The sequence below is a fragment of the Symsagittifera roscoffensis genome, chromosome 9, assembly GCF_963678635.1.
Source record: "Symsagittifera roscoffensis chromosome 9, txSymRosc1.1, whole genome shotgun sequence".
Lineage (NCBI taxonomy): Eukaryota > Metazoa > Xenacoelomorpha > Acoela > Convolutidae > Symsagittifera > Symsagittifera roscoffensis.
This window is the reverse complement of record NC_087070.1, coordinates 28,278,926-28,351,014: the sequence shown is the minus strand read 5'-3', so window position 1 is coordinate 28,351,014 and position 72,089 is coordinate 28,278,926. Positions and strand designations below refer to the sequence as shown.

General features: G+C 35.5%; 1 protein-coding gene across 1 annotated transcript; it reads right to left on the bottom strand.

Moving 5' to 3' along the window:
- Nucleotides 1-13,243: 13,243 nt before the first annotated feature.
- On the bottom strand, nucleotides 13,244-68,647 carry LOC134854805 (trace amine-associated receptor 9-like). The gene is made up of 8 exons (XM_063871161.1): nucleotides 68,554-68,647; nucleotides 64,819-65,047; nucleotides 63,464-63,667; nucleotides 62,681-62,723; nucleotides 62,444-62,627; nucleotides 28,181-28,341; nucleotides 13,911-14,012; nucleotides 13,244-13,423 (listed from the first exon to the last, which is right to left on the bottom strand). Exons 2-8 carry the CDS (start codon nucleotides 64,989-64,991, stop codon nucleotides 13,271-13,273), a joined length of 1,020 nt encoding a protein of 339 aa, XP_063727231.1. The 5' UTR covers nucleotides 64,992-65,047; nucleotides 68,554-68,647; the 3' UTR covers nucleotides 13,244-13,270.
- Nucleotides 68,648-72,089: the final 3,442 nt, after the last annotated feature.

Sequence of the window (72,089 nt, the reverse complement as noted above, 5' to 3'; positions counted from 1 at the left end):
TACTATCGTTGTCATGGCAGGGGATCGGTTACAGAATCACAAACTATCATTGCCATGGCAGGAGATCAGTTACACGATCACATACTATCATTGCCATAGCAGGGTATCGATTACAGGATCACATACTATCATTGCCTTAGCAGGGTGTCGATTACAAGATCACAAATTATCATTGCCATGGCAGGGATTGGTTACAAGACCACATAATATCCTTGTCATGGCATACACTATCATTGCTATGGCAGGGGATTGATTACAGGATCACATACTATCATTTCATTAGCATGGGGTTGATTACAGGATCACAAATTATCATTGCCATGGCAGGGGACTGGTTAGAAGACCGCATAATATCATTGCCAAGGCAGGGGATCAATTACAGGATCACATAATATCATTGCCATGGCAGGGGTTCAATGACAGTATCACATACTATCTTTGCCATGGCTGGGGACGGATTACCGGATCAAACACTGTCATTGCCATAGCAAGGTATCGATTACTCGATCACATAATATCATTGCCATGGCAGGGGATCGATCACAGGAATATCAATGCAATGGCAGGGGATCTTTTACAGGATCACATACTGTCAAAGTCATAGCAGGGGAATGATAACAGGATCACATACTATCATTGCAATGGCAGGGGATCGATTACAGGATCACATATTATCATTGCGATTGCAGAGTATCGGTTACAGGATCACCTACTATCATTGCCATGGCAAGGGATCAATTACAGAATCACATACTGTCATTGTCATAGCAGTGATTGATTACAGGACGACCTACTATCATTGCTAGGGCGGGGGATCATTTACAGGTTCACATACTATCATTGCCTTGACAAAGGATCGATTACAGTATCACATACTATCATTGTAATGGCAGGGTATCGGTAACAGGATCACATAATTTTGTTGCCATGAAAAGGAATCGGTTACAGGATCACATACTATCATTGCCATGGCAGGGGATCGGTTACAGGATATTATAATATCATTTCCATGGCAGGGGATCCTTTACAGCATCGCATAATATCATTGCCATGACAGGGCATCATCTAAAAGATCACATACTATAATTGCCATGGCAGGGGATCTGTAACAGGATCAAATAATATTGTTGCCATCGCGAGGGATCAATTACGGGATCACATACTATCCTTGCCGTGGCAGGGGACAATTACAGGATCACATAATATCATTTCCATGGCAGGGGAACAATTACAGGATCACATAATATCATTGCCATGGCAGGGGATCAATTACAGAATCACATACTATCATTGCAATGGCAGGGGACCGATTACAGGATCAAACACTGTCATTGTCATTGCAAGGTATCAATAAATGATCACATATTATCATTGGCGTGGCAGGGGATTGATTACAGGATCACATAATATCATTGCCATGGCAGGGTATCGATTACACGATCTCATACTATGAATGCCTTGGCAGGGGATCGACAACAGGATCACAGTATATCATTTCCTTAGCATGGGGTTGATTACAGGATCAAACACTGTCATTGTCATTGCAAGGTATCAATAAATGATCACATATTATCATTGGCGTGGCAGAGAATTGATTACAGGATCACATACTACCATTGCCATGGCAGGGTATCGATTACACGATCTCATACTATGAATGCCTTGGCAGGGGATCGATTACAGGATCACAGACTATCATTTCCTTAGCATGGGGTTGATTACAGGATCACAAACTATCATTGCCATGGCAGGGGATTGGTTAAAAGACCGCATAATATCATTGCCAAGGCAGGGGATAAATTACAGGATCACATAATATCATTGCCATGGCAGGGGATCAATGACAGGATCACATACTATCTTTGCCATGGCTGGGGACGGATTACCGGATCAAACACTGTGATTGCCATAGCAAGGTATCGATTACTCGATCACATAATATCATTGCCATGGCAGGGGATCGATTACAGGAATATCATTGCAATGGCAAGGGATCTTTTACAGGATCACATACTATCGTTGTCATGGCAGGGGATCGGTTACAGAATCACAAACTATCATTGCGATTGCAGAGTATCGGTTACAGGATCACCTACTATCATTGCCATGGCAAGGGATCTTTTACAGAATCACATACTGTCAAAGTCATAGCAGGGGAATGATAACAGGATCACATACTATCATTGCAATGGCAGGGGATCGATTACAGGATCACATATTATCATTGCGATTGCAGAGTATCGGTTACAGGATCACCTACTATCATTGCCATGGCAAGGGATCGATTACAGAATCACATACTGTCATTGTCATAGCAGTGATTGATTACAGGACGACCTACTATCATTGCTATGGCGGGGGATCATTTACAGGTTCACATACTATCATTGCCTTGACAAAGGATCGATTACAGTATCACATACTATCATTGTAATGGCAGGGTATCGGTAACAGGATCACATAATTTTGTTGCCATGAAAAGGAATCGGTTACAGGATCACATACTATCATTGCCATGGCAGGGGATCGGTTACAGGATATTATAATATCATTTCCATGGCAGGGGATCCTTTACAGCATCGCATAATATCATTGCCATGACAGGGCATCATCTAAAAGATCACATACTATAATTGCCATGGCAGGGGATCTGTAACAGGATCAAATAATATTGTTGCCATCGCGAGGGATCAATTACGGGATCACATACTATCCTTGCCGTGGCAGGGGACAATTACAGGATCACATAATATCATTTCCATGGCAGGGGAACAATTACAGGATCACATAATATCATTGCCAGGGCAGGGGATCAATTACAGAATCACATACTATCATTGCAATGGCAGGGGACCGATTACAGGATCAAACACTGTCATTGTCATTGCAAGGTATCAATAAATGATCACATATTATCATTGGCGTGGCAGGGGATTGATTACAGGATCACATAATATCATTGCCATGGCAGGGTATCGATTACACGATCTCATACTATGAATGCCTTGGCAGGGGATCGATAACAGGATCACAGTATATCATTTCCTTAGCATGGGGTTGATTACAGGATCAAACACTGTCATTGTCATTGCAAGGTATCAATAAATGATCACATATTATCATTGGCGTGGCAGAGAATTGATTACAGGATCACATACTACCATTGCCATGGCAGGGTATCGATTACACGATCTCATACTATGAATGCCTTGGCAGGGGATCGATTACAGGATCACAGACTATCATTTCCTTAGCATGGGGTTGATTACAGGATCACAAACTATCATTGCCATGGCAGGGGATTGGTTAAAAGACCGCATAATATCATTGCCAAGGCAGGGGATAAATTACAGGATCACATAATATCATTGCCATGGCAGGGGATCAATGACAGGATCACATACTATCTTTGCCATGGCTGGGGACGGATTACCGGATCAAACACTGTGATTGCCATAGCAAGGTATCGATTACTCGATCACATAATATCATTGCCATGGCAGGGGATCGATTACAGGAATATCATTGCAATGGCAAGGGATCTTTTACAGGATCACATACTATCGTTGTCATGGCAGGGGATCGGTTACAGAATCACAAACTATCATTGCCATGGCAGGAGATCAGTTACACGATCACATACTATCATTGCCATAGCAGGGTATCGATTACAGGATCACATACTATCATTGCCTTAGCATGGTGTCGATTACAAGATCACAAATTATCATTGCCATGGCAGGGATTGGTTACAAGACCACATAATATCCTTGTCATGGCAAGGGATTGATTACAGGAGCTTACACTATCATTGCTATGGCAGGGGATTGATTACAGGATCACAAACTATCATTTCCTTAGCATGGGGTTGATTACAGGATCACAAACTATCATTGCCATGGCAGTGGACTGGTTAAAAGACCGCATAATATCCTTGCCAAGGCAGGGGATCAATTACAGGATCACATAATATCATTGCCATGGCAGGGGTTCAATGACAGTATCACATACTATCTTTGCCATGGCTGGGGACAAATTACCGGATCAAACACTGTCATTGCCATAGCAAGGTATCGATTACTCGATCACATAATATCATTGCCATGGCAGGGGATCGATCACAGGAATATCATTGCAATGGCAGGGGATCTTTTACAGGATCACATACTATCGTTGTCATGGCAGGGGATCGGTTACAGAATCACAAACTGTCATTGCCATGGCAGGAGATCAGTTACACGATCACATACTATCATTGCCATGGCAGAGTATCGATTACAGGATCACATACTATCATTGCCTTAGTATGGTGTCGATTACAAGATCACAAATTATCATTGCCATGACAGGGATCGGTTACAAGACCACATAATATCATTGCCAAGGCAGGGGATCAATTACAGGATCACATAATCTCCTTGTCATGGCAAGGGATTGATTACAGGAGCTTAGACTATCATTGCTATGGCAGGGGATCGATTACAGCATCACATACTATCATTTCCTTAGCATGGGGTTGATTACAGGATCACAAACTATCATTGCCATGGCAGGGGATTGGTTAAAAGACCGCATAATATCATTGCCAAGGCAGGGGATCAATTACAGGATCACATAAAATCGTTGCCATGGCAGGGGATCAATGACAGGATCACATACTATCTTTGCCATGGCTGGGGACGGATTACCGGATCAAACACTGTCATTTCCATGGCAGGGGATCGATTACAGGAATATCATTGCAATGGCAGGGGATCTTTTACAGGATCACATAATATCGTTGTCATGGCAGGGGATCGGTTACAGAATCACAAACTATCACTGCCATGGCAGGAGATCAGTTACACGATCACATACTATCATTGCCATGGCAGGGTATCGATTACACGATCTCATACTATCAATGCCATGGCAGAGGATTGATTACAGGATCACATACTATCATTGCCTTAGAATGGTGTCGATTACAAGATCACAAATTATCATTGCCATGGCAGGGATCGGTTACAAGACCACATAATATCATTGCCTAGGCAGGGGATCAATTACAGGATCACGTAATATCATTGCCATGGCAGGGGATTGATTACAGGATCACATACTATCATTACCATGGCTGGGGACGGATTACAGGATCAAATACTGTCATTGCTATAGCAAGGTATCGATTACTTGATCACATACTTTCATTGCCATTGCAGGGGATCGATTACATAATCACTTAATATCAATGCCATGGCAGGGAATCGATTACAGGATCACACACTGTCATTGCGTTAGCAAGGGATCGAATACTTGATCACATACTATCCTTGCCATGCAGAGGATCAAATACAGGATCAAATTTTACCCTTGTCATGGCAGGGGATCGATTAGTTGGAAGATCACATACTTTTTTTGCCATGGCGGGGGATCGATTACAGGATCACCTACTGTCAAATTCATAGCAGGGGATTGATAACAGGATCACACACTATCCTTGCAATGGCAGGGGATCGATTACAGGATCACATATTATCTTTGCGATGGCAGAGTGTCGGTTACAGGATCACCTACTATCATTGCCATGGCAAGGGATCGATTACAGAATCACATACTGTCATTGTCATAGAAGTGATTGATTACAGGACGACCTACTATCATTGCTATGGCGGGGGATCATTGACAGGATCACATACTATCATTGCCATGACAAAGGATCGATTACAGTAGCACATACTGTCATTGTAATGGCAGGGTATCGGTAACAGGATCACATAATTTTCTTGCTATGAAAGGGAATCGATTACAGGATCACATACTATCATTGCCATGGCAGGGGATCGGTTACAGGATATTATAATATCATTTCCATGGCAGGGGATCCTCTACAGGATCACATAATATCATTGCCATGACAGGGCATCATCTAAAAGATCACATACTATAATTTCCATGGCAGGGGATTGGTAACAGGATCAAATAATATTGTTCCCATCGCAAGGGATCAATTACGGGATCACATACTATCCTTGCTGTGGCAGGGGACGATTACAGGATCACATAATATCATTTTCATGGCAGGGGATCAATTACAGGATCACATAATATCATTGCCATGGCAGGGGATCAATTACAGAACCACATAATATCAATGCAATGGCAGGGGACCGATTACAGGATCAAATACTGTCATTGTCATTGCACGGTATTGATCAAATGATCACATATATTCAATGGCGTGGCAGGGGATCGATTACAGGATCACATAATATCATTGCCAGGGCAGGGAATTGATTACAGGATCACATAAAATCATTGCCATGGCAGGGGATCAATGACAGGATCGCATACTATCTTTGCCATGGCTGGGGACGGATTACCGGATCAAATACTGTCATTGCCTTAGCAAGGTATCGATTACTCGATCACATACTATCATTGCCATGGCAGGGGATCGATTACAGGAATATCATTGCATTGGCAGGGGATCTTTTACACAATCACATACTATCATTGCCATGGCAGAGTATCGATTACACAATTTTAAACTATCAATGCCATGGCAGGGGATCGATTACAGGATCACATACTATCATTGCCTTAGCATGGTGTCGATTACAGGATCACAAATTATCATTGCCACGGCAGGGATTGGTTATAAGACCACATAATATCCTTGTCATGGCAAGGGATTGATTAAAGGAGCTTATACTATCATTGCTATGGCAGGGGATTGATTACAGGATCACATACTATCATTTCATTAGCATGGGGTTGATTACAGGATCACAAATTATCATTGCCATGGCAGGGGACTGGTTAGAAGACCGCATAATATCATTGCCAAGGCAGGGGATCAATTACAGGATCACATAATATCATTGCCATGGCAGGGGATTGATTACAGGATCACATACTATCATTGCCATGGCTGGGGACGGAGTTCAGGATCAAAAACTGTCATTGCCCTTGCAAGGTATCGATTACTCGATCACATACTATCATTGCCATCGCAGGGGATCGATTACAGGAATATCATTGCCATAGCAGGGGATCATTTACAGGAAATCATACTATCGTTGCCATGGCAGGGGATCGATTACAGAATCACAAACTGTCATTGCCATGGCAGGAGATCAGTTACAGGATCACATACTATCATTGCCATGGCAATAGATTGATTACAGGATCACATAATATCGTTGACAAGGCAGGGGACCTATTACAGGATCACATACTATCATTGCCATGGCAGGGGTTCGATTACAGGACCACATACTATCAATGCCATGGCAAGGGATCGAATACAGGATATTATAATATCATTGCCAGGATTACCTACTACGTTTGCCATAGCTTGGGATTGATTACAGGATCAAATACCGTCATTGCCATAGCAAGGTATCGATTACTTGATCACATACTATCAATGCCATGGCAGGGGATCGATTACAGGATCACATACTATCATTGCCTTAGCATGGTGTCGATTACAGGATCACAAATAATCATTGCCATGGCAGGGATCGGTTACAAGACTACATAAAATCATTGCCAAGGCAGGGGATCGATTACAGGATCACTTAATATCATTGCCAGGGCAAGGGAGCGATAACAGGATCACATACTATTATTGCCATGGCAGGGGATCGGTTACAGGATCCCATACTATCAATGCCATGCCAGGAGATTGATTACAGGATCACATACTATCATTGTCTTAGCAGGGTGTCGATTACAGGTTCACATACTATCATTGCCATGGCAGGGGATCGGTTACAAGACCACATAATATCATTGCCAAGGCAGGGGATCAATTACAGGATCAAATAATATAGTTGCCATAGCAGAAGATCAAAAACAGGATCACATACTATCATTGCCATAGCAGGAGACCGAATACAGGATCAAATACTGTCGTTTCTATAGCAAGGTATCGATTACTTGATCACATACTATCATTGCCATGGCAGGGGATCATTTACTGGATCACATAATGTCATTGCCTTGGCAGGGGATCATTTACAGGATCACATACTATCGTTGCCGTGGCAGGGGGGAATCGGTTACAGGATCACAAACTATTTTTGCCATGGCAGAGCAATTACAGGATCACATACTACCATTGTCATCGCAATCATGGCAATAGATTGAATACAGGATCACATTATCTCGTTGACATGGCAGGGATCAATTACAGGATCACATACTATCATTACCATGACAGGGGATCGAATACAGGTTATTATAATATCATTGCCATGGCAGGGGATTGATTACAGTGTATTATAAAACCATTGCCAGGATTACCTACTAGCTTTGCCATGGCAAGGGATCGATTACAGGATCAAATACTGTCATTGCCATAGCAAGGTATTGATTACTTGATTACAAACTATCATCGCCATGGCAGGGGATCGGTTACAGGAATATCATTGCCATGGCAGGGGATCTTTTACAGGATCACATACTATCGCTGCCATGGCAGTGGATCGGTTACAGGATCACAAACTATCATTGCCATGGCAGTAGATCAGTTACAGAATCACATACTATCATTGCCATGGCAATAGATTGATTACAGGATCACATACTATCAGTGCCATGGCAATAGATTGATTACAGGATCACATACTATCAGTGCCATGGCAGGTGATTTATTACAGAGTATTATAATATCATTGCCAGGATTACCTACTATCTTTGCCATGGCAAGGGATCGATTACAGGATCAAATAGACTGTCATTGCCATAGCAAGGTATTGATTACTTGATTACATACTATCATTGCCATGGCAGGGCATCGATTACAGGAATATCATTGCCATGGCAGGGGATCGATTACAGGATCAAATAATATCGTTGCCATGGCAGGGGATCGATTACAGGATCAAATAATATCATTGCCATGGCAGGGGAGTATTTTTTTTGATAATCATTTAGATGCCAGGGAAAAATTTTTATTCGTTTGTCATGACGAATAAAAATTTGTTTCATAGGAGCGTGTTTTTGATAATAGAGCTACGTGTTTTTCAAATTGTGAATACATATGATTGAGGCAGGCTAGCTCGTTCAAATATGAGGAATTTTGTTTGTTCACATCTTTTTTTATTTCTTTGGCAGGGGATCATGGCAGGGCATCATTTACAGGATCACATACTATCGCTGCCATGGCAGTGGATCGGTTACAGGATCACAAACTATCATTGCCATGGCAGTAGATCAGTTACAGGATCACATACTATCATTGCCATGGCAATAGATTGATTACAGGATCACATACTATCAGTGCCATGGCAGGGGATCAAATGCAGGATATTATAATATCATTGCCATGGCAGGTGATCTATTACAGGGTATTATAATATCATTGCCAGGATTACCTACTATCTTTGCCATGGCAAGCGATCGATTACAGGATCAAACAGACTGTTATTGCCATAGCAAGGTATTGATTACTTGATTACATACTATCATTGCCATGGCAGGGCATTGATTACAGAAATATCATTGCCATGGCAGGGGATCATTTACAGGATCACATACTATCGTTGCCATTGCAGTAGACCGGTTACAGGATCAATTACTATCAGTGCCATGGCAGGGGATCGAATGCAGGATATTATAATATCATTGCCATGGCAGGGGAGCGATTACAGTGTATTATAAAATCATTGCCAGGATTACCTACTAGCTTTGCCATGGCAAGGGATCGATTACAGGATCAAATACTGTCATTGCCATAGCAAGGTGTTGATTACTTGATCACATACTATCATCGCCGCGGCAGGGGATCGGTTACAGGAATATCATTGCCATGGCAGGGGATCATTTACAGGATCACATACTATCGTTGCCATGGCAGTGGATCGGTTACAGGATCACAAACTATCATTGCCATGACAGTAGATCAGTTACAGGATCACATACTATCATTGCCATGGCAATAGATTGATTACAGGATCACATACTATCAGTGCCATGGCAATAGATTGATTACAGGATCACATACTATCAGTGCCATGGCAGGGGATCGAATGCAGGATATTATAATATCATTGCCATGGCAGGTGATCTATCACAGGGTATTATAATATCATTGCCAGGATTACCTACTATCTTTGCCATGGCAAGGGATCGATTACAGGATCAAATAGACTGTCATTGCCATAGCAAGGTATTGATTACTTGATTACATACTATCATTGCCATGGCAGGGCATCGATTACAGGAAAATCATTGCCATGGCAGGGGATCGATTACAGGATCAAATAATATCCTTGCCATGGCAGGGGATCGATTACAGGATCAAATAATATCATTGCCATGGCAGGGGAGTTTTTTTTTTGATAATCATTTAGATGCCAGGGAAAAATTTTTATTCGTTTGTCATGACGAATAAAAATTTGTTTCATAGGAGCGTGTTTTTGATAATAGAGCTACGTGTTTTTCAAATTGTGAATACATATGATTGAGGCAGGCTAGCTCGTTCAAATATGAGGAATTTTGTTTGTTCACATCTTTTTTATTTCTTTTGACACGAATGCCTTTTAATCAAAAACGATTTATATCCTAGATTTCTGTTTTCCGTTTAAATTTGGTCAAACAGTTGCAATATTGGGAAAATGGTCACTTTGTATTGGCCAATCAAAGACATAAGAAGACAGTAACTTTTCTCAGCTATATTGTAGTCGATCAATATATTGAGTGCTTATCACAGGATTGAGCGGCACACTTATTTATTCATAAACGAACGGAAGAATTTTTTCAAATTTTAATTTTAAGGTAGGAGACGCTAAATTCATCCCTTCCTTTATATAATTAAGGGAGACGAGGAAAAAATGTTTGTTTTTGTTTTTCTTTTTTTAATATTTTTCCAGTTTTCAACCAAAAAGGTTCGAATTTGCCTTAAACTGCAGTCGGAGCATTCAGGGTTTCACCCTGCTTTCACTTAGTGGTTTGCGATGAGGCTACAAGGCTGTTCGTACGTTCATATATAAATGTTCGGAGAAATGCGAAACTTTTTGTATGGAATAGTTTTTAATCAGTAGATTTTTGTTGATCGAAATAATAGATATTACCGAAAAAATCAATTGCACCATTGAAGTTTATGAATCTAGTTTCAATGAGTTTTGCACTATTTTTGTAAAATTCTGGGTGGGGGTGAAAATTGCCAGTTTGGCCATGCTTTGGGATGAATTATGCGGGCTGTGATGATTTTATCAATGATACTGAAAGCGTAACGCTTTTTACGTATGCATCACGATTTATTCAGCTTTTTGTAACTGTAGCAAATTGGAATGAAGCAAGCTATTCGTATTAATTTTGCTTGCTGCTTCAACCTCCCTTTTTCACTTTTGATGTTTGATATAGTTCAAAGTTTTCAATTTTTTAAATATTTTTGAATCGACAGCTATTCGATATCAGATTCTAGAATGTTTACTGCGTGTGAACGTTTATGGAGAATTTTTCCAGTTTAAAAAAACTGCTGAAAATTTCTTAAGAAAAATAAAATTTAGAAAAAAACATCCTCCGCACACCATGAAAAATTGCTATATTTTGCTTTTTTGCTTATTACTAACAAAAACACCGAATAGCCTGCCTCAAACAGTCTGCCTCATAACCTACATTGAATAGCCTGCCCTAGATTTTATTTGCGTAACAAAGAGACTATATAGCCTGCCTCAGTCAGTTCAATTTGGAACGCTTTCTACTATGCTCGATTATTTCACCACTGACGCGTTATAGAGCGATACATATCGCACGCTACTTGGTCCCAATTTGGTCAAATTAGCTAATTTTCAACCCACCAGACCCTAACAAACTATAATCACCAGTGAATTTTTCTTTGAATCTGAGTTGAGGGCATACATACCTTTCATATGGTGTTAACAACGCAAAAAGTGGCAAGTTAAAAAGTGGCAATTTGTTTATTTATTAAGGAACGATTTAATCCTTCGCTTTTGCGTGTTATATGAACTATTATAGTGCCAGCTATTATTCCAAATTGGCCAAATTAGCATTTTTCAAACAACCATAAAATTTTAACAAGACTGCTTGTATCAGGGCGAAGCTCTGAAAGTTCCAATTGCCTTTTAACGTTTATGGAGCATTAATAACATAAACAATAAAAAAATTGAATGAAATAAAATAAATGAAAATTTTTTTTTTCTAAAATTTGAAAATTTTTCGATAAAAATCATACCCCCACACGCCATATAAAGTACAAAACAATAAATTTCGCACCTTGTAACAACTCAATTATGGCGTATAAGCTTCATTCAACCGATTTGGAACAATTTCTAAGACGAATTAAATCTCCGCTTACGCGTTAATATCGCAAAATATATCGCGCGTTAATTGTCCCAAATTGGCCATAATGGCAGGACAACAATAGCTTTCGTATGAAAAAAAAAATTCCTTCAAAAATGGCTATTTAAAAAGTCGAAATTTGTCTGAAAAAAAGATAACCCACCAGAGCACAAATATTCCGTTACTTTCGTTACGAAAGTCGGAACAATAAATCCCACTCCGAGTTGCTCATTTTTTATTGAATCTTTCAGACAAAACTGGCCAATCTTCCAGGGCTTGTGTGCACACTTTCCAGATCCGCCTGACACCGTCTTTACTCTGTGAAATATCCATGATATGTCGTAATGGGTGGAAAATGACCTGTGAAAAAAGTGTTTATTTTCCGCTCAAGTATCCAGTGGAAAAAAGAAAGAGCGGAACTCCCATTCTCTTAATTTAATCCATGCATTCATTGTATTGTTTACTTTTTCCTATGTTTTAAAGCTTAGTTCGCAGATCAGTTCACTCCTGTACCAATGTTTGAGACCAAGTAAAAACAACACCACGAGCATATATATTTCGTTTTCTTTGAAAGTAGAAAAAAAATCACACCGAGCGCAAAAAATGAGTTACTTTCCTTGAAAGTCGGAATTTGTAAAAAAAAAATTCACTTCCGTGAGTCAAAATAAAAACAAAGTATCCTGATTTTTTGAAGACTGTATCTATTTGGTATTATTATACCTGTCATTATATATAATGCAGGATCAAATTGATGAAACTCAAAAATTTTAAGTTGTTTACGACATAGAACGACATACCGTGCGCTAATTGTTCCCAATTGGCCAAATTGGCTATTTTCAAACCCCCATAACTTAAAAATAGATGATGACAGATGAAATTTCTTTTTGGCTTTGAGATCAGGGCAATAATTTTCAGATGGGATAAAAGACTTTACTTAAATTGGCCGGTCAAAAAGTTCGAAAGTGGAACAATAAATTCATCGTGTTTTAGTTATTTGGAATACTTTGCAGCTGCATAAATAGTTGGCAATGCGCTTGAAGCACTTCTGAAACTGAGGATACTTGGCGGCATAGATGAGGGGATTGAGAGTTGTTGCAGTGTGCACTAACCACACGGTCACATAGTACACCTGAAACAAATAAAATCTGCACCAACCAATGATAGATGTAAAAAAAGACGATTGAATTTGGTTTGTTTTATATGAACAAATCTCAACGTTTTTAGCAGGGGCTGACTTCGGGTTTTCTCTAAGAGGGATTTTCAAAAAAAGCTGAAAATTTTATCAACTTTTTTTAGGTTGACAAAATTAACTTTCCGAGGTCTCCGAAAGCACTAAAAAGACCCTGTTTTGGTCCAATTTTTTGCGCCGCAGGCGAACGTTTGAAAAAACTCTCGCCTCAAAATTAGTATATAGTGTCGCCAAAGGCGCTTTTTGAAAAAATTTATGGCCAGCCAGCCAAAATTGAGGTCTTAAAAAGTACCAAAGGTCAGGGGGACAAACCCCTGAGAGAGGGTGTCAGCCCACTCCCAAATCCGGTACTGGATTTTAGCAATAAAAATCCAAATTTTGCTCGCGGCAGGCTATAAATAACGCAATTAGGCGGATTGCGCCTCACCCCGTGGTACACTCTGTCTTGGAAGTCGAAAGTGACAAGGAGGAACCAGGGAAAGTTAGCCACCAGGAATGCAGCGAACATCATCATCAGTACCTTCATCAGCTAAAGCACAATCATTAATCACTCACAACTTCATTTCAAAGTACAATTGAAAAAAAAGGCACATAAAAAGCGCGACCGAAAAAAAAGCGCGATAGTTTCTTCGGATTGAAAACAAAGTTTTCTTCAAAATGTTAAATTTTTTCTAGTTGTAACTTCTATAGCTGAACAAGACTACCCGTATCAGGAATGTTCCGACTGCCTTTTAATGTCTAGTGAGCAGTAATAACATGAAAAATTTAAATGTAGTAAAACAAGATTAAAAATTTTCTTGAAAAAATTTGAGATTTTTTGTGCTAACATCCACCCACACGCCTTATTAGGTACAAAGTAATAAATATTGCTCCTATTAACAAATCAATTAAGGCGTATAAGCTTTCTTGAATCAATTTGGAACGATTTCTAAGACGGATTAAATCTCCGCTTACGCGTTAATTGCGCGAATTATATCGCGCGTTAATTGTCCCAAATTGGTGAAAATGGCGAAAATTGCAATCTTTAAACCCTCATAACAGGTGAAATATATTTTCAATTTTTAGCTCAAGACAACAATAGCTTTCGAATGATATAAAAAAACTCCGTCAAAATGGCTATTTAAAAAGTCGAAATTTGTCTGAAGAAAAGATAACCCACCAGAGCACAAATATTCCGTTACTTTCGTTACGAAAGTCGGAACAATAAATTCCACTCCGAATTGCTCATTTTTTATTGAATCTTTCAGACAAAACTGGCCAATCTTCCAGGGATTGTGTGCGCACTTTCCAGATCCGCCTGACACTATATTTACTTTGTGAAATATCCATGATGTGTCGTAATGGGTGGAAAATGACCAGTGAAAAAAGTGATTTATTTTCCACTCAAGTATACAGTGGAAAAAAGAAAGAGCGGAACTCCCATTCTCTTAATTAAATCCATGCATTCATTGTATTGTTTACTTTTTCCTATGTTTTTAAGCTTATTTCGCAGATCAGTTCACTCCCATTCAACGTTTTGCTCTCAGCTATCTGTGGAAAGAGCAAAACTTTCCGGTTTTTGCGCCAACTTCACGGATAAGTTTATCCCACAAAACTGCCTGTGTTATAAAATATCTGCAACTTTCACTGTGGAATAGGCCGTGGCAAAGTTTACACTAGGGATCATTTTAAGGATTAATCGCATTCAAAGTTCCGTTGTAATGCATCCGAGGAAGAATGCACAAGTTTTTGTTTTTTTTTGACCATTTTCTATTTTCTGCTTATTCTCCACGGAAATGTTTTTGCAAAATTCTCTTTAAACGTTTTGCTGAGTTTTTTTAATCAAAGTTTGACATATTCAAATTTTCTAAAGATTCTAAATTTTTACCGTTATTTAATTGATGTGTTTTTCAAAGCTATTATCAAAATAAAAATCTTTTTGAAAGTTCTTGGTGGAGTTATAATTGCGGGTCCAATTTCCTAAATTTGAGATTAGTTTTATTTTTTCTCTTCCTTGAATTTGTACGCTACTAGATATCAAGAAAACCTTTGTTAGCAAAATTCAGAAAATGGTCCATTGGTAAAGTAAGTTCATTATGGAAAATGCATGGGTGAAGCGGAGTCGTCGGAAGTACATCAGTAGTCAAAATGGGGAGTGATATACTTTAGGTGGAATTGAGAGCTTATAATAGCATTATTTAAATTGCAAAGTTTAGGTTTTACTTGAGTAACGTTCAAAAACTGCAAAAAAACTTGAAAAAATTTTCGAAAATTTTTAATTGAATTTATTTTAGTTTTTCTAGTCTTTTTTCAATAAAAATTGTTTTTCATCTTGCATTTTTATAATGACTATTAAATATACCCAATCTCCAGCTTTTGGTTTAGCTCCTTATATCACACCGAGCTGAAAAAAAACGAAAATAGTTTGAAAAACTTTGTTGTATTTTTTAAGATTGTGGTCGGGACATTTTGTGCTACTTGCATAGTAACCAGCTATCCTTGTTCCAATTAAGAGGTTTTTTATATAGAAGTATAACCAAAAAACTATAATTCGACAACTTGCATCAAAAGACAACTGGCAATAAAAAACTCGCAATAAAAGACAACTTGCAATAAAAGACAACTCGCAATATACTCACCACCGCAGTCGCATGAATCTGATGCGAGCTCGCTCAGCGGTAGGGTTCTATACAAAATTTGAGCCTATCGGAGCCACATAGAGTCTTAAGCCGGAATTCTCCCATTAAAAATTGAGTTGATGCTTTCCTTAAATTTTGCGAGTTGCCTTTGTTACGAGCTGTATTTAGTTGCGAGTTGCCTTTTGTTACGATTTGTCTTTAGTTGCGAGTTGCCGCGTTCTTCCTAAACGTACCCAACTTTCTTAACTCTGCTCCTTAATCATTTTCTGCTCTCTCTCTCTCTCGCTCTCTCTGTCTCTCCCTTTCTTTCTTTTCTTTCTTTCTTTCTTTCTTTCTTTTTTTCTTTCTTTCTCTCTTTCTCGCTTTCACTCTATATCTCTCATTCTCTCACTTTTGCCTTATTCTCTCTCTCTATCTCTCTCTTTCCCCGTCTCTCTCTCTCTCTCTCTCTCTCTATCTCTCTCTCTCTATCTCTCTCTCTCTCTCTCTCTCTCTCTCTTTATCTCTGCTGCTTTATAAACATTTCTGCTCGACCAGCCAATTCTACTAATTTTACCTAATTCGGGTGCTAGCAAAATTGTACTGGACCTGGTTTGATATCACCGTTGAGCCGTAAAAACAATAATTGACTCCACCTCCTTATCAAAACATCAATCGATAACAATCATTACCAGGCCAAACTGTATATTTTTTTACTTGCAAGCGGATTCCGCAACAGAGCAACAACAGTGCTACTTTTTCTTCGATCTTCTTTGCTGTTTTGGATTCCACGAAAAAAAGTTAAATCACTGCTTTTCTCAAAATTGCTCCAAAACAGGCAAGAATCCGCAAAAAAATTAGCGGAACCGAACCATTCTGTGTAATCCCCAAGCAAAAATATGTTCGTTACATTACAAACTACAATTTTACGGAATCTGCTTTTATTTGCGGAATTTGCTTGTTAGGCTTGTAATCCACTTACAGCCTTACAATTTTTATTAGTTTTGCAGAATCAGATTACAATGACGGAATCCGGAACTACTAGAGGGAATTTACTTGCTTTTTAAAACATGTTTAAGGACTAGTCTATTGATCATAGTAATCCAGAGACAGCAAATTGTGCACTTAACCAGTGTACAGTTTTGCCTCGTAATGACGGTTCCTTTTTGTGATTACATTTTATGCGCTTTAGTGTTAAAGCAATGAATAAGATAAGAGATAAATTGTGTTTGGATTGCTCATTACCCAGACAAATTTCACATTTTTAATAAATTTAATTTCGGCAGAATTTTTCTTTCAAAGATATTGTCCTGAGCTGAAAATTAGAAAAAAATTCACCTAAGATGTATGCGTTCGAAAATTGGAGAAGATGGTTTAAAAGAACTAAATATAAATTGAATTGAGACTAACTGATTCAAATATAGCGTTAACGAATGCACAATTTACTAACATAAAAATTTTGTATTTTACATAAAAGTTGGAGGATGATTTTGCTGAAAGAGCCCACCGTGAGCTTGTTCAGTTTGCCTGAATATTGATTTATAGTAAATTTAAGCGTCAGCAAGCAGTTGATGCAATTTTTGCGTCTGCTGAATTTCTCTGTTACTGGATTCACATATATCAACTTTGTTTCTCTGATTTTTCCTGTAACACAGCAAAAAATTGATCTTTTTGAAGTTTTCGACATCGAACTATAGTGCTTGAGTTTAATTGATTGAAAATAAATTTTGCAGAGGAAAGCGGGGAATGTTTATGCTTGGTCTGGTTTTGTTATTCAGTCAATTTTAGGCGATCGAAATAATCTCTTCAACAAAAATTTTTTATGCTCAGTTGAAGATATCAACTCCCTAAAATCAAATTTTAAAAAATATTCTACCCATGATCATTTTTTTTTGAAAATTGCCAATTTGAAAATTGACAATTTCACCATGCTCTTGACTAATTTATGCGCGTTTTGATTTTTTATCCATAATCGCGAAAGCGTAACGCAAAATAATTATGCGTGACGAATTATTCCGCGTCACAAAATCGGTCCAAATTGAATTGAGGCTAGCTAAGCGATACTATTATGTTTGTACGACTCGAATTTTTAAAGTTCATTTTTGATATTGTACGAAATTTTTTTTCAATCTATTATTTTCCCAAAAAATTATCGATAGAGTACGGGGCAATCGAAGCATTCAGGGCTTTGCCTTGATATAGGAGCAGCCTTGGGTTTTTATTCAGTCAATTTTCGACTTGTCAACTAAGCGTTTCTGACGGAATTTTTCATACCATCTGAGAGATATTGTTATCCTACGCTCAAAATTGAAAACTTTTTTAAAAAAAGTTATGGGCGTTTGAAAATTGCTAGTTTGGCCAATTTGGGATAATTAAAGTGCGATACATTGCTTACTAATAATACGCGTATGAAGCAAAAAAATGCGTTCCAATATGAATTGAGGCCAGCAATTTATTTCTAGTATCACAATATTAGACACTAAACACACCCTTAGTGTTTTACAATGCGTGCAATGGGATTAATTAAACAGAAAAGGAAAAATTTTTTCTTTTTTCAATTTTTCTGTCAGTTATTCATCAAAAAAAATTTCAATTGGCCTTAAATGCAGCCTGAATATGCAAGGCTTTGCCTTGATAAATGAGCACTCTTACTTAACTTAAGTTTTTTCAAACCGCATAGCAGAAAAAATCCAATATTTTTTTTGCAATACAAAAAGTTTTCTTGCAACTTTTTAGACTTCATATTTTTGAAAAGTTGACTAGGTTTGATTGAAACTTTTGCTTTACTTGCTCCTTTCCACCAGGATTTTTTTTTGCATTCACTTTTAAAAAACACTTTGTTTATGGGACAAAGTCTTACATGTAACGACTGCCACTTAAGCTCTCTGCAATAGATTTTAATAAAAATTCTCCAAAAAATTTCCATAAAAGAATTCGTTCAAAACTAAGTTAAAAATTCAAATTCTCTCATAAGGAAAAAACACACAAATATCTCACTTTTTCTTCAAAAGGCCAAAAAAGACAACTTGTATCAAGGCGAGGTCCTGATCGCTCTTTCTCTCTTTTAAGGTGTATAAAAGGATTCTGAAGACAAATCGAGTTGTTAGAAAGTGAAAGTCGAAAATGTTTTTATTGTTCCGAGTTTTTTCTTTTTTAAATTAGAGCGTTTAAACGCGAGTTATTGTAGCATATTTTTGCGCACTACTTTGTTATTTAAAAAAAGATTCGGAACAAATTCTGAGCTGGATTAATGCGCAGTGTAATTAATCCAATTTGGCACTTTGGAAACATCCATTACTTCTTGAAAAGAACTCACAGATTATGACCTGGGTACCCGCATCCATTTTCAAGCGTTAAGAATCGATTATAACATGATTTTAGTAACAGTCGTACAATAATTGAGAAAAAATTGATTTTTATCAATTAAAAATTGAATATAAGCTCTCTTTTTGAAATCAAATAAAATCAATTACATTAGATAATAATCGATTATAATCAATTATTTTCATCCGAATTTCTAATTTATTTGTTCTGCAGAAATATCCATTATAATTTATTATAATCTTTTTTGTTTGCCCATTTTGTTTTCGACCGTTACATGAATTGCTTATATTTTATGCTTTTCATAGAAGTTGGCTTATGTGAAAATGGGAAAATTGTTTTAACAGTTTTCGGATCATTTCAAATTTTCAACGTTTTTATTTTTTAATTTCTTCTTGATTATAATTGTTTCATGATTTACATTTTAAGTTTTTTTGACCCCTAAAAAATCAGTACACTGCTTTAGTTTCATGACTTATATAGCAGAGTTATATTTCACCTACCGCGCGATTCTTTCAACTAATATGAAGGGATCTCTATGAAACTTTTGTTTGGTGGTGTAACTCTTTGTGTTCAGATGAACCAAAGAGTGACAATACATCTTTATTTCAGAGATTATAATGAATAATAAGATAATTTAAGAGATATCGGAGATTTTCGGAAAAATTACAATCAAATGTCACGAAAAGTTTTATCATTATAATGAATTATAAATCGTTTAAACATCTAAATTTGGCGCCTATAATTAATTATAATTTTGTTAAAATTGCAATAATAATTTTAATATAATCTATTATTTTCTATTTTACTGAGCGCGGGTAGTGATGTATATACAAGTGATGTCCCTTGAAATTTCCATTGAAAACGGTTTATTGAAAAGTCAATTCAGTCTGATTAAAAAACTTTGTGAAAAATATGCTTATTAAAAAACATAGCGCAAAAAGTATCATTTTTCTGGATAAAAAATTGAAAAGCTATGTAAAGAAGGTCTTACGAAAAGTCGATTGATGGCCACTTATTGTTATTGATAGGCTGTCTTGTTTGTCATTTACTTGTTACATCAGTTTAGTAACCGCGAGGTATTCAATATATTGCAAAGTATGGAAGCTTTCATCAGCGCCATTAATTAGCCTTCTTTGTCAATAGTCAATAATCATCAAAAAAATGCAAGTGGTTCGTTTCTTTTGTTTTTTTTTGGTCAAATTCAGTTGACAAAAAATAAATAACTTTAATATTAATTACGATCAGTTAAATACAATTAATTGGCGGAAATGACTTGATATTATTTCTATAAATGGATTATTGGCAAATAAGGCTAATTAATTTCCTTTGATTGGAGTTTCAATACTTTCAAAGTTCAAACTTCTTGCTTACCTCGCGGTTTAAAAAAAGCTAACAGATGATCAGGGGCGGGTCCAGGGTTTTCTCGGGGGAGAATTTTTCAAAAAATTTCGGAAAAATTTGTCGACCTTATTGATTTTCCGAGCTCTCCCAAAGTAATAAAAAACTCTTTTTTGGCCAAACTTAGTACGCCGCAGTAAAATTTTGAAAAAACAAGCCAAAAAAGGGGTTTTTAGGCAGTTTTTGGAAAATTGTGACAAAAAAATTGCGTTTTCTTTTGGTGCGCGCTCCCTTCTCAAAGTTACATCATAAAAAAATTAGAAAATTTTTAGGGCGCCTTTAGAAATTTATAGGGTCCGTCATCAAAAATGGATGAATCAAAATAGTACAAAGGATGGACCCTATGGATCGGCAGGGGTCGAATCTTTGAGGGCGAAAGGGGGTTGAATCCCTACCCGCATCGGAAGCCAATGGATCATAATCAATTATTTTGTCATAATAAGGTCAGTATCTATAAAATTACAAAATTATTGATTATAATTCATTAAAAATGACTTATAATCCTAAAATGTTTTTTTTTTATGTCAATTTAATCCATTATAACTGATTATAATCCATTAAAAATGGTTTATTATCCAAGTATTCTTTCTGCCAATATAATCCATTATAATTGATTATTAGCATTTATAATGGATTTTTTCGAGAGGTTTCTCATGAAATTTCCAACTCATACCCTATTTATATTTAGTGCTATTGCTTCATGTTACGTTTCATAAAGTGTTACATATCACACCCTTCTCACCCTTATCACAACTACCATTCGCCCCCCCCCCCCACCCCATTTTATGGTTTAATCTGGGAGGATTATATATTGGTAGACTTGTGGGGAAGGGGGTTTATGATTGACACCCCCAGTTTACCCCCATCTTTAGTTGGGGAAGGTAAAAAAACTTGAAGGGGTGACGTTGAGACATGGCATTTAGTGAAAGACATAGCATAAAATTTCTGCGAAAAAAAATTTTAGATCTAAAAATAAAAGGTATTATTATCGATTATAATGGATTTTTATTTCAGAAATAATCGACTATGATGGATTATCTAGGCAAAAATAATCGATTTCAGTGCCAAAAATAATGGATTATAATGAGTTATTATTTTTCAAAAGAAAATGATTATAATGGCAATATAATAGCGATTTCCTGGTCTGAATTTTGTATCCAAATGAATTATAGTAGATTTTTTTGTCTAGGTCTAATCGATTCAAAACCTATTATAATCGATTCAAAACCTTAGGAGCTCGGTGCGAGTGAGGATCGAATCCCTGCAGGTGATTGAAGTCGATATGCCGAACGACTTTTATAAAGTTTTACAAAGTACTTTGCCGATGCTTTTGGACGTGTAGCTTTTACTAATTTTCAATTTTATTCGTAGACTATCGCTACTGTGAAGACAATTCCAGTATATATTTTGTGCTCACAAAAAATGAGTGTCAAAAATCAATTGTTATTGTTCTAAAATTGCAAAAGTAAACAATTTTCCAGATTCAGGCACCCCGGGTTGACCTCTATAAAATGCTTATCATACAATTCCATTACAAAAATCATTATTATACAATTCCATACATCAAGTGTATGGAGAAAATGCCTACTACACAATTTTTATACAGCTTCTAAAATCAAAAGAAATTAAAAATTAAACAATTTCTGCGGCTTTTTGAAAACAGTTCAACAGACTGGTAACGGTAAAAACTGACTTTAAAATTTTGGTTGCTACTTCTTAAAAAAACTTTTTTCTCTGGTCGCAGATTGCACGGCTTATTAGATGGGCTTTAAAGTAGTTTGTGCCGCATTTGAAAAAAAATTTTCCAAAAACTCTTTGTCATACAATTTTCATAAATGACAATATTTCAGTCATACAATTTCCATTACGGCAAAAATAATAGTTATTCAATTTTTTTTTATGAAAAATGTTTATTATAAGAGATTTCATACAATTTTCTGTACGTATGGAAGTGTATGGAATTGTAATGCAAGAAATTTTCCATTTATGAGAATTGTATGATAAGCATTTTGGTCAACCCGGGTACATTTACATTTTTTGATAAGATTCCTTGGTTGCACTCCATAGACGAAAAATGCATATCATACAATTCCGTACACAAATTGTATGAAAAGCGCTTATTATAAGGTTTCCATGTATGTGAAAATTGTATAACTAGCAGTTTTTAATAATTGTTGCAAAAAATCCAAAGTAAAAAATCCAATCTTCCGGGAAATATACCTTCTGTTTTAGTTGCAATATCATTTTATGCTCAATACTAGTTTCAAAACCACTCAAAATTGCTAAAAGTTCCTTTTGGCTAAATGCGTTTCTCACAAAATCGAAGTCAATATTAACAGAAAAGATTTTAAATCAGTGGAAAATAATCAAAAATTTTACAAATTGCGGGTTACAACCGCAATACTAGTCAGATAAACATCAAGATTTATGAGTTCAAGTTGGTAAAAATTTTTAAGTCCTGAAAACTCATCTGCTTATTATCTAATCGATCAATATTAACACTAATGGCCTGGATTTATTTTTTTACTTCGAGATTTTCACGCTTTACTTTGATCGTGAATACTCAATTCTGATTGGCCGAAAGTAAGCTAAAAAAATTTCAAGCATTCGGTCCTTCAAGCATGAGGGATGCCACCGGGCAGAAACATTCAGCAGACGCGAAATTTGCATCAACCTTTTGCTCACGGTCGGGTAGGCGGATGCTTCTGCTGCTCGATAAGTTTAAGCAAATTCAAATTCCTTTAAGCAAATTCAATTACAACTGAGCAAGACTCAACTCAAACTGCATCCAACGCGACGAAGACTTTTCGTGAGAAGCTGGAACTAAATGGACGGAAAATTACAGCATCAGAGGGTAAACTTTTTGTCGTCAGAGGGTAAACGATTTTAGACACAGGGTAAATATTTTGTCGTCAGAGGATAAACAATTGTAGTCACAGGGTAAATATTTTGTCGTCAGAGGATAAACAATTGTAGTCACAGGGTAAATATTTTGTCGTCAGAGGGTAAACGATTGTAGTCACAGGGTAAATATTTTGTTGTCACAGGGTAAACGTTTTGTTGTCAGAGGGTATACATTTTGTTGTCAGAGGGTAAACGTTTTGTTGTCGGTGGGTATACATTTTGTTGCCAGAGGGCAAACATTTTGTTGTCAGAGGGTACCCACACTGGAGTTTAATCGATTATATTGTCATTATATAGTCAGTACCCATAAATTTACAAAAGTATTTAATTTGAATCCATTAAAATTGGATTATTTTCTTAGTTTTTCCTATATATTAAAAATGGATTATCATCATAATATTTTTTGATATAAATATAATCCAACATTAACCGATTTTAATCAATTAAAAAGGATTTTTGAGAGGTTATCGATAAACTTAGCGAACTTTTCAAGTTATCTCATTTCCTGTTCAGTGCAGTTGCTACGGGCCGATTACTTTTCATAACTTAAGTTTTTCACATAAGATTTTAAAATTTAAAATTCTCTGCTCTTTCAACTTGGCAGGTTACCATTTTTATAAACTGTTCTTTTTTACCGTCGCCATAGTAAAAATTACCATTCGCCCACTACCATCCCCCACGCCTACTGCCCTCCCTCCGGCCACTACCCCTCTACCCTTACTTGAACGAGGGGGGTATTTAAGGCGGGGGGACTGAACTGCAGGTAACTGGACTCTTTATACACTCAAGTAGGGGATATATGTGTGGGGCTTAGGGTTTGGGAGCAGCTGGGGGGGGGGGGAGGGGGGAAGGTTCGGTAGTGACGTGCGTATAAGTTTCATAAGTGGCGGCGTGCCGTTTTTGAGTTGGTTTTTTTAGGGATGAACATGTTTGCTCGGGTTATAAATTTGCAAAGCGTTGATTTTTTAACAATTTGTAGACATTTTGATGTAATTGTGCAAAATTCTCATCCAATTGATTCAAGAATTCAATTAGTTGCAAACAATTTTCTGCAGAAAAAAAATCGATTTTCATGGATTTTTTTGGCCTAAAAAAATTGATTATTTTGTCAAAACAATCGATCAAAATAGATTTTTAAATATTGAAAATAATTGATTTTAATCCCCTAAAAATACATTTTCATGGTTGGATGGGTCATGAAAATTGATTATGTGGGTTAAGTTTTTTTTCGATAAAATCCATTATAATCGATTATTTCCCCTGAAACTCCAGTGCGGGTAAACATTTTGCTATCAGAGGCTAAACGATTGTCGTCATAGGGTAAACGTTTTGTTGTCAGAAGGTAAACAGTTTTATGTTAGAGGGTAAACATTTTTATGTCAGAGGGTAAACATTTTTATGTCAGAGGGTAAACATTTTTATGTCAGAGGGTAAACATTTTGTTGTCAGAGGGTAAATATTTTGTTGTCAGACAAAAAACGTTCTGTTGCAGAAATGAGCGGAGCCTTCGAGAGATCCGGCAGTAAACGGAGACTTTTGGACCGGGTTTTAACATGGCGCGGAAGGACGTTGGAGTGTCAATGTAGTTACAACTACTTCAGAGGGAACCATGCATCAGGCTACTTTTCCGTAGGCTACTTCACAGATGAGGAAAGATGTCGGTTGATCGTTTTACAATTCCAAAAACTGTAACACATACTAAATGTATTTTTGCGATCAGTTAAAATCTATTTCAAACTACCAGTCTGAATCTATCATGTGCTAAATTTTAATGCTAGTTACAAATTTTAGGGTTTAGGGGTACTTTTTTGAAAATTTTTGAAAATTTTCTTGAAGTCTGATCACAACACAAATGTAAGTTTTTCAGAAAAATTATACCAAAAAGTTGGAGCCTAGTGAAAATTAATATACATTTTTGTGAGGTTTCAAATTAATTTATACATCCGCTGCGTCCATTTTTTCCGCAAAAAAACATTAATGGTAATTATTGCTGTTGCAAGCTAGTTGTTTCAAGTGCTAAAAGGCTATCCAACTCGGTCGCGAGGAATTTTATCTTGGTCACACCGTCTTTGCCTCGGTCTGGAAAGTCGCGCCGTCTCTGTCTTGGTCTGGAAAACCGCGCCCTCTCCACTTTGGTCTGAAAAGTCGCGCCGTCTCCACCTTGGTCTGGAAAGTAGCGCCGTATCCACCTCGGTCGCGAAAGTCTTGAAGTTGCAATTTTTGGTCACGCTGGCCAGGCAGGTCGCGCCGTTGCTTTTTGAGTCGTGCCGTTTCCTGAGTCGCGTTGTATCCACCTTGGTCGCGAAAGTCGCGCTGTCACCACCTTGGGCTGGAAAGTCGCGCCGTCTCCGCCTTGTTCTGAAAAGTCGCGCAGTGTCCGCCTTGGTCTTGGGCATCTCTGCTCTGATTGCTAAAGTCGCGCCGCATCCACCACGTTCACTAAGAATTGTTCTTTGGTCGCGCCGTCTCCGCATCGGCCTGAAAAGTCGCGCTGTGTCCGCCTTGGTCTGAAAAATTGCGCCATCTCCACCTTGGTCTGAAAAGTCGCGCCGTCTTCGCCTTGGTTTGGAAAATTGCACCGTCTCCACTCTGAACGCGAAAGTCGCGCCACTTCTACCATGGTCGCGAAGAATTGATTCTTGGTCGCTCCGTCTCTGCCTCGATCTGGAAAGTAGCGCCGTTTCCACATCGGTCGCGAAAGTCTTGAAATTGCTATTTTTGGTCGCGTTACCAGGCCAGTTGCGCCGTTGCTTTTTGAGTCGCACCGTTTCCTGAGTCGCGCTGTATCCACCAGGGACGCGAAAGTCGCGCTGTCTTCACATCCGTCGTCGAAGCCCTGAAAAACTTTTTCTTAATCGCGCCGTCTCCATGTTGGTCTGGAAAGTTGCGCCATCTGCATCTCGGTCTGGAAAGTCTGAAAATGACTGAGCTTAGCCGCGCCGTTTCCTGAGCCACAGGGTCACGCCGTATCCGCCTTGGTTGCGAAAGTCGCCCCTGTGTTTTTGGGTCGCGAAATTCTGGAAATGGCAAATCTTGGTCGCGAGAGTCTGGACATAACAAATACGAGTCGCGATGTTTTGGTCGCGCCACCTCCGTTTGGGTCGCGAAAGTCGCGGCGGATCATCATGGTCGCGAAAGTCTGGAAATGCCAGGTTTGGTCGCGAAAGTCTGGACATGCATAATTTTGGTCTGGAAAGTCTGGACATGCCAAAATTTTATCCCGAAAGTCTGGACATGAATCTTTGACCCGAGCAGCGTTCTTCCATAACCAACTAATTGACTCCTACATAGCCATACCTGGACTAACTTTCACCGCTAACTACCTGGACTAAATTCACCGCAAAATTTTTCAGAAATTTTATGCCAAGAATTTGGACCCTGTTGAAAAATGTGGTACTTTTTGCGAGATATGAGCTATCTTGCGCTGTCACCGCACTGGACTGGAGAGTAGTTTTGAAAAGATTGAAAACGCATGGCCAACGATAAGAGATTGTTAACATTCTTCATCCTAATTAGGCCCAACACTTTACGTTAAGGTTCACCGCTTTTCCATCTTTTGATTTGAATAAACCATAGCACTAAAGAACTCAATTGAAATTAGACCAATTTAACACCAAGTTCCTCTGGCGAGGATGTTTTAGGGTCAAGGATATTACGTTGGCTCTAGGGATTTTCGGCCAATCAAATGAAGTATTTCTCAGAATTTTTTGACTCTGGTTTGCCGAAAACTTCCACTGAAACCAAAATAACATTCTTGCCCCTAAAAGGCTTAAGAAGGATGTTTTTTAGTCGTGTTCATTTTCAGTTTGTCTATCATATGCATTAAGTGGTCACCTTTAAATATAGTGATCTTTTGGACATCGATGAATGCTTTAAAAAACTGAAGCTTATTCATGCAATACAACCTACTACACAAATCTACTCTGTGAAAACAATCTAATGGGACACAAGTGCGAATGCGCATCATACGGACTTAAGTCATCTGGTCTTTATCCGTACAGGAATAAAAAATATATATATTGCGAGATCAAGTTAACATCCCTCCTCCTCAAGTGAGATTTTTCATCCAATCAGAAACGAAATATCTCTCGCTGCACTGAGCAGATTTAATTTAAGTTAAATTTTGATTGGAGAAACAGTTCAATGGATTATTTGGGGGGGGGGGGGGTAACTTGAATCATAACTTTTGGAATAAACTATGTCTGGACATAGTCCCAAACAATCGCGAAATGTGAACATAGTCCCGATCAAAGTCTGAAATATCTAAATTTTTTAAAGATTTTTTCCAGATTTTTTCGACCAGATTTTGCAACCCAATTCACAAATTAATGTGTAGATATTCGCGAAATAAAATCTGGTCGCAATGATGCAATTTGGGTCTAAATTTAAGTCGAGGACCTCGCCCCATTTTCAAAGGTGTTTAATGAAGAAAATTATATCTGTGGGGTTTGTGCAGGGGGTGTCTGTATCTTGCCTGTATGTCTCGTTGCGTGAATGTTTGGGTGGGGTCACTGCCGGAGAAGTTCTTGCCACTCTGATGCACTTTATCAAATATCTTGTAGCTCGTGAATGCCATCACAGCCAAAGTGGGAGGCAGAAGCGAGATTGTCTCGTACCACTGGATAGAGGTGTACTCTAAATAATACATCAAAAAACCATTAAGCACACGCGGAGAGAAACGTAGAAAAAATCGATTAATTGGTGCTAGTTCCGAAAAAGACAAAACTGTTCGTATCTGCGCAAAGCCCTGAATGTTTTGACTGATTTCAAGATCTATGAAGTAGTAGGGTTCGCTTTAAAAGAGCTGATGATAGAATCAGCCCCTCACACGCTTGTTAAGTACAAATTGATGTTTCGCGTATAGCAAAATATTAATTAGACCAAATATCATGCCTCAACTCAGTTTGGAACGACTTATCAGACGGATTAAATATCCGCTTACACGTTGATAGCTTGAAATATATCGCGCATTAATTGTCCCATTTTGGTCAAATAAGCATTCTTTAACACCCCATAAGTGTACAAAAATTAACCACAAGTGATGAGCTTTTTGTTCCGACTTTCGATACGAAAGTAACGAAATATTGGTGGGTTTTTTTTTCTTCAGACAAACTTCGACTTTTTAACTAGCTATTTTTGACGGAATTTTTTTTATATCATTCGAAAGCTATTGTTGTCTTTAGCTAAAATTTGAAAAGAGATTTCACCTGTGATCATTTTTCGTAAAATTTTGAGGGTTCAAAGATTGCAATATTGGCCATTTTCACAAATTTGGGACAATTGACGCGCGATATAATTCGCGCTATTAACGCGTAAGCGGAGATTTAATCCGTCTTAGAAATCGTTCCAAATTGGTTGAAAGAAGCTTATTTGCCATAATTGATTTGTTACAAGGAGCGAAATTTGTTGTTTTGTACGTTATATGGCGTGTGGGGGGATGATTTTCATAGAAAAATTTTCAAACTTTAGAAAAACTTTTCATTTTGTTTCATTTCATTTAATTTTTCCATGTTATTACTGCTCCATAAACGTTAAAAGGCAGTCGGAACTTTCAGGGCTTAGCCCTGATACGAGCAGTTTTGTTCAATTTGAGCTCAAACATCTGTACTTTTTGAATGAAAATGAAAACCGTCAAAAGTTGCTAGTTAAGAATTCAAACCAAGCAAAAATTATTCCGGAATAAAAACTGGTTTAAGCTGGCGCTGAAAAACTGGTTAACGCCAACAAAGTTAGACAGCCTTTCCAATTGGCTTATATTAACATGTGATCTAAAACAAATAAAATGGCGCTGAGGCAACCGACAAATCAATTTCAAGTATAAACAGTTCAGCCAAAGAAACTCAGATACTTCAGCCGAAGACAATTCCGAATTAGAAAGAAGAGATAAGATCAAAAATAAAAGAATCAAGTTTTTCTAATTGGATTAGAGCCAGTAGATTTTCAAAAGTTAAAAAAAAAATTGTGAAACATCAAATAACATACTTCAATTTATATCAAAACATTCATATCAAATTGTTCCTTTTTTGAACAACATGGTGTCATTTCGAAAAACCTGATTGTCAAACTGTACATTAACTACAAGTGTGTAAGCAAAATGTGAGGAATTTGACCTCAGATTCATTTAAATGAAACAGTAAGGAAAAGTTGAAATTTTTGTAAAAAGTAAAAAAAAGAATATGATAAAGAAGATTTTTCATTAAAAAAATATCTTCGATTTTTTTTAGTTTATCATTAGTATCATTTTGAACAAACTTGATTGTCATAATCTTTGTCTACCAAAGGTGAGCAAGCAAAGAGTAAAGATTCGACCCATGAGTTAGTTAGAAGATACAGAAAAAGAAACGTTGAAGTTTTTTTTATACAAAGGATGCTAGGAATAATAATCTGTCAAGTATCGTTAGAACAAATCAAGGTAAAAATTCTTAATGTTGGAAACAAATCAAATCTTTGCGTTACAAACAAGCAGTTTTAAAAATACTTCTAATAACAACTTGGAAACTTCAAATGTGAACTGTTCAGGTCGCAGGCGTTGAACTCTTCTGTCTGTAGGAAATAAATCCTTAAGGTTGGAACTTCTCTTCACTCCGCTGTTTGTTTTTTTTTCACACTTTTCTGTTTATCTCATCTATCGTCAGTTCCTATTTTTCTAACGTAAATTGTGGCAGACTTCTGTTTTAATTTTTAAGCCAGTGCAGTTGGCTAAAAGTTTACGAACCCCAAATTTTGCTGTAAAAAGCTAAAAATTCTAAAAACAAGGAGATGTCCAAAAACAACCTTTTTTGGCTAAAAAAAGCACTTAAGATGATGATGAGATTGCATTAGCGGAACAAATTAGCATGAAAGAAACTATTACCTTTAATTTGCAAATAGTTTTGCGATTTTCACTTTTTATGTCATTTTAAGACCACAAGGTAAATGTTTTTTTTTACAATCAATCTGCATGTGAGGATTTGCCCCATTATATATTCAAAAGAAACAAAAAATAAGAAATGATACAAAGAATTGAAATGTCGACATAACGTTTGATACATTGAAAATTAGCGAAAAAAAAAATAGCAAAAATTGTTCTACCACATCAAGATCAAACAAGATAGAGAAAACTGGTATTCCATTGAAACCTTTGATTTCAAAAAGAAGGAAACAATTGAATAATTGAGATAGTAATACGTACTGTATGAACATTTGCTAAAAAAATCTGAAAATTTGAATTAAATTTGTTCAGGTGGCACTGAGCTCGTCTACTTCATCAAATTGTTCCAAAAAAATGTTGGAACTACTTTTCTCTTCACATTGCCAGTGGATTTTCTATACGTCCTTGTTAAACTCTTTTTTCGTGAAATTGATGGTTTTCAATCCAATTTATCGACAAAACTACTATTTGGCATTCAATTGTCCCGCACAGTTGGTTATGTGCTGCCAAACTTTAGTTTGTAGTGAACTTTGAAACCAAGAAAACGACCCAAATGATTACACAAAAAAAACGTTAGAACCATCAAGGTCAACAATTTTAATGTAAGAAACAAATCAAATCCTAGGGTTAAAAATAAGCAATTTTGAAAAACTTCTAATAACAATTTGGAAACTTCAAATGTGAATTGTTTAGGTCGCAGGCGTTCTCTTCTGTTTGCAGGAAATATCTTCTTAAATTTGGAACTTGTTTCACACGTTTTTTCACAGGTTTGTGTTTATGTAATCTATCATCAGATCTCTTTTTTAACAAAAACTTAGTCCAGACACCTATTTGTTTTTTGAAAGCCTGTGCATTTCTCTAAAAGCAATACGATGTCCAGAAAACAACAGTTTTTTGCTATCGAAAGCACTAAAGATGATGTTGAGGTAGCATAACGGTAGCAAATTAGTATGAACGAAACTATTACCGTTAATTTGCAAATAGTTTTGCAACTTTGACCAAATTTGCCATTACTAGTCCAAGGTCCAAATTTTACAATTAATCCACATGCCCAACCTTATCAGCAAAAAGTGAAAGCGGAAGTTGTTATAAATAGGCCAACAAATTGAGTTAAAAGGATCAATTAGCAGATTAAGTGAAACAGTAAATAAAACGCAAGCAGTAAAAAACAGATATTGTTCGTCAAAATCTTCCAATCAACAAATAAACTTCATGCTCCACATCTAATAAAACTCAGTTTCCGTTTATTTGATTGACAGCGTGTCAATTCGAGAAAGTCTGACTTTCAAATTTTATATTCACTAAAAGCAAGTTTGCTAAATTTGAGGATTTGCTCCAAGATATTTTAACAAAAACAGTAAATAAAAATTGATACAAAGAAAAGAAACGTCGAAAGAAAGTTTGATACAAAGAAAATTAATTAAAAAAAATTTCACAAAAATTGTCCGACCAAGATCAAACAAGAAAAAAAACTGGTATTTGTTTGAAACCAAATTTGTTTTAAAAATAAGAAAAGATTTAAATCAGTAAGATAGTAATACGTATTTTTCAAACTCCTATTGAAAGATATTCGAAAACGTCAATTCGATTTGTTCAGGTGGCACTGAGCTGTTCTGCTTCAGCAATTCGTCCCGTAAAAGGTTGGAACTACGTTTCTCTTCACATTGCCAGTGATTTTTCTACACGTCCTTGTTCATCTCATCTGTCATCAAATTGTCGGTTTTTCATCTAATTTTTCGACAAAATTACTATTTGGCATTCAATTGTCCCGCACAGTTGGTCATGTGCTGCCAAATTTTAGCTTGTAAGGATTTTTGAAGCCAAGAAAACGACCCAAATGATTAAACAAAAAAACTTCATGCCCAGAAACAAACGAATAGCGTCAGCTAACACAAGCACTAAGGGAACCAAAGTGTTTGTAAGCGTCAAAATCTAAGAAAAAAATAGATCATTGAACTAGATAAAACAATAAAACTGAAGAATAAGTGAAACTGAAGCAGTAAGATTTTGTCCAATAATTTCCAATCAATCAATAAAAAAATTCTGCTCTATATGCAGTAACAGTTAATGCTCAATAAAACTTTAACCATTTTTTTTAAAATCTGCTTTTTACGCGAAATGATTTGCTTGTTAGGCAAGTTTCGAAAAATTTTGACGCGGAATTTTTTTTTTAATTTCATTTCAGTTTTAGCTTTTTTCAAATGCTAGCGATCTGATTGTCAATTCGAAGCGTTTCTTTGATTTTGAAATTATAAATTTATCAATAGTGAGTTCGCAATTCGTGCGGATTTGCTTTAAGAGTTACTTTGATGAAACCAAAAGGAAAAGTTATAAAACATCTTTTCGACACAAAGAACGTTGGCAGAAAAACTTTGTCAAAAATCGTTGGAACAAAAAGAGACAAAAAAATTAGAAGTAATTTCAAACTGTCAACTTTAAAATGAAAAAAAAAAATCTTGAGCTAATAATACATATTTTTAACAACCAGCTGTTTTTTCCAAACGACAGTGTTTATTTTATCTGTCATTACCGTTGCGATAGCAGGGGTTTTGCAATCGGGTACTAGAATTTTTCCCCCGCGAATAACTTTAGGCACAGAATGTTCAAAATTAGAAGTAGTAAATTTATGTTCAATTCCTAATTAATTCTTATTTATTTGCGTCTCCGGCACTTTTGGCCTGGAGATAACAAATACGTCTGGGACGGCAAAAGTCGTGGGTTCAAACCTGACAGGACCTGTTTTTTTCACTATCTATTCATCATTATCTGTATGCACATGATTTGTCGGCTGAGTTGTCATATTGTAAAACTGTTGATTTTTTTTGTTTTAGTTTATTTTTTTAACCTTTTAGTTGCTTTTAGTATTCTGATTTACCTCTGATGTTTGTAATTTTACTAGCCGTGACTTATGTTTTAGTTGTTTTTGTCTGAAGCCTTTATCTGCTCTAACAATTTCGGCCAATTTTTGTTTATCAATTAGTGACTCACTTTGAATAATTTTGAAGTAAAAAAATTTATTTATGCTCACCCTTGGACAGCACAAAAAATTCAAAATCATAAAAAAAATTCTAGTGCAAACTTTTTATGACAATTTTTTTTGATTTTTTTTTTCATTTTCCTTTTCTTTCGGCCTAATAGGTTTTGGTCTATATGACATCGGTACAATGGCTCTGTTGCACCCTTCGACAAGCGTAAAAAAATCGTGTGCGTGTCTGTGTTTTGAGGGTGAAAGCGACTTATTAACTAAGTATTGATGATTTCTTTGGCTTACAGGGTTTCTGCCTAGGTGTTTTTTGGCTTTGTTACGGTTTGGTTATTTTTCTTCTGATGCTTAAATCACATTTGAATGTCTAGGCATGTTTTTTAAATCGAAACTAGTTTTTTTTTGCTTTTCCACCTTGAACTTTCAAAAAATAAAATGCTTGATAAGTGTTTTATTAAGAGTGAGTAGGCAAAATGTGACCAATTGTCTCTAGAGTTAATTAAAAGGAACAGAAAAAAAATGAACAGTTTTGACCGAAAACACGTTAGTAATTAACGTTTGTAAAATCCCGTCAAGTCGCATCAAGTTAAAATGAAGACCCAAGTAACCGTTAAACTTAAAACGCAAATACAATAATTTTTTTAAAAAAGCGTCATTTTTTTAAAAAACTCTTTGGTAGTATTTTGGAATTATTATTTGTAATTTTTTAAGTTGTCTAGATATTGCCGAACCGCTATAAGTAATGATTTTTTCAGTAAATATACATTTTTTCCCATGCAGCCTGCTTGTTCATGTGCCTTTTGAAGCCTACCAGTTCTGTTACGAGTGATTTATGTCCTCAAATGCTTCTCAAAAATTGCTTTCGTTACGACGGAACAAATGTGTTTTGTTTCTGTCTTCACGATCCAGCCAAATACTGTTAATTTGCAATTTTTCATTACACCATATTGAAGTTGAGTTGGTTCAGTTTTCTTGCTTTCAGTTGTGAGAGGTTGCTTGAGGGTTTTAATGAAAACAGGGGAAAATTTCAGAGCGAAAGATGTTTTCAATCAGCTACAACAGGGTCGCAAACAAACTTTCGAAAAATATAATTAAGAAAAACTACGACTTCATAATCAATTGTTAACGGAGGCGCTTAAATAGCACTTAATTACATAACAGAGAAAAAAGTTAAATCTTCATTCTCTTTAACTACAGACAATTAAGCCACAGGTTTTGGAAAAAGAATTTTTCTTGCAGGCTAATTGCAAAACGCAAATTCAGGTATGCCTGTTAGAAATGAACTCAAAAATAACTCGCCGATGAGGTTTAAATTAAATTCCTTTCGGCTTGTAATTTTTGTCTTAAAAAGATAGTGAATCAGATCAGCGAAAATTGGTCTCTGGACAAAAATTTTGATAAATTTGGTCTGTGGTCTCCGCGTAAGCTAGTAAAAAATGTTTCATACCATTTAATTGCTGTCCATGGCTTGTCTCGGAGTAAAACATTTGAAAAACACAACAAGACTGCTTGTATCAGGGCGAAGCCCTGAAAGTTCCGACTGCCTTTTAAGGTTTATGGAGGAGTAAAAATATTTAAAAGTTAAATGTAATAAAGCAAAATGAATTTTTTTCATGAAAATCATCCCCCCACACGCCATATAAAGTACAAAAGGATATATTCAGATCCTTGTAACAAATCAATTATGGCAAACAAGCTTCTTTCAACCAATTTGGAACGATTTCTAAGACGGATTAACTCTCCGCTTACGCGTTAATAGCGCGAAAATATCGCGCGTAATTGTCCCAAATTGGCCAAAATGACAATCTTTAAACACCCATTACTTAACAAAAACCAATCACAGGTGAAAAATATTTTCAATTTTGAGCTCAAAACAACAATATCTTTCGAGTGATTTAGAAAAATGAGTTAAAAATTCGAAATGTGTCTCAAGAAAAAAAACGCACCCCGAGCACAAATATTCTGTTACTTTCGTATCGAAAGTCGGAACAAAAAAACGTACTCGTGTATATATATCCCAAATTTTTCTTCAATCTCAACTTTTAATTACCAAATAGTGTGTTGTTTTTAAATATATCCTCGTCTTAAAACAAAAGTGAATCGGATCAACGAAAAATGGTCTGTGGTCTCCAGATAAACTGGCTAAAAATAGAAAAGAATCTTCATACTGTTTAATTGCTGTCCACGGCTTGTCATTCCACTTACAATTTGCGGATTCCACTTACATTTGTGGATTCCGCAACAGCTCAATTTAACGATACAAATATCTTATCATTTGTTAGTGGATTTCACAAACTTCTGGTATCTCAAATACAGTTGCGTTTTCAGCAAATTCGCCTTTTTTGGAGCAATTTTGAGCGGTACAATGTTTTAGGTATTTGTTTGTGGAAACCAAAACAGCAGAGAAGATCAATGAAAAGTAGTAATGTTGCGGATTCCGCGACAAATCTGATTTTGGCCTGTTGCGGATTCCGCTTACAATGCACAGAATGCACAGTTTGGCCTCGTAATGTCGGTATTTGGGGGTAAAACGATTAAAGCAAAATGTGCAAAAAGGTCAGCTTAAGTTTTTAGAAAAATCTTATTAAAACAAGGCAACCAAAAGTATCCAGAGTTGACAAAGGCTCAAAATTTGAAGGCAATTTAAAAAACTATGTTCAAAGCCTATCCGAGAAAAACTACATACCCACAGCCAAAAAAAAATCTTTTTTCGCTCGCTCAAAAGTATCATTGAATGAACTTACTGTTAATTTGAAAAAAATCCGGATTTATTGAGTCACTAGTTCCTAAAAGAAGATACCACGATTTTTTCAACAGCAAAAAGCTTTTTTGAGACCAATGTTTTTCGAGAGAATGGCTCAAAAAAATTTACCAAATGAATTTTCCCAATAGATTCTAATTCTGGTCTTCATATTGAGGTCTTATGGACGCAGAAAACAGAAAATTCATTGATATTTCCAGAAATACCACTGCGATTAATCAAGCACAGCCAAATTTGACAAAAAAACAACAAAGTTGAGGCTAAGCAACATCTGAGCTCAGCTACTTCAGAGATTCGCAGGTATTCGTAATTCTCCAAAAAAAAAAATAATTTTGTGGCTTTTTTTAGGACCGAAGAACCGAAGACGTGCAAATTCTAAATTATTAATCCAACAAAAACAAATAATTCACCAGACCAAAAAGTAAAAAATCTAAAGGCAACAAAAATAGTCGCCACAAACCTAGTGCGGGCAACCCACCGTCTTATTTTGAGCCTCATTATGGCAAAAAAAGCTCGAACCCATCTTAAAATTACTCATAGACACATTATTCAATCTGCATTCTTAAAATAAACTTTAGTTATAAGACCACTTTTGTTGCAACACCTCAAGAAATTACAATAACGACGAAGTTTAATCAAGGTGAACAAAGTAATCATATTCACTAGATCTCAAATATCCGGTCTTTCAGACTACAACCTTTAAAAACGTGGTTATCACAGTGGTTAAAACAGATCTCCCTCCTTCTTTGATGTATACAAAAAGAAACCCAAGTGAACGAATTCGATTACCCTTATGAATTATCCAGTGAAACAAGTCCAAATTTTGTTTTATTTGAATTCATCCCTTATCAAAGGGTTGATGATTCAAAAACATTCTCTTGCCGCAGTCTTGATTCAAATGGATTAATCAAAAACGCATTGGTTGCACCACTGAACTAATTCGTCAAAAATTTCGAAGGCATTTTAAATCGAAAAGAATTTTTTTTTGTAGAATCGAAATCAGTACAGTTGCAAACACTTATACGTGCGGAAACTGCTTTTTTATAAGGAAATGGTAAAATTGATTTCGTGGCGGCTTGAACACGAACACAAACGGAACAATATGAAGCGTCATTCGCTCAACTCTCTGGACACTTACAACACGGGAGTTTATTTGGCACTTTGGCAGCTGGTATTGACCCTGTAGCTACCCGGGTTGACCTCCATACACCGAAAATGCTTTTCATACAATTCCATACATCAAGTGTATGGAAAAACGCTTGTCATACAATTTTATTTCTGGTTATGAAACACCGATGTTTTTTTTTGAAATAATTGCTTATACAATTCCCATATTAAGAAAACATTGACTAAACTGATTGATGTTGCTATAAGTTTGTCACCAGAGCAAACATTGAACCAAAATTTAACGTTGTTTCTAAACCCATTACGCTCATTTTAACTTCATAAAATTATAAACCGTTGATTGATATCTTGGGGTAACCAAGCGAGTATGCTTGCACTAGACTAAAATGCTGGAATAATGCTTTCATGATAGGATTTGATACCGCATTTTTAGGGTGCCAAATTGTTCGCACTCACAATCGTTCCAAATTAAATTGAGGCTAGCTAAATGGTCTTATTGTTCCGCATTTCGTAACGAAATTAACGGAAAATTTGTAATCGGGTAGTTTTTTTTTCAGACAAGTTTTGACCGTTTAACAAGCCTTTTTTGACGGAATTTTTCAAAATCATTCCAAAACATTGTATTCTTGAGCTTAAATTTAAAAAGATGTTTAACCTGTGATTAATTTTTGTAAAGTTATGGGGGTTTGAAGATTACCATTTGGGCCAGTTGGGGACAATTAACTCGCGATATACTTCGCGCTGTTAACACTTAAGCTGAGATTAAATTCGCCTTCACCAAACTCAATTTGGTTGAAGGAAGCTTATTTGCCGTAATTGATTTGTGTCTAGGAGCGAATTCTGTCACTGTGTTTTTATATGGAGTGTGGGGTGATGATTTTCACAGAAAATCTCAAACCTATTAAGCAAAATTTTTAATGTTTTTTTTCTAAAATTAAATTTTTCATGTTATTATTGCCAAATAGACCTTATTTAACGGGCTGTCGGAAAATTAAGGGCTTCGCTCTGATACAAGCAGTCTTATTATTTCTTTAAGCGACTCAAATTTCAACACTTTGATTTTGTCAGAATAAAATTCGTAGTTCGTCATATATTTCGTCTATCAAAAACTACTCGGCACCAATTAATGGGCAGTCGAAACATTCAGGCCTTTGCCCTGATACTAGCAGTCTTCTTTTTTAAAATTCTACTGTTGTTAAGAAACGTTTGTAAGCCAAAATTTCTTGTTCTTATTCAATTTTTTTAACTAAGAAATCAATTAGTTTCCCGGGTTAACCTCCATATACCAAAAATGCTACGCGTACAATTCAATAAACTAAGTCTGATTCGAACCACATTTGAAAGTTTCCAAAATTTTTCTACAGTGTCGAGGAAAACCGATTTGAAATTTTGATTTTTGGTCTAAATTCGAACTAATATTGCGTGAGTGTGTAGGCTTACAACAACTTAATTAAGCTTGCTTTAGGCCATGAAAACTTAGTTGTAGTAAATTAAAAGTAATTTTTGGAGTCTTTTAGCGCCAATTTATAAGTAAAGATTAAAAATTCCAAAAAGGGTCTGCAAAAATGTTGGAAAAAGTTTTATACTTTGTTTTTTTTAAAAGTTTTTTGTAGATTTTTTTGGTTTCTCCGAATGGCTTTTTTACTATGACTCTCAAATATATCTAAATTCTTTTTTTTTCGTTCGGATCGTTTTGTTTTGAACCGTGCGGAAAAAAACAACACTAATTTGAAAAAAAGTTTTTAAGCTTCTCTAAGACTTTGGTCGGAACCTTCTGTGCTACCGGTTATCGTTGTTACAATTGCCAAATACCTCTGGAGCGTTCAAATGGAGGTGGTTGTACAAGTATATAGCATCTTTTATTATCAAATAATGAATTGCATCGTATCTCTTAAATGATTTGGTGTCAACCGATGCATAGGGAAACTGAGAATTAAAATCAGGATCATAGATGTAATCAGATGATTGCCATAAATTGATACATGAGATGAGTGACAAGATTTTTATGAATAGTTTCATTAAGGATGAGGGTAATCGCTACACGCAATGGTCTCAAAAAGAGATTACTCCCATTCTGGTTTACACTTACTTATACTATTAAAGGGCTCCTTTCTCTAGTCATGACGTTTTCCCTTCATGAGGTTGAACAAATATTAGCAAAAATGTCCTTTTTGTTCGCTTTTTTTCAATATTTTTCCTTGATGCAATGCTCTGAGTATCCGCGTCAATAAAACAGAATCACCAAAAAATATTTTTCTTTTTTCAGTTTCTCAAATTGTGAGTTGCGAAGCTTATCCACTCAGTAATGATAACAGTAGTGTATGTTGGGGCAAAATCGGGTGGGGGGGGGTGAAGACTTTTAGTTATGAAGATGAGCTATAGACTATCCGGTCTTCACGGTATTCACCCTATGTATTAACATAGGGAAAATATTTCCCAATGTATTAAGTTTATAGGTTTCAGAGTTTGAGATGGCGAGAGGGTAAATTTCGAGACTGCCGATATAGCAATTCTTAAGATTCGACTCGGGATTTTTTGAAATCCTTTGTACTATGATGTGATAGTTTTCTTGATGTTAAGCTTCAGGTGGTAAGTTTCAGGAAAAATTCAAGCTGTTCGCAGTCAAATTTTTGTTTTTGTTTTTTAAAATAAAGTAGTAGACGTAAACAAAATTTTTCTCGGGCGAATATGTTTAATTTGCAACAGGAAATGTTACCCCCGTGGTAAGCGAGGTCGCTGAAGTATGTAAACAAGTTTTATGTTTGTTTATTTAAGCGAGGTAGTTGGCGTAAACAAAAACTTTTTCCGAAAAATATGTCAAATTTGCAGCAACAGATGTTACCCCACCCATGGTGAGTGAGGACGCTGAAGTAAGTAAACGAATTTTATGTTTGTTTACTTAAGCGAGGTAGTGAACGTCAACAACATTTTTTTCATATAATCAGGTAAAAATTGCCACACCAGATGTTACCCCCCCCCCCCCCCCCCCCACGGAGAGCAGGGAGGTCGATTACCACAAAAAACATTTGTTTGTTTATTTAATTGAGGTTGTGAAAAAAACAAACATTTTTTCAGGAAATTATGTCATATTTGTATCAACAGATGTTCCCCCCATGATGAGTGAGGACGCTGAAGTTTTCTCCGAGTTTTCCAAAACTTTCCCGGATATTTTCAACTAGAGTTCTTCAAATCGTAAATTTATTTTTCAATAAGAAAATGAATGAAGAAATATTTAATTAGAAATACATAAAAAACAATTACAAATTTAAAGTTACAGTAAAAATTACAGCATCAAATATATTTTATAGCATCAACTTACAATCATATAAAAAACATACTGTGTTCTTACATATAGTTACTAATAAAAATCAAAACATAAAAATCATGAAAAAGTTTCAAGTTTTTCTGGTAGACTTCAAAAAGAAAAAATTCTGAATAAGTTGCGTTCAAATCACACAATTTATCAATTTTTTGAAGTTTCCCTTGAACGATGCGCTGGTACTCTTTCTTCAAAAAAGAAAAGGCGCAACTTTCCCAAAGAATCGGTCTTTTGAAGTTTCTTGAAGTTTCACTTGAACCATGCGCTGGTACTCTTTCTTTTAAGAAGAACAGTTGAAACATCCCAATGAATCAGCAAACTAGGAAACTTTGTCCAATCGAGCAATCAAGATTAGGTGTTCTCCTCAATCATTGCTTGGAGCTGAAATAATTATTTTAAAAGAGTATTTTGTTAGTTGAGAAGGTTTATCAGAGGGATAAGACCCAAACCTGAGCTCAGGAATTCTTTAGATAAACTGATCTTTGATCCATCTTTCAGCTGAGAAAATTGAGAATTGATCCATCTTTGCAACTGTTGATCCATCTTTGCAACTGTCTGAGGAAATTGATCCATCTTTGCAAGTGTCTGAGAAAAATTGATCCATCTTTGCAACTGTCTGAGGAATCACATCAAATAACAATGAATTGTTGTTTTGATAATGCAATTTAGAAAAAACAGTTAGATTGTTGACTTACACACATTTAGGTACTGAATGAATAAGGTCCCATATACAAGTTGAAGAGATATCTCTGTAAACAGATATCTCTGAAGTTCTGGATAAAGCAACTGTTTGTAACATTCGCCCAAATACTACACAGCGACGGAGCGTAGAAAAAGTACGTATTAACGACTGGCAGGCGTCAGTTACCTTAATCCTACTCGTTTTTCACCGTCTCGACCTTGCCAGTTCATTTTCTGGTCCGTTTAGGGCTAAGTAAAAAGTTACTATTTTTAGGCCATCAGTCAAACGACTTTTGATCAGCTTTCGTTTACATGCGAACACAACCACATAGCTGAGTCTCGGATCCTCAGACTACGTGATTGCTATTAAAAACACGGCTCGAATATCCTCTTTTATTATATTTTTGATGACAGTTCTATATTAAATCCATTGGAGATGGATTGACCCTTTCCTCTTCCTAGCTACTCATATTCTGAAATATCAAATAATACCGGTGTCAATTCAAAGTTCTATGGCATCAGAGTAGCTAAAAAGTTAGTTTACTACAGTCTTTCACCATATAACAGTCTCTGGGGACCAAGCCTCCGCTTCCGTGTTCTCCTCGAGATAACGTTGTTATCACTCCCAATTCGTGGCACGGGAGGGTACTGCTTTCCACCACTTCCCCACCGAAGCCTCCTTTCCCACTAATTTCCTCCACTAAGGGTCTTATCGTGCGTGACTGTCACGATAAGAGGCTTCGTTTTTCCGTTTTCTCGTGTGACTGTTTTTCACTCTATTTGGTGTTGTTCTGTTTTTCTCAGCTTTTTTGATCAAAATGGCCGTTTTTCGTATTTCTGAGAAATACTCGCTCGTTAATCGAAATTTTGAAAAATCGAAGCTTCCAGAATATTTCAACCCTCCTTTCAAGCACTTTTTCGCTGTTAAGGCCTTTTCTCTCTAATTCGTGCTTTGTCGGAATGTTGCGCTGTGCCAATCTCGCAGAATGGCACAGTTAAGCTGCGTCCTGTAGTGGAGTTATATAAAAAAAAACATAGTGATTCTCAAAATCTTCCAAAGGAAGAGCTGGAAAATTTTTGTTGAGCTGCGTCGCTTCCATTGTTGTAACATAAGGGCGACCAAGAGATACTGTATTTAATAAAGCAATTTCTCTTCCACCCCGAGTAATCCTAAGTTCTATCAAATAAAATAGTTGAAAGGATTTTCATGCAAAGATCCTGCAACAGCTGAATTTGTATTCATTGCAACAGCAATTCTTTTCATTGGAGCATTATTGAAAACAATTTCCGGAAGAAACTGGTTTTGGCGAGATGGAATGATAAAGGTTCTTGCTATAATTTCTATGTAATTGTAATAAGCAGATTCTCCTCCCAGACCCCATTGCAAGTTTTGATGATTAGGTTCAGCTACTAAAAGCTTCTAGTAAACCGCAAAAATCAACAATTTTCAGACTATCATTCGGATTATCAGACAGCATGTAAAAACTAGGCCTAACTCGAATTAGTTCAATTCGAACTTTGGTTTTTAGTAGTAATGATTTTTCACTAGTAAATAAATCAAAGGCGAGCCTCCTTAGAGTGAAAAATTATCCCTGTTCCTAAGGAATTCGCTCTATCAGTGAACGGATACATATCAAATGCTTCCGGAAACTCTTCAAAACTATACCCATGACAACCAAGCATTCCTTTTTTACACACCGAGGACGAGTTCAATTCGTTCGGTATTTGTGCTTTATGAGGATATAAGCCATTGGCGTTGTAAACCATTGTATTGTTAAAATAAACTTCGCAATTGGAGAAAAGAGAATGTAGTAGATTGTTTACATAGGTAAAGTTAAGTTCTGGTTCCTCATTTGAGTCATGCTCTGATTTTTCTTTGTTTCGATTTTTTTGAAAGCATCAAACAACCTTTCTTTGAATATTTGAGGCTCTAAACTGAGGTGGGTATCACGAATATGCAAATAAATTTCACGATTCGTCTCAAATTCAAAATCAATACTGCTTTTATCTAGAGAAAAACTGGGAAACACTTCTTGTGTGTAAGATGACATAGTTGTTTCCGAAACTGGGGTTTAACAAAAAATCTTCTAAATTCCCAGATCTTGTAAGTCTTGTAAATTTCAATCTTCCAAGTCTTGGGACTTTAAAAAAAATCTTGGACTTTTCAAGTAATTTTGCTTCAACTTTTTTGCTGCTGGGATTTTATTTTTTTAAGGAATAGGATTGCAGTTTTACAAAAAAATTGCGTATCAGGGTACCAAAACCAACACTCTTCCACGCTGTCTTGCATGTCCACAAAAAAAGGGAAACGTAGCTGACTTTAGAGCAACCGTTTCGTATGAAGTAAAAATCAAAAATGATTAACCAAAATCTTGCGAAACAAAAAAACAACTCGTATAACTCCTACGGACACAAAAACTATTTTTTCGACTGTAGTATCCCATAGTTCATTTTTTTTCAGCTATGGAAAGAGTTTTTTTGAATAATTTTTAAATTGCAGATTCGCAAAGGATTGATAAATTATGTACTGTCTTGTAGGTATTATGTCTCTATCTTTCACTCAGGAAAATAACGGAATACAACAAATTTAAAGATTTTTCGTATCACCTACTTTTTTAAATTCTATAATATCGCTATAAATCATCAGGCAAGGTATTTTTATAATGTTGTAAGAATACCCCATTATAACCCACGTCTGATTTTGCTCTAAATCACAACCAAAACATGACTCAAATCAGCACTTTGAAAGGTAAACACTGATTGATCCTCAGTAAATAAATGGCGAGTTTTGGTGTAGTTTTATCTACCGATACATGATTTCCTTCATGTTTGTGTTTTTGTGCATTATAGGTTTTTGATCTACAACCATATCAACGATGCTTGGATACAATCCAGGTTCATCATGCATCGGTTTAATTTTTCTTTATACCTGATAACTTTCTCTCCCATCTATGAATGTTAGCTTTCCTTCAGTAAAAATTTAATACAGTTAAGTGTACGATATTTCTAAAACAGCAATCTTTCATTCTCCTTTGAGATGTGTTTGTTACGGTACAAAATTGTTAAAAGAACTAAGACTAAGATTCGGATAACGATATAGGAAACATTAGAAACTAGCTCAATTTTAAAAGAATCCATGACCACTGATCGATAGAAATGTAGTTTTAAAAAAGATTTACATTTAATCTGATCATTTCCTCAGCTCTTTTTTGTAAATTTTGCACAATTTTTTTTGAGATTTTTGATGATATATGTTGCCGGCTTTTTTGTTGATATTGATGATATCGGTAAACTCTGGCTTTTATCCTTTTCGGAACGGAATATGCTTTTTATCGAAAATCTCACTCTATCCCCACTTTCGAATTTTGGTTTAGTATATTTCATGATTGATTTTTTATACAAAATCGTTAAAAAGTCTTTATTTTTCACATCTCTCGGAGTTTTTCCAGGAGACTGGTTTTTGCGACAGTTCGTGCAGAAAGAAATTGTTCCAATCTGGGAACAATTTTTTCGCCATGATATTCACCATAACGATTATTATATATTTTAAAGACTGAAATGCCTTTTCTGCAAATGCAGCTTTTGTTTCACTTATTGTTGAGTGAACTTGAATATCTTTCTCCTTGCAAAACTTTTTGAAAATTCCCCTATATTCTGTTCCTTTGTCCACCCAAAGCGTTTCAGGAGTTTTTTTCGAGGAAATCATTTTTTTGAAAGCTTGCAAAAGGTCTTTGGCATACTTTGTTCTCATTGTTTGAACTCTGACAAGTCTCAGAAAAAATTCTACATCAACTAATAAATACTTAACTTCATCGTTTTGACTAGCTAACTTGTTCACAGAAGTCAAAACCATACACCAAGTTTCATTGATCTATTTGGAAAAGCATGAAGAAATCGGAAATATCTTATTGATGGATAACGTTGAATAAGAAGTATTAATTTGTAAACATTGTTCAACTTTTTCTTGATAAACCGCTCGTTGCACTCAAGTTTTGCACAGACACGTAGGCAACTCTACCCTAAAATACAACCTGTCAAGTCTTACCTGTTCAGTTTTTGAAAAGGATCCAAGTTCCTCTGTCTTTTGTTTTGGCATTCTTGTTGATAACAAAATTAAATGGGATTTGAGTTGTTTCCAAAATGGTAGAAGAAATATCAGTGAAATTGATGTTTTTTGCCTTAGTGCACACACAAAGACTATTTTGTATCTTGATTACCTAATATGATGTTTTCTGACTGCCTCAGCTTAGTTTTAAATCAATCAATTTTTGTATTAATTCTGAATTTTTTTCAAGATTTTTTACGTCCTATAGCCGAAGGTTTTTAAGCTCTCCTCTCAATAAAATTACCAAATCCTCGCTCAGAAACTGAACGAAACTTTTTGGACAATTGAGAATGAATAGTTTTCGAAGTATTACGGAGTATCGGGACAAAAGAGACGTATTGTGTACTCATCATCCAGAAACCTTGCCTCTGTTCTGGTGGTAAAAAAAAGTTTGGTGGAACAGAACCACTAATAGAGCAATATCTAAGCAAATTAACTGTTTTTAGGTTAAATCATTAAGTAAATGGCCATAAGGAACTAATGATCAATCTTGATACCAATCTTTTAACTGAGATCCTAGTTCTAGTTTTTGCCTTAATGTTTTGATTTGTATAACAGCTCTCGGTGACTTGAACATGTTTATGAGCGTATTTTGTAATTCTACATCTTACCAATTTGCTTTGATGAAACAAATTGTGTTTGATGTTTTTTGTTTTCAGACCCCAGTGTCTTCCAGCAGTGGCAAAAGAACAGAGTATGGGGAACTTCTAAAAAGTTTTGCAAGGAGAAAGATATTCAAGTTCACTCAACAAGAAGTCAAACAAAAGCTGCATCTGCAGAGAAGGCAATTCAGTCTTTAAAATGTAAAATATATTGTTATAGTGAAAATCATGGCCAAAAAATTGTTCCCAAATTGGAAAAAAATGTTTCTATCACGAACTGTCGCAAAAACCAGTCTCCTGGAAAATTTCCGAGAGATGCAAAAAACAATGACTTTGTATCCATTTTAATGGAGATTGAATTTTTTTCACAAGAATAAAAAAATGAGCAATTACTTAGTTCCGTTATTAGGAAGTTTTTCAGTCAAGTCAAAACTTACTCTTTGGATAAATTTAAAGTTTTTTCCTTGCATTAGAGTATAAAGGGGTTGATATTGTTGCTAAAAGTAGACAATTTTGTCAAGTGCTGGTTGAAAAGATTTTCCAGATCTACATGGACCAATTAGGTAAATGAAATTTTGATTTTGGTAGATTTTAATTTTTTTTCATATTTTTGGAAAAAGAAAAATAAAACGGACTGTACCTGAAAAGATAGCTACCCAATCTGTCGTTTCTCCACATGTTGTGGATAGGAATATTCGAACAATTGCACATACTAGCATCAAAACCATAACTAAAAACTGGCTCAGAAAAAAACTAAAGAAGTCTTATTACAATATGTCCTAACAACTTCCATTTGTTTATAATTTTTTTCATCAAAAACGAACATTCCTGAATTTACAGGCTTGTCACAAATTTGATCGACCATCTTAATCTAGAAAGAAAATTTGACAACGATATTTCATTAAAGTTTAAAAAAGGTATTTCATTATGATGATTACCAATTACATTTTGTTAAAAAAACATCGAGTCCATATTCCGCACGCAAATACTTTTCTTTCTACACAGTGAAGAATTTTGCATGACGAAATGGGCAGTTGCTACACCTCCAATCATTTTCTCCATATTTGAAAATCAAGTTTTTGGGCATGCGTAGCCATCCAAATTTGTAACCTTTGTTTTCAAAATTTCTGATAAAATTTTACGTTTTTCATAACCTTTTGCAAAAATTCTGATTAAGAGGCCGCCAGATTTTGAAAAAAAAAATCAAAAATTTAGTATGGTTTTTGTAACCGCTGATCCAACTGATTACATGGAGGATTTTGGTACACCAAATAGATTGAGATGTTGCTTAAAAAATTTTGAGAGGAAGAAAAGAAAATCTTATAGTTTGTTTTAACTTTTAAGCTCCATTCTTTTAAGCTCTTGATTCTTTTAATATATATATATTTTCAATTCATTGAACCTCCAAAACAACCAGACTCATTATGTTTTCAATTCCTTTTTCTCTGGAGTATTTTTTGGTTAAAAAAGACCAACAATCCAACAATGCACATACTGATGAAGCAAATAATTTAACTTATAAACAAAAGAGTATTCCAGTCACGTGACCAAAAAGACATGAAATGGGAAGAATAAGTGCAACAAAACAAACTCCAGCTCTTTCTTTTGGAGTAGATGTAACAACAGATCCAGCAAAATCAAGTAGAATTGCATGTAGACTAAAGATTTTGGAGTTTGCAAAAAAATAATCCATAGAAAAACTTCCGGATCCGATTAAACCTCCGAAAGAAAATTTTTCGTCCTTTTCTTTCAAAATTATGTCTGGATTCGAAAGAAAACAGCTACAAAGATATATATTTTTTTTTTGTAAATAACATAAATATCTCAAAAGTCTAAGAGTTTCTTTCATTTTCTGTACGTTCATTTTCTACAGTGCATTCTTCAAAATTGATACAAGTTCTTTTGATTGTCTCCATTTAATCTAATAATGAGGAAGTTATATCGAGCAATTTATCATGTTTTTTGCTTTGTAGTTGTAAACAATAATTGTTTTATCATTGATTTCCATTTTTACGATATTCAATAGAATCTATTTTTTTTGGTATCGGATCAGTATTCTATGAAAATTTTCCTTCTACCTTTATGCAGAGTCCACTCAAAATGGGATATTTGTGAGGCTACGTTCAAATTCTGCAAGTTTGGTGAATTTTGTGTCTCTGTGACGGTTAGCGAAATTTTTTAGGACTTTTCTGGTATAATATTTTGAAAAATTCTCAATTTATTGTGAACTTTCAAGATTAATTTTCTTGAAAACTCGATGTTCCAACTCATACTGTTCTACTTGAATACTAAACTAAAATTGATTTTTAAAGGATAAATATTTAAATTACAAGACAAAAAACAAAAATAACAAAAACTAATGTAGATTACAATTCTTAAAAAACGTGAAAAAATTCAAACTTTGGGACAGTTCTTTGAACTCGCTAAGTATAGATGACATTTGCAGAAGAGAGTCGAATCTGAAAGTAGGGAAGTTTGTTAACATTGTACTTCTTATTCGTGACACAAACTTGCCTTCTTTTGTAAGTTGCTCTGTCATTCACTTTGTTGCAGTTGACATGCTCCTGATCCATAGTTGTCTTTTTCAGAAATGAGTTCCAAAACAGGAACGAATCTTAGGTTTTCAGATTCCTGAAAAACAGTATTTCAAATTGCCGAGATTGCTTCTCCTTCATTTTCACCGAGATAGACTCTTGTCTTTTTTCGAGTTACACCAACTCAATTTTCTTGAATAGTTGGAAGCAGGGCTCTTGAATAATTGGATGCAGGGTTCATTTTTTTCCGTTTCTTGTGAATTTTACAAAAAACTTATAATGGCCCAAGATTATTGTGTCTCTACCTACAATTTCTACTGTTTGTTGGAAAATTGTAAGTTCCACTTACTTTTGATTGTTTCATCTTTCGATCGAATTTACAATGTAATGTTAAAAAATTTTGAGAGGAAGAGAAGAAAATCTTATAGTTTGTTTTAACTTTTAAGCTCCATTCTTTAAAGCTCTTGATTCTTTTACTATATTGTTTTCAATACATTCAACATCCAGCAGAGTCAAGTAGAATTGCATTTAGCCTAAAGATTTTGGAGTTTGCAAAAAAATAATCCATACAAAAATTTCCGTATCCGATTAAACCTCCCAAAGAAAATTTTTGGTCCTTTTCTTTCAAATTTTTATCCGGTTTCAAAAAAAAAACAGCTACAAAGAAATATATATATATATATATATATATATATATATATATATATATATATATATATATATATATTGTAAGTGACAAATCTTTCTTTTTTTATCTCAAAAATCTAAGAGTTCCTATCATTTTCTGTACGTTCATTTTCTACAGTGCATTCGTCAAAATTGATACAAGTTCTTTTGATTGTCTCCATTTAACCTAATAATGAAGAAGTTATATCGAGCAATTTATCATGTTTTTTGCTTTGTAGTTGTAAACAATAATTGTTTTATCATTGATTTCCATTTTTACGATATTCAATAGAATCTATTTTTTTTGGTATCGGATCAGTATTCTATGAAAATTTTCCCTCTACCTTTATGCAGAGTCCATTCAAAATGGGATATTTGTGAGACGTTCAAATTCTGCAAGTTTGGTGAGTTTTGTGTCTCTGTGACAGTTAGTGAAATTTTTTGGGACTTTTCTAGTAGAATTTTCTGAAAAGTTCTCAATTTATTGTGAAGTTTCAAGATTAATTTTCTTGAAAATTCAATATTCCAATTCATACTTTACTACTCGAATACTAAACTAAAATTGATTCTTTAGGGATAAATATTTAAATTGCAAGACAAAAAACAAAAATAACACAAATTAATGTACATTACAATTCTTAAAAAACGTGAAGTAATTCAAACTTTGGAACAGTTCTATGAATTCGCTAAGTATAGTTGACATTTGCAGAAAAGAGTCGAATCTGAAAGTAGGCAGGTTTGTTAACTATTGTAAGTTGCTCTGTCATACACTTTGTTGCAGTTGACATGCTCCTGATCCATAGTTGTCTTTTTCAGAACTGAGTTCCAAAACAGGAACGAGTCTGAAGTTTTCAGATTCCTGAAAAACAGTTTTTCAAATTGTCGAGATTGCTTCTCCTTTTTTTTCACCGAGACAGACTTGCTGTCTTTTTTCGAGTTACACCAACGCTTTTTTCTTGAATAGTTGGAAGCAGGATGCAGGGTTCATTTTTTTCCGTTTCTGGTGAATTTTACGAAAAATTTATAGTGACCCAAGATTATTGTGTCTCTACCCACAATTCCTACTGTTTGTTGGAAAATTGTAAGTTCCACTTACTTCTGATTGTTTCATCTTTCGATCGAATTTACAATGTTTGGGTAAAAAGTTTTGAGAGGAAGAAAAGAAAGTCTTATAGTTTGTTTTAACTTTTAAGCTCCATTCTTTTGAGCTCTTGATTCGCTTACTATATTGTTTTTCAATACATTCAACATTCAAAACAACCAGACTCATTAAGTTTTAAATTTTATTTTCTCTGGAGTTTTTTTTGTTTAAAAAGACCAACAATCGAACAATGCACATACTGATGAAGCAAATATTTTAACTTATAAACAAAAAAGTAATCCAATCACGTGACCAAGAAAACATGAAATGGGAAGAAGAAGTGCAACAAATCAAACTCTAATTCTTTCTTTTGGAATAGATGTCACAACAGATCCAGCAGAGTCGAGTAGAATTGCATGTAGCCTAAAGATTTTGGAGTTTGCAAAAAATAATCCATACAAAAATTTCCGTATCCGATTAAACCTCCGAAAGGAAATTTTTGGTCCATTTTATTCAAAGTTTTGTCCAGATTCAAAGGAATACAGGTACAAAGAAATATATGTATTTTTTTGAAATTGACAAATCTTGCTTTTTTATCTCAAAAATCGAAGAGTTTCTTTCATTTTCTGTACGTTCAATTTCTACAGTGCATTCGTCAAAATTGATACGAGTTCTTTTGATTGTCTCCATTTAATCTAATAATGAGGAAGTTATATCGAGCAATTTATCATGTTCTTCGCTTTGTAGTTGTAAAGATTAATAGTTTTATCATTGATTTCCATTTTTACGATATTCAATAGAATCTGTTTATTTTTTGGTATCGGATCAATATTCTATGAAAATTTTCCTTCTACCTTTATGCAGAGTCCACTCAAAATGGGATATTTGTGAGGCTACGTTCAAATTCTGCAATTTTAATGAATTTTGTGTCTCTGTGACAGTTAGTGAAATTTTTTGGGACTTTTCTAATACAATTCTCGGAAAAATTCTCAATTTATTGTGAGGTTTCAAGATTAATTTTCTTGAAAATTCAATATTCCAATTCATACTGTTCTACTTGAATACTAAACTAAAATTGATTTTTTAGGGATAAATATTTAAATTACAAGACAAAAAACAAAAATAACACAAATTAATGTAGATTACAATTCTTAAAAAACGTGAAGTAATTCAAACTTTGGGACAGTTCCTTGATTTCGCTAAGTATAGTTGACGTTTGCAGAAAAGAGTCGAATCTGAAAGTAGGGAGGCTTGTTAACATTGTACTTCTTAATCATGACACTAATTTGCCTTTTTTGTAAGTTACTCTGTCATACATTTTGTTGCAGTTGACATGCTCCTGATCCATAGTTGTCTTTTTCAGAAGTGAGTTCCAAAACTTAAATGAATCTGAGGTTTTCAGATTCCTGAAAAACAGTATTTTAAATTGGCGAGATTGCTTCTCCTTTTTTTTCACCGAGATAGACTTGCTGTCTTTTTTCGAGTTACACCAACTCATTTTTCTTGAATAGTTGGAAGCAGGGCTCTTGAATAATTGGATGCAGGGTTCATTTTTTTCCGTTTCTAGTGAATTTTACAAAAAATTTATAGTGAACCAAGATTATTGTGTCTCTACCCACAATTCCCACTGTTTATTGGAAAATTGTAAGTTCCACTTACTTCTGATTGTTTCAACTTTCGATCGAATTCACAATGTTTGGGTAAAATTCATTTCACTTATCAAATTGTTGGTTGTCTTTACACTCTTTTATTCCAAATTTGGAGCCACTTCATCAACTGGTGAAGTTGTAACCAATTTAAACGCGCTGTTCATCACAACTTGCAATGGAAAGCAGCAGAAAAAATGCCAATTATTGCAAAGAAAAGCCTGTTGCACAAAAAAACTAAAGGTCTTAATTTATGTTCTAACCAGAATTTCGCTTCCACACAAACTATTGGTTCAGCATTTTTGGAAAGAGATCCTGAAGTACAAAACTCAAAATTTGGATCTGATTTTTAAAATTTGTTTAAAAAAATCCACTGTTCAATTGATGTTTATGGATTTGTAAATAGTGATCATGTCAGCTTTTCAATGAGAAATTATAAAACTTTCAATAATCTATCTTTTATCTCCCAAATTTTTGCAAAACTACTGAAAACCAAGATAGATTTGCAGGGCGCCAATTCTTGGTTTGGCATCAGAGAAAAAGAAAAATTGGCGCAGTTATTTAATGAACATGCAGAAATATTTTCACAACAAAAATAAATTTATATACAAAACGTAATGTTTTCTTCTGATTTTCAAGAATCTGCAAATAATGTTTCAATTTTTCAAAATAATTTACAAGAAGTTCAGTTTTTTTTTAAAAAATTTGCAAAAATTGATTGTTTTGTTGTCGAATTGCTAAATATGTCTCAACAAAATGTGAGAAATATTTCAATTTTTTTGACAAAAAGTAAAAATCTTTAAACTTTTTAACAAGATTTTAAAGGTCCTTCATTTTTTTCTAAAAATAATAAACAGAGTTCCGATTTTTTCGACAAGATGCAAAAAGTGTTCCAATTTTTTGACAAGACGCAAAAAAATGATGACGTAGTTGTAATTTTGTGCAAAATTCTAGTGTTTTCTTCAACATGTGTACAAAAAAATATCTTAAAATGTGAGCAAATGAATCGGTTAGTTATTTTTTTTCTAATGGTTTCCAATAAATTGATATGTCTTACCCTGAATTATTCATTTATTCCCTAGTCAAAAGGAAATTGAAAAAAAATAAAAAAATTTAAAAAGGTTGAAATTTAAAAAGGTTGAGAGAACTATTCACAAAAGTTTATAATCAAAGAGCTATCGAGAGTTCTGGAGGTTCCTTATAGAACGCATAACCCGTCGAATTTCCATCGCTGGTGGTTGTTGCGGTGGGGTGTTTTGAGGCATTATTTCAGAGAAGCCCTCTTTTTGGTCCATTGCGATGAGCTTTTCGGCTGATCCCATCTCCTCCTCTCAAGGAAAGTCGTTGACTGGTTGAGCCACATATCTAGAGTCAGGAATCTCGGGTAGTTCGTTCCCACATGCTCAGACACTTCCTCCAGTTGCATTGTTCCCAGTTGGTTCTCTGTGATAGGTACTTACGTCATATGATGTTCGTTGAAGTCCCTTCGCATCACGTCCACCTTGTGCCAGACTTGGATTGGCCTGTCCATTTGCTCCAAAAACATTCGAGAAACAGTTTCTCGCACTTGAGTTTGCACTAAATTATGAGAAAGTTCTAACGAGTATATAAGGTTGCTGTTTTGCGCTGAGAAGATCTTTTTGAGCAATAAATTGAGTAAAACTTCAGAGTATAAAAAATCATAATAAGCTACAGCTGAGAGAGGAGGTATTTGATGGTAGTTAAATTGAAACTAAAATGCTTAGAGCTGAGATAGGAGGTAGTTGAAGGTATTTATATTGAAAATAAAATGACACTGAGATAAGAGTCAGGAATACCTTCAACTCAAATGTGTGGAATTAACCAATCAAGATTGATGTTCTTTGTTTGGACTGTTATCGTGTCCAATCAGATTTAAGCTTCTTTTTGTGGGAATTTTATTTTAAAGAAGGATCCAATCAAAGGAAAAGCTCCAATTCAGGAAATTTTCAGACATTGTCGTTTCCAATCACAACAAATGTTCAATTCTATTCTGGTTGTCGTATCCATTAAGAGAAAAAATAACTTTTTAAGGTTTGAATCTTCCAAAATAATTAAAAAGATACACAAAAAAAATTGCAAAATTACAAGTTGTTTGCTGTAAAAAGAGGAAATGTCACAGACAGAAGAACACACACAAAAAAAGAACAAGTAGCCTCTCTGCAAATTTTCTCATCAAATCAATTGAATTTTTTTATACTCAACGAGAAAAATTTTTGAATTTTGAGTTGGTAGTCAAGTTCAATGATTTTGATTTAAATTTGAGAGGATACCTCAAAAATGATGAATTTTTTAAAGCGAATCTGTGAAAAACTGATTCCAAACCTGATCTCTAAGGATTTTGACTTTTGAAAACCTCTGACAAAATGGAGGAAGAATGAACTTTGCTGGTGAGTTTTGTCAAAATTGGTAATCGGGTGGGGGTAAAGAGAGTTTATGATATATTATCAAACAACTTTTTGATCACTTTCAAATTTTCGATAAATACAAACAAAAATTTTTTCCTGATCAGGTGTAAGACAGCCGTACGTTCAAAGTTTTGATACTCAATACTTGGTTCAAAAACGAGCTCATTGATTGGAAAAATTAATTTAAAGAGATCTTTATTTAGTCGAATAACTCTTTTTTGCACAATAAAAATTTCCAAAAATTATGAAAAATGTAAGTGTCAACATCTATTTCATCAAGAGGAAAATCAATTGGAATTTGAGGAAATTCAAATGTTTTTTCATAAACGTTTTTCAAAAAAAGCTTAAAGTTTTTAAAAAAGAATAACTAGTTCACATTAAGAAAATACTGGTTTCTGATTGGTTGATCTTGAATCACAGTGTTATTGAAACAATACATTTTGAGTAACAATTAAGAGTATAAATAATCATAATAAGCAACAGCAAATGAAATTTGAGTAATTTTGATTTTGTTTTACGTTGAAAGCAATCGCTCTATAAATTGTATTACTAATTGAAAGTGTTTTCAATTATTCTGAATAATTTGCAGGTATCAAATACTTTTATTTAGTTTTGTTACATGCTATATCTCACACTTTTTTTCAAATGGCTTCACTCATAGGGAAAGAAAAAAATGAAATGCGAGGACTGTAGTAAAATTTATGTTCCCTAAAATGCAGCCCGACATCGCAAGAGTAGTGTGCGGGGAGTTATTTCTTGTCCGGAATAAACTTTTTGTACTTAAAACCAGCAAGAATTGATCTTTGATATGAGCAAGAAGCACATAAAGACAACCCCGAAGTCAAAAAAACGTGTATTGTGTGAGAAAGAATTCCCAAGCAATTATTCAGTTCAATAACATCGCAAGAAAGATATCGGGTTGAAAGCGAGGAAAACTATTGATTTTGATGCTAATTTTAAAAAAAATCTTGGAAAACGAGGAGGGGAGTGATCAGCTACGAGATGAGTTGAATGCCTGTCAGCACTTCTTAACGGATACTGAGATGGTAAATGGACGCCACAAGGTTTTCAGTTTTTAACGCTCAAATATAGATCCCAAAGTTTGTCGAAATACCTTCGCATCACGTCCATCATGTGCCAGATTTGGATTGGCATGTCCATTTGCTCCAAAAACTATCCAGAAACAGTTTGTCGCACTTGAATTTGCACAAAATTAGGCAAAAATTCTACCGATTACATAAGGTTGCTGTTTTGCGCTGAGAAGATCTTTTTGAGCACTAAATTGACGAAAAATTCAGAATATAAATAATCATAATAGGCTAGAGCTGAGAGAGGAGGTATTTGATGGTAGTTAAGTTGAAACTAAAATGCTTAGAGCTGAGATAGGAGGTAGTTGACGGTATTTAAATTGAAAATAAAATGACTTTGAGTTAAGAATCAGGGATACCTTCAACTCAAATGTGTGGAATTAACCAATCAAGATTGATATTCTTTATTTGGACTGTTATCGTGTCCAATCAGATTTAAGCTCATTTTTGTGGAACTTTTTTTAAAAAGTAGGATCCAATCAAAGGAATAGCTCCAACTCAGGACATTTTCAGACATTGTCGTTTCCAATCACAAACAAATGTTCAATTGTAATCTGGTTGTCGTATCCAATTAGAGAAAAATTACTGTTTAAAGTTTAAAACTTCCAAAATAAATAAAAAAAAATTGCAAAATTACAAGACAACAAGTTGTTTGCTGTAAAAATAGGAAATATCACCGATATGAAAACACACGAAAAAAAATTATTATATGTAGCCTCTCTGCAAATTTTCTCATCAATTCAACTGAATTTTTTTATAACACAAGGAGAAAAATTGTTGACTGTTGACTTGATAGTCAAGTTCAATGATTTTGATCTAAATTTGAGAGGATACTTCAAAAGTGATGATTTTTTCAAAACGAATCTCTGAAAAACTGATGCCAAACCTGATGTCTCAGGATTCTGAACTTCAAAAACCTCTGACAAAATAGAGGAAGAAAGAACTTTGCTGGTGAGTTTTGTCAAAATTAGAAATCGGGTGGGTATAAAGAGAGTTTATGATATATTATCAAATAATTTTCGATCACTTTCAAATTTTCGGTAATAAACAATTTTTTTTCCTGGTCAGGTGTAAAACATCCGTTCGTTCGTTAAAAGCTTTGATACTCAATTCATGGTTCAAAAATAAGCTCTTTGATTGAGAAAAAGACATTTATTTAGTCGGATAACTCTAATTTGCACAATAAAAATGTTCAAAAAACATGAAAAATGTAAGTGTCAACATCTATTTCATCAATAGGAAAATCAATTGGAATTTGAAGAAATTCAAATTATTTTTCATAGACATTTTTCAAATAATGCTTAAAGTTTTTAAAAAAGAATAAATAGTTCACATTTGGAAAATACTGGTTTCTGATTGGTTGATTTTGACCATCAGACAACAAACAGTACATCTGTTAATGAAACAATACATCTAGAGTGAAAATTCAGAGTATAATTAATATTAATAAGCAACAGCAAATGAAACCTAATTAATTTCGATTTTGTTTTACGTTAATAGCAATCGCTCTATATTTTGTATAGTTAGTTAAAAAGATTTCCAATTATTCTGAATAATCCAAGGTAAGTATAAGTAAACAATTAGTTTTTTTGGGACATTTTAAATCTCTCAAATTTGCAGGTACCAAATACTTTTATTTAGTTTTGTTACATGATAAACCTCACACTTTTTTCAGATGGCTTCACTCATTGGAAAAAAAATGAAATGCGAGGACAACAGTAAGATTTATGATCGTTAAAATGCAGCCCGACATCGCAAGAATAGTGTGCGAGGAGTTATTTCTTGTCCGGAATAAATTTTTTGTACTTAAAACCAGCAAGAATTGAATTTTCATACGAGCAAGAAGAACGTAAAGTCAACCCCGAAGTCAATAAAACGTGTAATGTGTACAAAAGGATTCCCAAATATTTATTCACTTCAATAACATTGCAAGAAAGATCATGGGTTGAAAGCGAGGAAAACTATTGATTCTGATAATTATTTAAAAAAAATAAATCTTGGAAAACGAGGAGGTGAGTGATCAGCTACGAGATGAGTTGAATGCCTGTCAGCACTTCTTAACGGATACTGAGATGGTAAATGGACGCCAGAAGGTTTTCAATTTTTATCGCTCCAAACTAGATCCCAATCTATTTATTGAGTAACTGGATCAAGTATTTGAAAACTTGACTGTGCTGCAAAAATCGCTCATGATAATAACAATTTTTCGTAAATCTTTGCTGCTTTATACTGAAGCGACTTGACGGCTACACAGAACAAGGTCACTAAGCAAGATATCATTGAAGTCTGTACACTAGAGAGACAAATTACGAAAGGGTGAACGAAAGGTGAACGAAAGGTGAACGAAAGGTGAACGAAAGTTGACTGTTGTATTAACTTAACTCAAAAACGCACCCATGCGATATACAGATTCAGTGATTTCCGAACCACTTCTGAGAAATCATCAAGTTAACTGTTTGATTCCGGAATCGAGGAAGCAACCATACAATGACAACTTGTGTTTATTTCGAGCACTTGCAGTTCAATTGCATGGAACAACTAATCTGGAAACATCCATCTACAGGATTGTTGGTGGTTTTCTTGAAAAGTTGAGTTCCAATCCGAAACAATTCCGTGGTATTTTAATAGATAATCTGCCAATAGTTGAAGATGTAGTCGAGAAAAACATCTCTATCTAGGAAATCGACCTTGAATATGGAAACTTTATGGGTGATTTAGCTCGCAGAAACATCGGTAAATACGAGAAATCAGTAAAACTTCTACGATACGACAATATGTTTGCGTCAACTTTTTCAAATGTTTCCGATGTCCAAATTGCGATACATTTCTCCACAAGGCAGATCATTCCAATAAGCCTTTTCTAGAATCCAAAGATCGAATCAAAAGCCTTACCCCAAAAATGTTTATACTCTACGTGCGGCCTTATTTGAAAAACTGAATGGTTACAATATTGAGTCTCCAAAAGAACAAACTTGATTCAAAATTGTCGCCATTTTTGATTTTGAATCAATTTCCACGCCATCCGAGGAACTAAAACCAACCAAAACAAGAACTTGGAATGGTAAGCATGAAGCCATATCAGTATCAATCAGATCCCATTTGCCCGACAAACCAATATTTTTGTGTGGGAAAGATCAAAAATCACTCATTATTGAAATCTTGGCAACTTTGGAGTTGTTGGCAAAAAACATTTGCGGAAAAAGATGTGATCACAATTTCTGAAAAACTAAAATAACAGCTAAAAGTGGCTACACACAGTTTTCAGCATCCTTGTTGATTGAGGTAGTTAATATATAAGTGAAGCAAGAGACTACGAAGACGAATGTATCGATGATGAGGAAGAAACAGCATCCACTCACTTTCACAGGATTCAGAAAAATCAATTGATTGATTTAATGCAACATCTAGAGAGTTAAACCAAAACTCTACCAGTATTTGGATTCAACAGTGGTCAGTAAAATATAAAACTCTTTAAATCATAGCTCATTTACTACCCTATCAACGAGACGGTATCTGAATCTTCAGTCAGCAAGAAAACGAACATTTTTGTTTTGTTCAAGTTTGGAAACATTCAGCTTCTGGACACTATGAAGTTTTTGAGTGGAGCTACTACTTTACACTATTTTCTACAAGCTTACAAAGCCATGAGATGAAAGTAATTTTTCCATATGAGTGGTTGGATACTCCTACCAAACTCAATGATCAACAACTACCGTCGTATGATGAATTTTATAGTAAGTTGAAAATTGTAACCCTTTCGATAAAAATTAAGAAGATTTTCAGAAGCTCCTTATTACTGGGATAGCTGATGAGCAAGCAATGAAAAAACACTTTTTAAAAACCAAACCATCTACGAGGTTGGAAAGCAACAACTACCTGAAATCCATCTGGGAACAAGAAAATATGTGAGTTTTTTGCGTTTTTCTAGTGTTATGACAACAAACATGTTGTTCCTACACTTAAAGCTATGCAGAAAATGATTGACTTTATCATGACAAAGAGATAGACATGATAAAGCTTGCCTGCGCACTACTGAATCTGGCGAACATCTGTCTGCACAAATCAACCGATTATAAGTTCCACCCATTCTTCTCGAGTGATAAGGCCTTGCTTGAAAAAACACGGGAAGATTTGACCAGGGACCCTTTAATTGTTTTCACAAGGAAATCAGTAGCAGACGAGACCTGTATTTGAAAATCAAGCAACTTGTGTAAATCAGTCGTTGGGATTGGTACCAGTAAACTCTATCCTTAATCCATTTGTCAGGATATGCCCACTGGCTTGTATACGAGATGGGACTCTAAAGAAGGAATAAAAAATTTAAGGCAAAACAAATCGAGTTCGTAACTAAGTAACCAGACCTGAAAGTAAAATTGAAAGCTACTACACTAGAGGAACACAAAAAAATAATTGATTGCTTCAGTGTTGATGGTTATTGCAACCATTGTAAGACGGTTTTTGAACCAATGGGATGTTTTTCCCATGTCTCTCCACGTCAGGAAGCTAGACCTAGCCCTAGTGATGATGATTTAAAACGAGGAACAAAAAAATGGATGAGCTTCAAAAAGAATACATTCGAGAAAAAGGTTTCTTCATAGAAGAAATATGGGAGTGTTTTTTGTGGGATAAATTTAAAAACAACCTAGACGTAAAAAAAATACGTTAGAACTCATTTTTCTTCAAGAGGCCTTTTTCTCTCATTTCACTTCTGCAAAACTTTCGAGATGATGTGATTTGAGTGTTTCAGATGAACTACGCGCAATGTGATTTGAGTGTTTTAGATGAACTAAAAGCAAAGTTCTCTAATTTCCCACCTATTTTCAAAAAAGTCGATGTTACCAGAAACGATATTACGAGAACACGTATGAGTAAGAAAACAATTTGTTAACACAACCGCAGCGAATGTTACTATCGAGCTTCCAGAATATTACCAGAACGCGTATGAGGAAGAAAACATTTTGTTAATACAACCGCAGCGAATGTTAATTAGCCTCAATTAAACCAACGGAACACATATAGCACCATTCTTCAACTTTTATTTGGATCTTGAATTACAGCGTACACAAATTCAACGATTTGCACAATACACACCGCGTGAAGTATTCATCTGTTTCCTTCAGTCTGTTTTTGATGCTAGGCGAGTCGGTGCTAAAAATTCATTGTCTGGTGTGGTAGCCGAAACAATGAAAATGCTAGGAAATAGTTTCTATGGCTATCAAACAATGGGGAGATCAAAACTTACAATGACAAAATATCTTGGAGACGAAAAAACCCATAAAGCTATCAATAACTATTTCTTCAAGATACTTAATATCGTAGCTAAATGTTTTTATTATTATGTAGCTTGTTAAGCCTAGTATAGAGCATCGTGAACCATTTATAGTAAGGTTCTTTACAGTACAGTAGGCCAAGTTGAGAATGTGGGAGCTGTATTATAACTTTTTTAGCAAGTTTTGCGACATCAACAAATTTGAAAAATTCGAAATGGATACAGATTCCCTCTCTTTGGCTTTGGCAGATGAAGAATCAGATGAGTGTATCCTTCCAGCAAGCGAGCAGATTGGACTGAAAAGCGAAGCAAGGACTGTCGAGACAATTTCAGAGCAGATGCGAAAAACAACTTTTCCCCCTTACTTGCTGCTCTAAACATAAGAAACAAGAGAGAACCAGGATTGTTCGAGGAGGAGTACAGCTGCACCGAAATGCTGTGCCTGTGTATTAAAACTTATTGCTGTTACGATATAGAATGTCAAAAGCATAAGTCTAGCAGTAAAGCGCTTAACAAATAAGTTTAGCAGTAAAATACTGGATGAAGCAGTGAATTTGAAGACAACTAATAAAGGATTTGAAACGATTAACCATGCAAATGCCACTTGTGAACAAACTTAAAAAAGGACTGAGCTCTTTCTACCCTACACAGGAATTTGAATGTGATAAATTACATACTAAACCTCTAAATTTGTAAGAGATTATGTAGTAAAATCATATACGATGCTGTTAATTAAGACATCGTCTCTGTAATTAATCTTTTTTTTATTAATTCTTGTTAAACGCTACGCTACGCTTGGGTTAACATTATATTAATTTTTGATTATGAAAACGTTTAGAATCTAAAACATTGCTGTATCATCAAAATTGGGAGCCCAAAATTTTTTGAAATCCATATTTGTTCTCCAAAATTACCATCTTACCATCTTTAAATCTGAAACCTATAACATCAATACATTGGGAAATATTTTCCCTATGTATAATACATAGAGTGAAGACCGGATAGTCTGTTGCCTATCTTAATACACAGGGGTCTTCACCACCCCCACCCGATTTTGCCCCAACATATACTACTGATAACCGAAAAAATTTCGAGCTGGAAATTTTTTTGAAATCTTGAGCTAACTAAAGGTCGACAAAAATTATTTAAAAAACGTCCGCTTCATTTTCCCCTCCCCCTCCATGTAAGAAAAAGGCGCACTGCCTCTGAGGAGAATGATCAAGAGCAAAGATTTGATATACCTCACAACATTATAATTGTTGATTTTCTTGATCTCTTCAAGTCGTGGCGCTAAATATACTGGACTTTAAATTTGATAATTGAATGCACCGCCGTTTTGAGCTGACGTAGTTGAGTTGGCTTTAAAATGGGACTTTTGAGACCGAATACCTCTAAGTCAATAACCAATAGCCTGTATAAATCTCCATTTTGGGCAAAAATCAAAGAAATTTTTGTTGCCTAACCTTTGAATAACTTTTTTTTTCATTTGGTTATACAATAGAGTACGCTTGCTAAGTGTAATAAAATAGTTTTGCACTGACCTGCTTGACTGAAGTACCAGGTGGGGCAGAGGAGCATTCGGGTGTCATAGACAAATGCATTCTTGCCCCGCAGCAGAGCAGGCAGCATCATCACGGGCCCCAGAATCCAGGGGACCAGCAAGTGAAGAGGCATGGTGTATGTGTTGTACACTCGGTCATAGATCTCGTCCCAGCATATCTTGATCTGCGCAAAAATTCAATCACATCGTACGCCTGGTACTTATACCATTAGACTACATCGACAGTCGCATCAACAAAGTCATCCGGGTTCAGGTGCTCACTGTAAGTTTCGAGTATCAAAGTGGAGCACAAGGTCAATAGTCGACCGAAACATACGTGGAGCACAATCGTCGCACCGTAAGACAGTTAATTGAATTTTTGTTACAAATCTCAACGGTTTCTTTTTTAAAACTATTTTTGACTTAAACTGAAAAGGGAAACAATCAAAAGATGAGAGACAAAATTGAAAACGTGGTTTACAAGGGGCGGATCTAGGATTTTCTCGAGGGAAAGAGGCGGATTTTCAAAATAATTGATAAATTTTGACGATCTTTTTTTTAGGTCAAATTGAATTTCCGAGCGCTTGAAAAAACAGGTGAAAAGAAAGCCATTTTTGGTCACTTTTTGGAAATTTGCGCGCGCTCGCCCTCTAAATTAGTAAATAATGGCTCCTTTTAGAAAAATTTTAGCGTCGTTCAGCCAAAAATGGATGTCACAAAGAGTATGAAAGGGGGACCCTTTGGGTCGACAGGGGGTTTAATCCCTGACGGGGAGGGGGGCGTCCAATCCCCCCTCCCACTAAATCTGCCCTTAAAATCCGAGCGCTTTTTTTGGTTGAGCAAATCGAAATATACCAAGATTTGGTCGGGACGGTGGAAAAATACGCAAAACTTGTGGAGACGGTCAAAACCAACTAAGTATAAGAAGAGATGGTGGAAACATGAGTGGAGCAGCTGAACAGGCGAGCCAGGGGATCCTATCAACTAATGGTTGGTTGGTTTTCGGGAAGATGTCTATTACCTGTTGCATGAGATGCAGCATATGGATATGATGGAGCACCTGCAGCCCAGATTGCAAATGTATCCACTCAGCTGACAGAGGGCGTTGTGGTCCATGAGGAGTCTGCTGTCGAACAGGAGGATTAGCCAAGTGGTGCTCACATTGGTTGCCCCCACCACCAGGTCACTGAACGCCAGGTTGGCCGTCTGTGCCATCGGAATAGTCCTGAGGCGTCACATAAAGGTGGGTAAGCAGAACAACATTTCGTACATCCATTGCATCACATAATTGAATTTCATTGCTCACGTGAGCAAATGGCTGCTCAAAAAACGATGCATAAACAAGAAAAGCTATCTATTCAGTGCTGATCGAAGCAGAACTTTGCAAAACAATCAAAAATTGGTCATATAATGCAAAATAATTTTCTAAAAAAAGCCATAAAAAAGAAAAATTAATTTCATAAACTTGGGGGGGGGGGGGGGGTGTGAAAACATTCTCGTTGGTCACATTACCACACTAGTTTAGAGTCAACTTGAATTCTATTGAGCACCGTCGCCACTGGAAATACCTGATCATAACAATAAACAATAGCTATAACAATGGCCTTTGTAATGGTGAGTAGTAACATAATCATAAGAAAAGAACAAGATAAGATAAAAACATAAAATCGATACAATTAACATAGTCTCCACTACACTCCCCTTCAACTAAATTAAAGCATTATACCATTGTACCATTTCCAAACAAGTTACTGCATTTATTTAATTAAGTTTACAAAGTTCCGTTTCAGTCTAAAATTCCAGTACCCTCTGGTACCTGAAGTATCCCCCCATTTCCCCCTATCAGAGATAAATTTTTTTTTTCATAGTAGACATTCATATGTTTCCTAAATCCTCAAAAATCTGACGTTGGTCTTTCGTCATAGTAACGGTCTGCACTTATCAACAACGGGTCTCCACGGTCTGAAGTTTTTGGTTTTTTGGTCTGAACAAACTAATTTTTGGTTTCATGGTTTGAATAAACTAAATTTTAGGCCCCAAGTGCTTAACACAAAACAGTGATTTCGAACCGAGTATTATTCTATCGGAATTTATATCACAGAACCAAAACGTATTTGCTAAATTGATTCAGCCATCAACTGGCACTGTAGTTCAAAAGCGTTTAGTAATGCACGAATTTGTCTCTTCTTTTTGCCTCATTTGTCACATGACTTTACGCTCCATCGAAAAGTTTTTAAGGTCTCAAAAACATATTTTAGCCAGTTTTTTAGTAATCGCAAAGTTATAATTTCCTTTTAAATCTCATTTCAAGAAACTTGAATTTTCGAAAGAAGAAAAGACAGATTTCGGAAAGGATGAGAAAGGGGAAAAACTTACTTTAGCTCTTTGAATATCGCAATGGCCGAAATGATCAGCAAATCGCCTGGCACCCCAATCAACAACCACTGAACGCTCCACACCAGATATGCGGCGTCCCAGGCATCCCCAAGGTCATTCATAGTGTCCTGGAAAAATCCAAGCTCCTCATCTTGCACTCTTGTATCATTCATTGCTACAATGTTTTGTTCTTTTTTGTAGGTTCAGCACTTTTGTATGTAATCGGCGGCTGAAACAGTAATCTGCAAAAACTGGTGATAGAAAAAATAGCCGTTTGTTCATGAAAAAGTCCTAATAATAGCACTAAGTAAAGATTTATTGGTTAAAACTAAAAATAAAAGTTTGTCGTCTGTTTTTTGTTTTGAATTACTTAGTGCTTCTTGGGCTAACTCATTTAATTTAAATCTAGATTTATTTTTCTGTTCACCCCTACAGCTTATGAATTTTTAACCCGATGCTCTCACTGTGTTTTGTTCAGTCTTCTCGAAATCTTACTTTTTCAAGATGCAAAGTAGTGGCTAAGAAAAGGCTGGCTTTATAAATAAAACACTTCTCTTACCTTTGTATTGGAAAAAAATTCAGATGATCGACCAAGTAAAAATGATGATTTAAAAGTTAGAATCGACACATGGTAGCAAAACATCTATTTGAACATGAAACAAATAACCAATTTTCCGCAATCGCTGTTATGATTGGGCGGAATTTAGATAAAACAGGCTGATCTTTGATTTTCGTGTTACGGAAGAACTACGGAATTTTACGATTTGATGGCTCCAATCTAAGCTTTTATGGTAATTATTTTCTTAGATTGCTTTGGTGCAGCAACTGTTTTTTTTTTAAAATTTTGATGATGTGTCACAGTGTACATTTTTGTCCAAAATGTACCCGCACTCAGTAAAAAGAGAATTTACTAGATTATAAGGGATTTTTATTGTCAGTCTTCATAAATTTTAAGAAGAATTATATTTGATTAAAAATGGATTATACTGTTACTATTTTTCGAAACAAAAAAAACTTTAAAATTGATTATAACCGATTATTTAAACAAAAATTTTCTCAAGTTTTATTGAAATATAATACGTTTTAATCAATTATCATCCATTGTTCTTAAACAAACGTCATCGTTTCATCTTGTTTTGAATTAATATGGGCTATGTAATTTTAGTTGGTATCAATTTTTTTTTTTCATTTTTTTTCAATTCGATTTTTTTAAACAATTTTTCGAAAATAAAACCTTCAAACTGTGCGACCTCCGAAAAATGCTTAAAGTTGCAGAAATATGATATGAATCGTCCTCTCATTAGTATTAACTACGTTGAGTCAACGTCTGTCGAGGGTAGCGGCCATTTAGCCGATAGACTTTAGGTCGAAAATAAATATTATATGTGAGGCCGAAAATCATCATAATAAGTGAGGCCGAAAATAATAATAGTATTAATAAACTCTTTCTTTCTTTGGTTCTCTCTACTTTACAGTACGTTTTCTTTTATTTTTTTTTTAGAGGTAATTTAAGGGATACCTTGGGTACCTCGGGTTTTTTACTTTCGTTTTTAATTCAGTTAAAATGGTCCTGAGTGGCAGTTAGTATGGTAAATGGTGTTCACGAACAAATAAGACTTTTTAAAATCACTGGATTTGAGTTTTACCTCACTGGGGGGATTGAATTATGCATCCTATAAATTGAGTGTCGGAATATGTGTCCTTTCTGTGCCCCTGTGAGTGTCTGAATCTGTGTCACTCTACGTGCCACTGTGAGTGGCTGAGTATGAGTCCCTATGTGTGCCCCTGTGGAAGTCTGATTATGTGTTCCTTCGTTTGCCCCTGTGAGTGTCTGAATAAACGTCCCTAGGTGTGCCCCTGTGTGTGCGTGAATGTTTCACTTTGTGTGCCCCTGTGAGTGTCTGAATATGTATCCTTATACGTGCCCCTGTGAGTGTCTGAAAATGTGTTTCTATGTGTGCCCCTGTGCGTGTCTAAATATGTCTCCCTGTTTGTGCTCCTGTGAGTGTCTGAGTATGTGTCCCTATGTGTGCCCCTGTGAGAGTCTGAATATGTGTTCCTACGTGTTCCCCTGTGGGTGTTTGAATAAACGTGCCTATGTGTGCCCCTGTGAGTGTCTGAATATGTAACCCTTTGTGTGCCCCAGTGAGTGTCTGAAAATGTGTCCCTATATGTGCCCCTGTGAGTGTTTGAGTAAACGTCCCTATATATACCCCTGTGAGTGTCTGATTATGTATCCCTTCGTGTGCCCCTGTGAGTGTCTGAATATGTGTCCCTATACGTGCCCCTGTGAGTGTCTGAATATGTGTCCCTATACGTGCCCCTGTGAGTGTTTGATCAGGTGTCCCTGTGTGCCCCTATGAGTGTCTGAGGAAGTGTCCCTATGTGGGCCATATTAGTGTCATATTCTTTTCTCATTTTGCTTCTTCTGTTTATGACTCAACCAGCTGAAGATGTCTTTTGAAGGTGCTTCCTGCCTGAAGGCCCACATGTCACCTGGAGAAGCATTCTACTTATATCAACCTGTCACCTGAAGTGATATGACGTGACATCTCAGTTAGTATACAGGTCATACAGTATAACCTCGATGTATATAAACAATCATTATGCGTGATGAATGTGACTTGATTGTAGGGATTCTCAGATCCTAGAGAAGGACATGAGCTGACAGAGGAGGAGAAGATATTAGATGCAATCAATCATCACCTGTCTTCTGAAGGTGCATCCTACCTGCACCCACCTGCAACCTTATTCATGCACACAAAAGGTGCATGAATAAGGGGAACTGATGAACTAAAAGAAACCGTAATTTTGTACTGATAGCTTAAACTTAAATTAAATTAGGTGTTTACTGTGTTTTCATGCAGAATAGCTTACTTATAACCCATTATATTTGATTTTTTTTAATGAGATAGTTGTTTGATAGAAAAAAGGATTATAATATATTATAATAGATTATATTAGATTATAACAGATTGTAAGAGATTATAAGAGGCTTTCGGAAAAATCATCATCAATTATAATTGAATATAATTTATTATATTATCTCAAAACTGTTATCATTATAATGGACTATAAATCGTTTAAACATCTAAATTTGGTGCTTATAATTAATTATAATTTTGATGAGAGTACAATTATAATTGTAATGTAATCGATTTTTTTCTCTTTTTACTGAGTGCGGGTAATAGGTCAGCGACTTGTTTTTACGTTTTCGCAATGATGTTCATTCCGCGACCAAAAACAAACTCTAGAAATATTTTTCTACTTGTCGAAATTTCAAACGACAACAACTTTCCATGCGTTTGCCAAAACCTTCATGTAATTTTGTTCGATTTTGATATGAACTTTATCCAAGTTTTGAAATTTCTTGCTTTTTGTTGATCAAAATTTCAAAAACAAAAAAAGTCTGGCTTAAAAAAATCCGACAGGTGAATGTTTTGTTTAGTTGTTCCGAACTCAGTATTACAAAATTTTAAAAGTTCGTAAAAGAATAGAGTATAAGAATTAGAAAATAGATTGTCCTCAATTGAAGTTATTATGCAAACAAACTTAGAAATACGGAATTCTTTTATAACAACAGCAATTGAGAGGGCTTAATGAGACTATCTAGAATGCTTTCAGGCATCTCAGAGCGAAAATCTTGAAACGTTTCTTTTTGGATTCCCTAGTGATTTATTCAGGGAAATAAGTCGAACTTAGCTCAGAAATAAGTGAAAGGGAAAAAATCAATACCTTTTGGCAGCAAAGCTACGTTTTGCGAGTAGAAGTCCGAAGAAGACAATTATATTATTGAGTTTTGGTCAAAGCAGTCCTGAAAATGCCGAAGTCTGTTCGCGATAGCCTGCACATAAATAACAACCTCATGACCGGAACCCTAAGTACAAGTTTAGTGAAATAACACTCCCTACCTTTCTTGGCGTGAATGAAGAATTAAACGCAAATCAAACACAATTGTTATGAATTTCGAACTGATTCCTTCAATATTATTGCAAAATCGACAGGGTTAAAACTGTATGCCTGGAATTTGAGTCAACCCGGGTTGAATTGTTTTGTTTCGACCGGCTTGATACAAACCGGCTATGTTTTCATCCACTCAGCCGATGGAAAAATTTAATTGAGTGTGTTAATTGACCCAAGCATGTTTTCCAATATAATTCGAGATTATGTTCGACCAAAAGGGCCTTTTCGACAACATATTTGGTCGAAGCTTAATTTGAATACTTCAACCCGGGAATCTAGCGGCTATATAAATCAGCTTTTCATGTCTATTTGAAGTTAGAATGGAAATTAGAATATAGTAAATATGGAGCACAGAAACCTCTGAGTCCTTCTTATGAATTTAGTAAAGCTTAAACTCACATTATTTTCTATGATCGATATTTTGAAACCGCTCACAAACTGCCGAAGATTGAAACGGTTCGAGCAATTTATCGGAAAAATAAACTCGTTGAAAATTTGGGGCAGTTTTTGACCATTTATTAGCAAAACACTCAAAAACCAATCAAATGGCGCTAGAAAGCCACTCAAAAATGATTGTAGTTTCTATCTTTCTAGAATTATTTTGTAGTTTGAATACAAAATTCTGGATTTTTTAATTTCCTAGAATAACATTCGACTCAGTTTCAGGAAAACTGACAGAAATGCCAGGTTGATCAAAATGAAATCATAGTTCACACATTTTAGATAATCCGAAGCTTATTCCAAACAAATTGCCACAGAGTTTCCCGAGTTTTTTGTTTGGGTCAATTTAGACTCAACCTCATGTTACAAAGTACATGCTCTAAGTATCTGACCAGCGCGTCGTTAGAAATGCGGTGGATCAATTGAGCAGTAATGATCAATTGTAGGGACCAATTGATAGCTATCTCCCCCAAGCAAAAATGGCAAAACGCTACAACCCGGGTCCAGATGCTCATTTTATGTTTCCACTGTTTCGACCAAATTTTTCTTTGAAGTCAATCAATGTTTCCATTAGTTGAGTTATCAGAATCAGTAGAATTGAACTGATAATATTAGTTTCCTGGTTCATAAAAATCGGCTTCATTCATATTGTAAACATCAAGTTCCAAGTCGGGCTGTACTTCAGTTTTATTGGAGTCATCTTCATATCCATATTCTGTAGTGATAACTTGACATGAGAATAAACTACAACAGATAAGAGATATCCTTAAAGAAAAATCCATGCAATTAAACTGATGTCTGTTGAGCGCGCATCAAGAACTCTTTGCTCTACGCAATCATGCTTCGGTCTCCGATATGATGAATGGGATCTACGGATACACATGATCGAATATCTGAGAAGCGCAAATCAAATACGACATCGAATCCACCAAAGCACTTGAGTATGCGAAGTTTTTTTTTCTCACTGATCATCGAAGCAAGTCTTTTGTAAAACAATGTAGCAAGTTTGCCCGTGCCTCCCGTGCACGAAAGAACAAGAGGTGTGAATGAACTATTGTCAACTTCTCTGATACGTTGCTCATAGCATCTCTTTTTTTCCACTTCGTGAACACTTGGCAGAGTACCAGAATTTGATTTTGCGCAGGGATTGATACTCTTACATCGAACAAGGCCTTCTAAAATTGGTCTCCCCAGACTCCATTAGCTGAAACATCAAGCCGCCTTTCATCGCCAGTAATTGATGTTCTCAAAGCTAAAAGGTCCCCAAAAGCTCGCCTCCAGTAGGACAAGACAAGCAATGCTCAACCGACAAACACAAACACAATGAGAAGAGACATCTTTCAGCGGCCAATTATATTGCAAGCACAATGCATCTCTAATGCTGCTTTACTCAGACAAAAACCATGTTCTTCTAACGGCAACGTTGTGAGCCAGTTTGACGCGCCTCTTTCGTTAGCCAGTTTAAATGCTCTTGAGTATGGTGTACCGACAAGCGATTGCAACATAACACTTTTCTTTCTTTCGGCAGCCGTTCGTTCTCCTTCTGTATTTCAGTACATGCTCGTTTCTGCCTACTTGCAACTCCATCTAAATCATTATCGCTTGACAAAAACTTCTCAACAAGAGGTTTAGAGACACTCTTGGAGTCTTTGAAGTTGTGAGCGGTGTCTAATTCTGGATTGATGATGCTCAAACCACCCAGTCTTGCCGGAAGCTCTACCATGGATCTTTCAATGTCTCCTGGTGCTACTCTGCCAGTCAGTTTTGGCAAAAAAGCGTCTAGTTTTTGCTTCCGAGTTTGGCGAGGTTACCTTTAATTTCATCTTGGCCACAATTGATCACTCTCATCATTTAACTCCACTTTGGAATGAAACTATGCGTAAATGCTCCAAAAACACAGTGTGGCTTTGTCTCAGCGATGTGATATAAACTCTCTAACTCACTTTTCTATCTATCTGACATTCTGAGGACATGTTGTTAAAAGAATTTTTTGCCGGCAATCGGGCATCCTAAATATTTGTGTCCCTCTGCTAAAATTGTTTTACCACTCCCAGAGAAAACACGCTCTGCAGGGTCCAAGTGTTCACATGCATTGTCATACAGTATCTTCTTGAAAAAAATCACTTCTCCGTCTATAAACAAGTTTGAAAGCTTTCTGTTTAAAAATTCTTTTAAATCGCCACTCTTCCAAAGTTCGTTTCCGCGTTTGAGATGTTAAATATGTTCTTTGACTTTGCTCTTTCTGGAAGTCTTCTGATGAAGTATTATCGGAATGAGCATTGCTGGCTTAATAGGAATGAGTTCATCACTAAAATTCCCAGCAAATGCAAAAAACTAGTCTGCCAATTCTTCAACGAACCATTTTCAAACAGCGTCCGAACTTGAAAATTATTTGGTTTCCAATGCACTACTTTCTCATACACTTCATCGATGACTTCACACATTTCTACACGATTTATTTCATGCCACATACTATCAGCATGTGAAGTCAAAGGTATGTAATCTGGCAATTTACGACAAAGTGACATATCTGGAGCATCTGAAAAAGACAAATTTACCATAATTTGAGGCAAACCTCTGTGTATTTTATGATGCTCGATGTCAAGAAGCTCAGTGGAGTGGTTCTTTTGTTTTTTGTTGTGGATAATGTTGCGAAGAGTCTGGTTTTGTCAAAATTTTTTGGTTGTGTCAATTCTGTCTGCTCTTGCTGTGAGTCGACATCATCGAGCTCTTCTGTACCATCAATCTCATCAGTGAATCCAAATTAGGTCGGGGCACGTGCAAGTCTACTACTTTTCGCCATCACCCGACTGCATTTCAACGACATACCGAAGCTCAAGGTGTTCTACCATGCTTGACTTTCTTCT

Excerpts from the sequence above, each read along its gene's own strand:
- LOC134854805 (XM_063871161.1), bottom strand. The coding sequence starts at position 64,991 with ATGAATGATACAAGAGTGCAAGATGAGGAGCTTGGATTTTTCCAGGAC. Across the intron at positions 63,668-64,818 it reads GCGATATTCAAAGAGCTAAA|GACTATTCCGATGGCACAGA; the intron begins GTAAGTTTTTCC and ends GTGACGCCTCAG. Across the intron at positions 13,424-13,910 it reads AAGACAGAGTGTACCACGGG|GTGTACTATGTGACCGTGTG; the intron begins GTGAGGCGCAAT and ends TATTTGTTTCAG.